The sequence below is a fragment of the Biomphalaria glabrata genome, chromosome 8, assembly GCF_947242115.1.
Source record: "Biomphalaria glabrata chromosome 8, xgBioGlab47.1, whole genome shotgun sequence".
In the NCBI taxonomy this organism is placed as follows: Eukaryota; Metazoa; Mollusca; class Gastropoda; family Planorbidae; genus Biomphalaria; species Biomphalaria glabrata.
In genome coordinates this window covers 45,967,581-46,026,778 of record NC_074718.1, presented here as the reverse complement: position 1 = coordinate 46,026,778, position 59,198 = coordinate 45,967,581, and the positions used below count along the sequence as shown (strand labels likewise).

The 59,198-nt window shown below is 34.0% G+C and overlaps 2 long non-coding RNA genes across 16 annotated transcripts; one reads left to right on the top strand and one right to left on the bottom strand.

Annotated features, from left to right (window-relative positions):
* The first annotated feature begins 8,608 nt into the window (after positions 1–8,608).
* LOC129927605 (uncharacterized) lies at positions 8,609–39,231 on the top strand. Of its 6 annotated transcripts, none has more exons than XR_008779190.1 (8): positions 8,609–8,739; positions 8,866–8,950; positions 9,195–9,388; positions 10,089–10,212; positions 10,688–10,865; positions 34,148–35,276; positions 36,296–36,580; positions 36,705–39,231. It is a non-coding gene; the product is annotated as an uncharacterized LOC129927605 (long non-coding RNA). The 6 variants fall into 6 exon arrangements; XR_008779191.1 differs by having other exon boundaries at positions 8,611–8,739; positions 8,847–8,950; XR_008779194.1 differs by having other exon boundaries at positions 8,618–8,739; positions 8,847–8,950; positions 10,104–10,212.
* Positions 39,232–39,788: 557 nt separating this feature from the next.
* LOC129927604 (uncharacterized) lies at positions 39,789–58,839 on the bottom strand. Of its 10 annotated transcripts, none has more exons than XR_008779180.1 (8): positions 58,198–58,839; positions 57,448–57,996; positions 51,008–51,169; positions 49,610–49,783; positions 48,989–49,156; positions 46,854–47,093; positions 41,558–41,689; positions 39,789–41,422 (listed from the first exon to the last, which is right to left on the bottom strand). It is a non-coding gene; the product is annotated as an uncharacterized LOC129927604 (long non-coding RNA). The 10 variants fall into 10 exon arrangements; XR_008779183.1 differs by having other exon boundaries at positions 57,448–57,782; positions 58,280–58,633; XR_008779184.1 differs by having other exon boundaries at positions 57,448–57,597; positions 58,198–58,521.
* Between the last annotated feature and the right edge of the window lie 359 nt (positions 58,840–59,198).

Sequence of the window (59,198 nt, the reverse complement as noted above, 5' to 3'; positions counted from 1 at the left end):
ACTTCTATGAATTCTCGATGACAGAATGTTTTTTTTTTATGTTAGTCATCCAGGGTCTATTATTACTGAATGTTTTAATTTTTTTCTTTGATATAATTATAGTTTCCACAGAACTGGATGTACGAATTAACAGTTGTGGTAAGTTCATCTGTCTGGGCAGTTGTTTACAAACATGTCCCAATCTGTTTGCTCCAGACAACTTTGTGGCTGTAAAACAGCGTCGTCAGACCATGACTGGATGGACTGTACTTCGGGTTTTGTTGTTTTTAAAACCGATTTGTACACGGGTGTAAGTGTGGTCCGACTCTTCGAGGGGAAATAACGATCGAGATGTGTAGGCCATTTTTATGTTGCTATAACACATGTCCAAGGTTTTATCTTGCCTTGTGGGACTTATTGGCACGAGTCGCCGTGGTCTATATTAAATCACGATGTTTTGCACTGAGCCGACTTCTGCACTGATCGCGAAGGACCCGCTCGGGAAAGACAGCCTTATGAACTCTCCGTGACTTGCGCCTTCTTCGATGTAGCGCAACCAGGAAAAAAAAAAAATCTCAAGCAGAGAAGATTACGTCATAAACCAGCGGTTCTCAATCTTCTATGCTCGGCGACCCCTTTTTACAATCTCCCACTCCAACACACACATACAGCATTAAAAGAGTAGACAATAACAATCCATATTTTCGATGGTCTTAGGCGACCCCCTGGCAAATCGTCGATCGACCCCCCAAGGGGGGTCGCGACCCACAGGTTGAGAACCCCTGCCATAGACTGTTGTGATGGTAGACTGGCAGATGTCTATGGCGCGGGACGAAATGTGAGACTAACCGTGACCTCCGTGAACCCCGTGAAGGCGCCGGACTAACACGGAGCTGTTCGATGAGTCAACCGAACTGGACACTTCGTAACAGTATAAATGTCAGTTGTTGGACACAGGGGAACGTGGGTGGGTGCGCTATGAGCTACCACCCCCAACTCCATTTTGTTTTATCCGCTCTAAAAACTCCAAGGCGGGATAAGTACCTGTGTGGTGAAGCACTTGGCTTCCAAGGGTTCTCAGCAAGAATTTCTAAAGACTGGTATTTTTAAGTTCGTGATAATTATGACGCCTGTGTCTACACTACTCTAATGCTACTAATGGGTACCTGGTGGGGAGGTTGGTCGCTGTGCTGGCCACATGGCACTATCGTTAAGCGTCGGCTATTGAAATAGACAGGGCCGGATTTAAAATATGTGTAGGCCCCGGGGCAGGATTTTGTTAAGGCACCTACACTTTTTCGAAAACCTTTAAAAAGACCCACTTATGATTAATATAAATAACTACCGGTACTTTTATATCCAAAAGGATGCCATATTTTAGAAGAAAGAAATAGTAGACCTACTTTTACATTTAATCTCATTTTAAAAACCATTTTTTTTAAAACGCATATTTTAGTTTTAAAAAGTGTAGGCCCATAGTCTTGAGTTTGTGGACGGTAAGGCTTTTGGTAGTCGCACTGCCGTAAATTCGGAGCTACTTGTACATATTATGAGGGATATTATTATTAATGACTCATGAGCATGCGACAAGACAAGAGAGAGAGAGAGAAATAGAATTTTTTAAAAATCTTCATGAGTATTCACTATTCACTGTGCACAGATAACGAACATAGTCAATATTTGATGGAATGATAATTTACGATGGGGGATTATTTACGAGGATGGCTGCCTGGTCGTGCGGTATGCGCGCTGGACTGTCGTTCGCACTTCTCGATGGTCCCGTGTTCAAACCCCGCCCGCTCCCGTCTTCCTGGCTAAGGTTTGGACTAGGAAGTAAATTATCTTCTACTCTGAAGGAACATCCGAAACATGTAAAACACTTTAGAATAATTGAGTGACATAAGTCATGTTATTACGCAACACTTTGCGATTTAATCATCGAATATGTCGTCACATCTGGGAAGCGTGGTCGAGAGGCTAAGTACGCTTGAACTTATCTTGGCTTGGCTACCTATGAAGGGGGCTCGAGGTTCGACACCCGACTCGAGTAGGGTTGTGTTTACAAGCATGAAGGTAGCACTATATAAAAGCTACATTTATTATTATCTCTTCACACAACTTCCAATCTACACGACCAACATAAATTCAACACATCTTGGCAAGTCTAGCGAATCACTCAGCAAAATATTGAACCTGGTCGAATCATTAGCTCACACCTTAAAGGTAGATCTCGTTCCTAGTTAAAAGGGGCAAAAAAGGTACAATACCACAAACAGCCTCTGTGCCATGCTGAACAATCGTCCATCGGTAGCCAAGGACGCTAAGAGATGACGTAAACACAGTCTTTGACAACAGCACACAGGCAAAGAGACACTGTTGCTCGGATGTGCCGCGTAGTGCGCAGAGAATAAAACAACACAAATTAAACCCTAGCCGACCAAGTCCTGATTATGTGATTGCTAAATATGTTTTGGGGCTCTATATAATAATAATAATTTTATTTATAAAGCGCTGTTAATTAACAAACAAAAAATGTAGGCTCAAGGCGCTGTGATAACATTACAAACATAAAATGACAAACTAATCTAAAAAAGTTTTAAACAGATAGGTCTTATAATGTTCTTCTTGAATGTAGTGTACCGAAGCAGGTTGTCTGATATCAATGGGAAGTGAGTTCCAAATTTTTAGGTCGTGCACAGAAAAAGCCCGCAGACCGTAGCTTTTGAGGGTTAGGGACGGCTAACCCTAATCCTAACATGTGTTGCCTATAGGCTAGGTAAATCCGGCCCTGGTATAATACTAAGTTTTAGGCCCCCCCCCCCCCAACCTAAGACAAAGGTAGCGGTTGGCGCGAGATTGTACTTTTAAACCTAATTATTGCAATAAAAATGTCTTCAGGGCTGCTAACTCTGATCAAACTTCAATTATGTATTGTTTATATATCTCTCTTTTGGATGACGAGTTTGGCGACCACTGGTTAGTAGATTGTGTGTATGTGTATTGAGGGGTCACGGGTCAGAGTAATTTAAGCGATCTATAGTTTCATAGCAACTAAACGTCAAAGTGTGTACCGTGTAGGTCTATCTAGTTCCGGATGTAACAAGCTATTTCACGCCTCGGAAAAATTGACCAATCGGTCATCTTTTAGATCTAATCAAATCAAGTTTTGGCACAGATGCCTATGATCATATGATGGGTCACTGCCGGGGTCAAGTGAACAGAGCTCAGTCACGTGTGGCGCATTCAAACGGTACGCTCCTATTTATCTAGTTCTATCTGTGTCATCTCGTTTCCAGTGTCATCCAACTATTATATATCTCATACCATCGTATTATCTAGTCAATATTTATTTGCTTTGGCAACAAACTATTTTCTTTACTTTATGATATGGTAATAAATTTTGTCAAAGATTCAATAACTTTTATAATATGATAGACTAGATCTAGAATTCTAGATTGTCTAGAATCTAGATAATAGATATATTCTATATCTTATCTAGATCTATATATATAGATCTATTCTATAACTAGTATAACTACTATAACAGTATAACTATACTAGAGTTACTAGTAATTTAATAGTATAGCCTACTAGATCTATTATTTATTATCATCTATAAATAATACTATAATAATAGTTAATAGGCATTAATTAAGGCCTTTTATTTTTAGATAAAGTCACAAAAGTAGAATAATTAATAATTTTATTAGGCTAGGGTAACCAGCTCATCTGTAGTCTAGATCTCTACTAGTTACTAGATACTACTATTACTAGATCTCTATCTCTAGTGTCTAGTGGTCTTCTCTATCATATATATATTAATATGGATGCATGGCCTATGCTATCCTATGGCGGCTATGGCTATGCTATATAGAATATAGATCTAGATCTATTATATCTAGATCTAACTCTTATTACAGTAAACTAGATTTATCATGACTACATAGTCATAGGACCTCTCTACATTAGTCTCATTAGAATCTAGATTAGATCTAGATGTATTATTATTAATCATCAAGACTCTAGAACTCTAGATCTAGACTAGCTCTAGATAAGATTGGCTTAGATCTAATCCTAGAAATAGCTGTCAGCACAACAGTGACAACTTATCAAAAATGTAATCCTTAAGGGGCGTTGTTGCCATTGTAACTATAGATCTAGTTGAATAATCAATTTTTGGGCTTAAACTTAAACCAGCTCAGAGATTATGCAAAACTTGGACATTTCTTTTTCATTCCTTGTTAGGCTTGCTGACCTGTAGATTTAGAATAATTTAGATTATATCTAGATCTAGTCTTGCTAGATCTTGTATAGCTTACAAACAACATTCTAGATCTAGATCTTAATGATAAATGTGTAAACGAACAAAAAAAGATACTGTAAAGCGTAACTATTTGCCAAAAGAAAAATGCAGCCTTAATAACATAACTAGATCTAGTAAAATCTAGTTACTTAAGATTTTAGGTCTTAAGTTGTTCCTAACTATTTGTGAAAAGAAAAATGCTGCCTTAATAACATAACTAGTTACTTAGTTTAGATTTTTGGTCGTAAGTTGTCCATTTGTGGCAAAATATGCATTGACAACTTGGTCTGCATAGTCATGTGAAATACTGCAGGCTACACATTCATAACATTTGTATTAAAGATGGTGTCGCTCATCCATAACCTTTGTATTTAAGATGGTGTCACTCATCCATAACCTATGTATTAAAGATGGTGTCACTCATCCATAACCTACGTATTAAAGATGGTGTCACTCATCCATAACCTACATATTAAAGATGGTGTCACTCATCCACGACCTATGTATTAAAGATGGTGTCACTCATCCATAACCTACGTATTAAAGATGGTGTCACTCATCCATAACCCACATATTAAAGATGGTGTCACTCATCCATAACCTACATATTAAAGATGGTGTCACTCATCCACAATCTACATTTTAAAGATGGTGTCACTCATCCATAACCTACATTTTAAAGATGGTGTCACTCATCCATAACCTACATATTAAAGATGGTGTCACTCATCCACAACCTACATTTTAAAGATGGTGTCACTCATCCACAACCTACATTTTAAAGATGGTGTCACTCATCCATAACCTACATATTAAAGATGGTGTCACTTATCCATAACCTACGTATTAAAGATGGTGCCTACACATCCATAACCTTTGTATTAAAGATGGTGCCTACACATCCATAACCTTTGTATTAAAGATGGTGTCACTCATCCATAACCTTTGTATTAAAGACTGTCTACTTATCCATTACCCTCACAGTCCTTTGTATTAAAGATGGTGCCTTGTTATGCTAGAAATATAAGTTAGATCTAAAAAATTTACCAACCAATTATATTTTAAACAGGAGTGTTGCAATAAATAATTTTTAACTGTGCAGATTTTTTTTTCTTTCAGATCAAAATGCAGATCTCTTCTTTGTAATATACAATGGGAACATCATAAAGATTGCTAGAAATTATTACCTTTGAGAAACAGACAAGAAATGAAAACACTTTAAAAAAAATGGTGAATCAAGGATGCCAGCATTCTTTAAGGCAAGTAGTCATTCACAAAGCTAGAATTTAACTATTTTCACTTCAATGTTATTGTCATAAAAATGTTCTTACTAAGCAAGGGCAAGCGATGAAACCGCTGATCCAGCAAAGCAAGTGTCTTTATAAGTTTCATTCTTTTTGTTTGTTTGTTGCTTTACCTTTTGTGTTATTGCATGCAAATCGAGCATGTTTTTAAATAAAATTATTTTCATAATAATTGTTAGATAATTAATCATTTAGCTTCATATAAATTTTATAGATCTAGTTTAAAAAAATGGTTTTAATGGTTAAGTTGAAATTTTATCTTCAAACAGACTTAAACTCAACAACTCTGCATAAATGTTTTATGTATTCATTATCATAATTAAATTTTGGAACATTTTCAGATCAATGTCTAGTTATCAGAGGATTAGAACCTTCACTTGTGAGGAACTGGTCAGAAGTTGTGTAAAGTTCTATGCCACAAAGTTGTATTTAAGGCAAGTAATCTATTCAATATAATTTAAATTTTAAATTTAATTTCATAGTTTCTTTTGGTGTATGTTTAATAAGAACAGGAAAGCTGTGGAACACTGATCTAGCAAGGCATGTATTTTTTTTTTTTTATGTTTCAGTTTTATTTTATTTTTTATTATTTTTTGTGCATGCAATTTGAGAATGTTTTCAATGTTTATATAACATTTAAAGAAAATTTTTTCTGATTTTATAGAACATTTTGTAATTAAAAAAACAGCATCTTGAAATAATGAAATACAACTTTTTTTGTTGTTAGCAGCCAAAGCTTCAACACAAGTTTCATGTCACATTAAACATGTTCAGAACAAGATTGTGTACAGCCTGTGGGTGAAGTGAAGGAGGACAGTCAACAGATCATGTGTGGTGCCCCGACAGTCCAACAAAAGAACAGGTGAGGGTGTTGTGATGGAAAGTAGTGAAGATAAGATGATCAATTTTATTTTTTTTTCCAAAGACATTGTTTCAAATGCTATAATTTATGTAATTTAGACTTAAGTTTCTTTTGATGCTTGCTTAATAAAGAATAGGCAGGAAATTGGTATATATAGATATTGAGCAGCACAGTAAGTAATAGTATAGTTTTTTTGACTTTGTACTGCATGCTAATTAAACTTGTTTTTAATATTAACATAACACTTCGTATACTTTTCTGTTATCTTAGTTTTTGGTAACTAGTTTTAAATATATGCATGTTAGAGAAGCCTCATTACCTTGATGTATTATTTATTGAGATAGGTAAACTCAGGTTTAGCCTTACTAATTTGGTAATAAAGTCAGTATTTTCAAAACAAACTCTTTATCTTTGCAGCCATAACATTCTATCAACATTCTCATATTTTATAACATTTTCAGTTCCAAATGCAGTTTACAACCGAGTGATTTAGAAATGGAGCATGAATACAGATTATGAGAACTATGAACTATAAAGCACAAATAATCAGAATTGTAGCAAGCTTTACCAAATTTTTCTTAAGGCAAGTGGTCCTTTCCAATGTTACATTTAACTACTTTTAATTCATTTCTTTTCATGTATGTTAAATAAGAACCAGTTTTTTACTACAGATCTATCAAAGCAAGTATATTTTTTCTATGTATTTGTATATTTTAATTGCATTTTTTTCTTTTTGTTGTTGCTTTTTTTGCATGCTAATTGAAAATGTTTAAATATTTTCCTATCAAAATCTCAAAATACATGTTTTCTGTTATCTCTTAGCCTTATGGTAATTAGTTTCAAATGTATACATAACAATAAAACTTATTTTCTTCACTTTAACATTTAGAGAGCTAGATCAATTGGGGATTATCTCATTATGAAGTTTAGTCAAAATCTCACTTCACTAAGACTTGTATTTGTGTTTATCTGCCTGTACACATTTTATTACAACTTTCAGGTTAAGATGCTGAGTAGAGCTTAGTGCTCCTCAGATGTAGGTAATGAAAAGAACTACAAGTTATAGGGAACAGGTAAAAGCAGTGTAGCAAGCTTATCCAGAAGTTTTTTTAGTCAAGCCTATTTCATTCTTGTGATTCTCTAGCCATCAAGAATTCTGGACATACTTTTCATTCATCTGTGTATTGAGCTTAAAAGGCAAGTAGTTCATTTAAATGTTAAGGATTTACCTTTTTTTAATATAATGTATACTGAAGTGATAGGCAAATTATGAATATTGTAATGCTTATTTTTAAATGTTTCATTTGAATTCCATCTTTTGTGTTAGTGTTTGCATTGGTGAATGCATTATCAATGTTAACAATTCTTTTTTTTTTTTTTTTTAAGCATTTGTGCTTTTTACTAAGCTTTTTCATCATGGGTACCCTTAGATAACATTTTGAATATTCTTTGTCCTCTTGGTCTTTAGTAATTGCTTTGAAATTATTTACATAAAAACACTCATTTCTGTCATTTAGCATTTAGAGTTAGGTACATATAGTCATGATTATTGTAACAAGTTAAATACAATTATATTTTCACATTTTTCAGATTAAGATGGTGAATAGATCTTATTCAAGAAATGGAGTGCCAATACAGATTATGGAAACCATCTACAAGTAGTTAATATGAAGAGCAGGACTAGGAGACTTGAAACAAGGCAACATATGTGATACCACAACCCTGCTTTTTTTTCTGATCTACTTTCTTGTCTATTTTTTTAAATACTTCCCCCCCAGCTCAGCTATTTGATATCTGGTTGAATTCAGATAACAATTGCCTCTTAATCTGTAATTGTAAAATTATTTATTTAGCTTGCACTTTTTTTTTAAATAGTTCAAGATGTTGAGTATTGATTCAACTTTTAGCTTGGGAGATAAATAGCCAAAGCTGTAAATAGACAGTCCAGGTAATTGAAACTAGAGGTAAACATCATGGGAAGTCCAATTATAAGGCAAGTATTTTTCCTTTATATCTTATTTAACATAATTAGTCAAACTATGTAATACTTATAGGCTTTACTATTGTTTCCATAGAAAAAACTTTTTTTAAAATACCATGAGATATTGTATTTAAGAGATATTCTAGCTCAGTATATGATGTTTCCATATATTATCAGCTTAACAAGCACACATTCTCTGCTGCCAACAGTACCAATTTGTCAACCAAGCAACAAATATTCCTTGGTAATCTGCTATCAGATAACAGTTTTCTCATTGGCATTTTTATGAATTAAAGCTTTCAAGGCTTAAGTAAGACTTACTTTTTTTTTCTTTGACTGCTAATTCTAAAATAATTTATCATTGCATGTTAAAAATAATAAAGAACTTTTTATACATATTTCTCTACCATTTTTCAGTGTTTTGGTCATGTTTCAGATTTGTTTAGCATAATCCTGTACTACATATTAACAAATGTTTGGTGTGTCTAGTTCATCTCTCTCACTATGAAGATGGCTACACAGTGAGTACAAAGTTTTATTTTCATTCACAACACAAATTTTACTATTGAAAAAAAATAATAAAAGCTATAGGTATTTAGTTTGCTAAACAACCTTCTTGTTATAGTGATCAAGTTTATTTGATGCATTACTAAGCCTTGGACAATGCATCATCATAACTAATATAATGTTCAAAGGCACTTATTAGTTTAAAATTTAGGTCAATCAAATAAGATAATGTGATCTAAACTGTTTTCTGGGTACCAGCTATCAGCAATGCACCCCTATGATATACAAGTCTTCATTGCCAAGTCACTCTGCCAAACAGTGTGTACACCTTTCTTGCAGTGGTAGTACTTTACTGTACTTCAATCACTTCAGGAGTCTGGATATGTCAGCCCAAGGCCAAGGAGATCAAGTTTGTGTCCAAGGTTACTTAGGTAATTCTCTGAGAACAATAGGTGAGTTGAATTCTAGTGTACCAGTCAAATATCTTTTAGCAAAATGAAAAAAAAAAAAAAAATTTATAACATATAAAAAATCTATTATATAAACACAATGTCTAGAGTTTTAGAGTACTCGTTTCAGACCATCTGATCATAGGTCAGATAGTGTTAAGCTCAACTGTTTCTATGGTCAATGGTTAACCATGGGTTGTTTGGCCAGCAAATTTTCAGATATTGCTCTAGTTTTAGGTTTATAAGATACATTTTCTTCTAAAGGGAATCAATTAGGACCAAAATGTAAACTTTTATAAAGTGGTGTACTTAATCACGCAAGAGCTGCTTCACATTGACTGTAAGAATGTTTGAATAGTGCATACATTTTCATAATAACTTACCCTCTGATTTGTAAGGTTGACAATTTATTAAATATATATTTTTGTTTTTAGAAAGTATACTGTATTATATAAAAAGAGCATGCATTGTCCTATAATTCTATACCAAAATGTAACGTTTTCTGATTACAAACAAAAATGTTATTGAAGTTTAATCATAACAGGGTGGAATTGAAACATTAACAATTCTGCCAGAATGTGGGAAATAATTATGGAGAAAAATTTATACACATGGGCAGGGGCAATTACTCTGTTTCCTTTTTTTTTAAAAATATATTATTGACATTTTTATTTCAATTTGTAAATTTGCTTCAACATTTCAGGTTTTTTTTTTAAAGACAGACACTACATGTTGCTGATCTGTGGGTTAGTGGCTCAATCATTGTGCACTGATTCTCCACTGATGCCTTGATTGCCATAAGTTTATCTACTGATCTACAGATCAAGGTAATAAATATTTTTCTACTCTATAACCCAAGAACTTCTTCTTTAGGATACATTGTTTTTACACTATGCGCCTAATTCTGTTGTATGTTTTAGGACCCTGGCAATAGTTTCTTAAACTTTCAGACAATCAGAGCTAGTTTAGAATGAAAGCACAAAACAAAAGCCAGATCTGTATAATGTTTTTTTTTTCTGAAAATGTTTTTAAAGAAAAGTCCAGATATAGCAGCTTATAAGGCCAACTTGGGAAATTAGGTATTTTTAAAACTTGTACTTATACTAAAGATATTTGAAGTATTTTTAAACTAGCTCTGTTTTTCAAGTTTTTTATTTATTTGTTTGCATTAGATTTAAATTTTTTAAATTAATTATTTGAAAAAAATATTTAGTTGCACTATTTTATCAATACTGCATTATATGGTAATGCATTTAGATGTGATAAATCTGTTAAACAGTGAGTTTTTCTCAAATCAACTAGGGACTAAATGGTCTATTAAACATGAGGTCAAGGAAAAAGGATGAACATTTCAAGGCTGCAGGAGGAACATTAAACATCTCTCTCACTGTGAAAAGATTCTACCGATCTACAAATGATCAACATGTTTTATCTAAAGTTCATCTGCCATTTCTTCAAATGGAGCCATAGTCAGAATAAGGTAAGAAATATTCTTATACTTCACAGTATTTATTTTTTTGTAAAGTGATGATCCTGCATTAGTTGTATGTTGTTTGTGCATGTTACTTTAAATATCCTGCATTAGTTGTATGTTGTATATGTATGCATGGTTCCTGTATTTGTTTTGTATATTATGATGTCAGTAATTACTTTACAAACACATAACAACTTCACACACAACTTGTAAGTTCACCTGTCTAGTTAAAGAAATTTGTATTGTATTTGTTTTAGTAGTGTCTAGTTATGAAAGTAAACTGAATTTTCATTTGTTAAACTTAGTGATATACCATTTTAATTTCAGTTAAAATATGTGGATGTTCCTATTAAATTTTTCAGAAAAACTGAATTGCTCTGAAATAATTCCAACTGTATAAATGTAAATATATTTCAACAAATAATGGAATTGGATTCTTTGTCATTTGGATTAATTCAATAGTAATGTATTCTAAATATGGAATTCAAACACAAAAATGAAAAGTTGTGAATCACCATCAACTTTCACTTTGCCACTTGGAGATTGGGATGATTCAAGTTACTGGAGATTGGGATGATTCAAGTTACCATTGTTGGGAGTTAATGTGAAAAAAAAAATCTACTATTCCATGTGATATGATATACAATTGCATGCAAAAAATCCTAACCCTAACACATTCAATGAACAATCAGTATGAACGTTTCCACCAAAGGAAATGTTGCAGCTCATGATGCATCTATTTATTTGGCTCCAGATATTCAACTGACGCACATTCGCAAAACAAATGTAAAAAAAAAAAAGATTTAATCCATTACATGTATATAATTGTGCAGGAACATTTGGGATTGTCATTTGTATCACACTCATCTCTCATTCATTGAGACTCTACACTTAATCTGGTGATCAAAATGTGTTTGCAATTCACAGTGAAATCATTCTTTGAGTGCTTAAAAAAGAAATTCATACGGATGTATAACTGTGTTAGACGTCTTCATTTATATTCTGACTGAACGTTTGTAACAATAATTAAGTCACACTCAAGGAACATATGAACGTGTCCATCAAAGGAAATATCGCCGCTCGTGATGCAACGCACACTAATCAACATTTGTACTTGCAGACCAACTAAATAGTTGCGGAGAAAACACATTTAATTGATGACTTTACTATGTTTAGCTTAGGACTTTTCAAAAGCGAAGACTGGACTCTTTAGCCATCTTCGTGTTCATAGGAAGGATTAATGGAGGACTTTTAAAATCGAAGACTGGACTCCTTAGCCATCTTCGTGTTTATAGGAATGATTAATGGAGGAATTTTAAAAGCGAAGACTGGACTCCTTAGCCATCTTCGTGTTCATAGGAATGATTAACGTAGGAATTTTAAAAGTGAAGACTGGGCTCTTTAGCCATCTTGTTAAAAGGATGTAGTTGAGGACTTTTTCAAAGAAGATCGGTCTCGGTGGCCATCTTTGTACTTATAGGAAAGGATATTGTATTATGTTTTAAACATGAGGATTTTTAGCTGAGGACTAGATGTATTAATAGTCATCAATTGAATTGTTGATCCAAGACAAAATAGTTGGTTATGTCTGTGTGCATTTGTAGACAACCCAGCAGTGCACATCCTTTTTCTTGTTTTGCTTTTTTCACGTGCTACAATGCCTTGGACAAAGCATCATCATAACTTGGAATGTTTAAAGGCATTATAAAAATATCATAGAAGAATGAGTTTGTGAAATAACCGGTTATTTCAGTTCAGTTGAATAATAGTTGGGACATAATTAGTTGAGTGCAAGCTTTGAGGCTGATTCAACTCACTCGACATTAGTTGAGTGCGAAGTTTGTGAGGCTGCTTCAGCCCTCAAACCGGATGCTTGTAGACCACCTTCAATAGCTTGAACACGACGTCATCACAAATATTGTTACAGTCAGTTCATCAAAATGAAGTTGTCGGTCGACAAGCTCAAAACAGGAGTCAGCCGAAAATGCAAGCCTGAAACTTTTTATTGGGCTCCAGCTATTCAACTGATGCACGTTTGCAAAACAAATGTTAAAAAAAAAGGATGAAAATAGAAGCCATCAGATGTATATGATTGTGCAGGAACAGTTGGGATTTGTGTCGTTTGTATCACGCTCATCTCTCATCCACTGAGACATTGTGAAGCGATGTAACCAGTGATGTTTCGAAACATCTCTATTTAATTGTGATGAGAATATCTACAAACGTTTGTGTACAAATATGTGATAATTCGCAGATTTTTCATCTCTGCACTTAATGTGGTGATCAAAATGTATTTGCGATTCCCAGTGAAATCATTCTTTGAGTGCTTAAAAAAGAAATTCATAAGGATGTATAACTGTGTTAGACGTCTTCATTTATATTCCGATGGAAGGTTTGTAACAATAATTAAGTCACACTCAAGGAACATAAGAACCTGTCCATCAAAGGAAATATCGCCGCTCGTGATGCAACGCACACTAATCAACATTTGTACTTGCAGACCAACTAAATAGTTGCGGAGAAAACACATTTAATTGATGACTTTACTATGTTTAGCTTAGGACTTTTCAAAAGCGAAGACTGGACTCTTTAGCCATCTTCGTGTTCATAGGAAGGATTAATGGAGGACTTTTAAAATCGAAGACTGGACTCCTTAGCCATCTTCGTGTTTATAGGAATGATTAATGGAGGAATTTTAAAAGCGAAGACTGGATTCCTTAGCCATCTTCGTGTTCATAGGAATGATTAACGTAGGAATTTTAAAAGTGAAGACTGGGCTCTTTAGCCATCTTCATGTTAAAAGGATGTAGTTGAGGACTTTTTTCAAAGAAGATCGGTCTCGGTAGCCATCTTTGTACTTATAGGAAAGGATATTGTATTATGTTTTAAACATGAGGATTTTTAGCTGAGGACTAGATGTATTAATAGTCATCAATTGAATTGTTGATCCAAGACAAAATAGTTGGTTATGTCTGTGTGCATTTGTAGACAACCCAGCAGTGCACATCCTTTTTCTTGTTTTGCTTTTTTCACGTGCTACAATGCCTTGGACAAAGCATCATCATAACTTGGAATGTTTAAAGGCATTATAAAAATATCATAGAAGAATGAGTTTGTGAAATAACCGGTTATTTCAGTTCAGTTGAATAATAGTTGGGACATAATTAGTTGAGTGCAAGCTTTGAGGCTGATTCAACTCACTCGACATTAGTTGAGTGCGAAGTTTGTGAGGCTGCTTCAGCCCTCAAACCGGATGCTTGTAGACCACCTTCAATAGCTTGAACACGACGTCATCACAAATATTGTTACAGTCAGTTCATCAAAATGAAGTTGTCGGTCGACAAGCTCAAAACAGGAGTCAGCCGAAAATGCAAGCCTGAAACTTTTTATTGGGCTCCAGCTATTCAACTGATGCACGTTTGCAAAACAAATGTTAAAAAAAAAGGATGAAAATAGAAGCCATCAGATGTATATGATTGTGCAGGAACAGTTGGGATTTGTGTCGTTTGTATCACGCTCATCTCTCATCCACTGAGACATTGTGAAGCGATGTAACCAGTGATGTTTCGAAACATCTCTATTTAATTGTGATGAGAATATCTACAAACGTTTGTGTACAAATATGTGATAATTCGCAGATTTTTCATCTCTGCACTTAATGTGGTGATCAAAATGTATTTGCGATTCCCAGTGAAATCATTCTTTGAGTGCTTAAAAAAAAAATTCATAAGGATGTATAACTGTGTTAGACGTCTTCATTTATATTCCGATGGAAGGTTTGTAACAATAATTAAGTCACACTCAAGGAACATAAGAACCTGTCCATCAAAGGAAATATCGCCGCTCGTGATGCAACGCACACTAATCAACATTTGTACTTGCAGACCAACTAAATAGTTGCGGAGAAAACACATTTAATTGATGACTTTACTATGTTTAGCTTAGGACTTTTCAAAAGCGAAGACTGGACTCTTTAGCCATCTTCGTGTTCATAGGAAGGATTAATGGAGGACTTTTAAAATCGAAGACTGGACTCCTTAGCCATCTTCGTGTTTAAAGGAATGATTAATGGAGGAATTTTAAAAGTGAAGACTGGACTCCTTAGCCATCTTCGTGTTCATAGGAATGATTAACGTAGGAATTTTAAAAGTGAAGACTGGGCTCTTTAGCCATCTTCATGTTAAAAGGATGTAGTTGAGGACTTTTTCAAAGAAGATCGGTCTCGGTGGCCATCTTTGTACTTATAGGAAAGGATATTGTATTATGTTTTAAACATGAGGATTTTTAGCTGAGGACTAGATGTATTAATAGTCATCAATTGAATTGTTGATCCAAGACAAAATAGTTGGTTATGTCTGTGTGCATTTGTAGACAACCCAGCAGTGCACATTCTTTTTCTTGTTTTGCTTTTTTCACGTGCTACAATGCCTTGGACAAAGCATCATCATAACTTGGAATGTTTAAAGGCATTATAAAAATATCATAGAAGAATGAGTTTGTGAAATAACCGGTTATTTCAGTTCAGTTGAATAATAGTTGGGACAATATTAGTTGAGTGCAAGCTTTGAGGCTGATTCAACTCACTCGACATTAGTTGAGTGCGAAGTTTGTGAGGCTGCTTCAGCCCTCAAACCGGATACTTGTAGACTACCTTCAATAGCTTGAACACGACGTCATCACAAATATTGTTACAGTCAGTTCATCAAAATGAAGTTGTCGGTCGACAAGCTCAAAACAGGAGTCAGCCGAAAATGCAAGCCTGAAACTTTTTATTGGGCTCCAGCTATTCAACTGATGCACGTTTGCAAAACAAATGTTAAAAAAAAAGGATGAAAATAGAAGCCATCAGATGTATATGATTGTGCAGGAACAGTTGGGATTTGTGTCGTTTGTATCACGCTCATCTCTCATCCACTGAGACATTGTGAAGCGATGTAACCAGTGATGTTTCGAAACATCTCTATTTAATTGTGATGAGAATATCTACAAACGTTTGTGTACAAATATGTGATAATTCGCAGATTTTTCATCTCTGCACTTAATGTGGTGATCAAAATGTATTTGCGATTCCCAGTGAAATCATTCTTTGAGTGCTTAAAAAAGAAATTCATAAGGATGTATAACTGTGTTAGACGTCTTCATTTATATTCCGATGGAAGGTTTGTAACAATAATTAAGTCACACTCAAGGAACATAAGAACCTGTCCATCAAAGGAAATATCGCCGCTCGTGATGCAACGCACACTAATCAACATTTGTACTTGCAGACCAACTAAATAGTTGCGGAGAAAACACATTTAATTGATGACTTTACTATGTTTAGCTTAGGACTTTTCAAAAGCGAAGACTGGACTCTTTAGCCATCTTCGTGTTCATAGGAAGGATTAATGGAGGACTTTTAAAATCGAAGACTGGACTCCTTAGCCATCTTCGTGTTTAAAGGAATGATTAATGGAGGAATTTTAAAAGTGAAGACTGGACTCCTTAGCCATCTTCGTGTTCATAGGAATGATTAACGTAGGAATTTTAAAAGTGAAGACTGGGCTCTTTAGCCATCTTCATGTTAAAAGGATGTAGTTGAGGACTTTTTCAAAGAAGATCGGTCTCGGTGGCCATCTTTGTACTTATAGGAAAGGATATTGTATTATGTTTTAAACATGAGGATTTTTAGCTGAGGACTAGATGTATTAATAGTCATCAATTGAATTGTTGATCCAAGACAAAATAGTTGGTTATGTCTGTGTGCATTTGTAGACAACCCAGCAGTGCACATTCTTTTTCTTGTTTTGCTTTTTTCACGTGCTACAATGCCTTGGACAAAGCATCATCATAACTTGGAATGTTTAAAGGCATTATAAAAATATCATAGAAGAATGAGTTTGTGAAATAACCGGTTATTTCAGTTCAGTTGAATAATAGTTGGGACAATATTAGTTGAGTGCAAGCTTTGAGGCTGATTCAACTCACTCGACATTAGTTGAGTGCGAAGTTTGTGAGGCTGCTTCAGCCCTCAAACCGGATGCTTGTAGACCACCTTCAATAGCTTGAACACGACGTCATCACAAATATTGTTACAGTCAGTTCATCAAAATGAAGTTGTCGGTCGACAAGCTCAAAACAGGAGTCAGCCGAAAATGCAAGCCTGAAACTTTTTATTGGGCTCCAGCTATTCAACTGATGCACGTTTGCAAAACAAATGTTAAAAAAAAAGGATGAAAATAGAAGCCATCAGATGTATATGATTGTGCAGGAACAGTTGGGATTTGTGTCGTTTGTATCACGCTCATCTCTCATCCACTGAGACATTGTGAAGCGATGTAACCAGTGATGTTTCGAAACATCTCTATTTAATTGTGATGAGAATATCTACAAACGTTTGTGTACAAATATGTGATAATTCGCAGATTTTTCATCTCTGCACTTAATGTGGTGATCAAAATGTATTTGCGATTCCCAGTGAAATCATTCTTTGAGTGCTTAAAAAAGAAATTCATAAGGATGTATAACTGTGTTAGACGTCTTCATTTATATTCCGATGGAAGGTTTGTAACAATAATTAAGTCACACTCAAGGAACATAACCTGTCCATCAAAGGAAATATCGCCGCTCGTGATGCAACGCACACTAATCAACATTTGTACTTGCAGACCAACTAAATAGTTGCGGAGAAAACACATTTAATTGATGACTTTACTATGTTTAGCTTAGGACTTTTCAAAAGCGAAGACTGGACTCTTTAGCCATCTTCGTGTTCATAGGAAGGATTAATGGAGGACTTTTAAAATCGAAGACTGGACTCCTTAGCCATCTTCGTGTTTATAGGAATGATTAATGGAGGAATTTTAAAAGCGAAGACTGGATTCCTTAGCCATCTTCGTGTTCATAGGAATGATTAACGTAGGAATTTTAAAAGTGAAGACTGGGCTCTTTAGCCATCTTCATGTTAAAAGGATGTAGTTGAGGACTTTTTTCAAAGAAGATCGGTCTCGGTAGCCATCTTTGTACTTATAGGAAAGGATATTGTATTATGTTTTAAACATGAGGATTTTTAGCTGAGGACTAGATGTATTAATAGTCATCAATTGAATTGTTGATCCAAGACAAAATAGTTGGTTATGTCTGTGTGCATTTGTAGACAACCCAGCAGTGCACATCCTTTTTCTTGTTTTGCTTTTTTCACGTGCTACAATGCCTTGGACAAAGCATCATCATAACTTGGAATGTTTAAAGGCATTATAAAAATATCATAGAAGAATGAGTTTGTGAAATAACCGGTTATTTCAGTTCAGTTGAATAATAGTTGGGACATAATTAGTTGAGTGCAAGCTTTGAGGCTGATTCAACTCACTCGACATTAGTTGAGTGCGAAGTTTGTGAGGCTGCTTCAGCCCTCAAACCGGATGCTTGTAGACCACCTTCAATAGCTTGAACACGACGTCATCACAAATATTGTTACAGTCAGTTCATCAAAATGAAGTTGTCGGTCGACAAGCTCAAAACAGGAGTCAGCCGAAAATGCAAGCCTGAAACTTTTTATTGGGCTCCAGCTATTCAACTGATGCACGTTTGCAAAACAAATGTTAAAAAAAAAGGATGAAAATAGAAGCCATCAGATGTATATGATTGTGCAGGAACAGTTGGGATTTGTGTCGTTTGTATCACGCTCATCTCTCATCCACTGAGACATTGTGAAGCGATGTAACCAGTGATGTTTCGAAACATCTCTATTTAATTGTGATGAGAATATCTACAAACGTTTGTGTACAAATATGTGATAATTCGCAGATTTTTCATCTCTGCACTTAATGTGGTGATCAAAATGTATTTGCGATTCCCAGTGAAATCATTCTTTGAGTGCTTAAAAAAGAAATTCATAAGGATGTATAACTGTGTTAGACGTCTTCATTTATATTCCGATGGAAGGTTTGTAACAATAATTAAGTCACACTCAAGGAACATAAGAACCTGTCCATCAAAGGAAATATCGCCGCTCGTGATGCAACGCACACTAATCAACATTTGTACTTGCAGACCAACTAAATAGTTGCGGAGAAAACACATTTAATTGATGACTTTACTATGTTTAGCTTAGGACTTTTCAAAAGCGAAGACTGGACTCTTTAGCCATCTTCGTGTTCATAGGAAGGATTAATGGAGGACTTTTAAAATCGAAGACTGGACTCCTTAGCCATCTTCGTGTTTAAAGGAATGATTAATGGAGGAATTTTAAAAGTGAAGACTGGACTCCTTAGCCATCTTCGTGTTCATAGGAATGATTAACGTAGGAATTTTAAAAGTGAAGACTGGGCTCTTTAGCCATCTTCATGTTAAAAGGATGTAGTTGAGGACTTTTTCAAAGAAGATCGGTCTCGGTGGCCATCTTTGTACTTATAGGAAAGGATATTGTATTATGTTTTAAACATGAGGATTTTTAGCTGAGGACTAGATGTATTAATAGTCATCAATTGAATTGTTGATCCAAGACAAAATAGTTGGTTATGTCTGTGTGCATTTGTAGACAACCCAGCAGTGCACATCCTTTTTCTTGTTTTGCTTTTTTCACGTGCTACAATGCCTTGGACAAAGCATCATCATAACTTGGAATGTTTAAAGGCATTATAAAAATATCATAGAAGAATGAGTTTGTGAAATAACCGGTTATTTCAGTTCAGTTGAATAATAGTTGGGACAATATTAGTTGAGTGCAAGCTTTGAGGCTGATTCAACTCACTCGACATTAGTTGAGTGCGAAGTTTGTGAGGCTGCTTCAGCCCTCAAACCGGATGCTTGTAGACCACCTTCAATAGCTTGAACACGACGTCATCACAAATATTGTTACAGTCAGTTCATCAAAATGAAGTTGTCGGTCGACAAGCTCAAAACAGGAGTCAGCCGAAAATGCAAGCCTGAAACTTTTTATTGGGCTCCAGCTATTCAACTGATGCACGTTTGCAAAACAAATGTTAAAAAAAAAGGATGAAAATAGAAGCCATCAGATGTATATGATTGTGCAGGAACAGTTGGGATTTGTGTCGTTTGTATCACGCTCATCTCTCATCCACTGAGACATTGTGAAGCGATGTAACCAGTGATGTTTCGAAACATCTCTATTTAATTGTGATGAGAATATCTACAAACGTTTGTGTACAAATATGTGATAATTCGCAGATTTTTCATCTCTGCACTTAATGTGGTGATCAAAATGTATTTGCGATTCCCAGTGAAATCATTCTTTGAGTGCTTAAAAAAGAAATTCATAAGGATGTATAACTGTGTTAGACGTCTTCATTTATATTGCGATGGAAGGTTTGTAACAATAATTAAGTCACACACAAGGAACATATGAACGTGTCCATCAAAGGAAATATCGCCGCTCGTGATGCAACGCACACTAATCAATATTTGCACTTGCAATTAAGTAGTTGTGGAGAAACACATTTAATTGATAAATTTACTGTCATTAGCTTAGGACTTTTCCTTTGTGGGTGGTGAGTCCTTAATGTTTGGCTGCACACTTGGTAGGTTTTTCCTATCTGAGCTTGAGTTATTGCCATAAATGAGATAAGTGAAATTAATATGTTTTAGTTTTTTTGTTACTATAAATAACTGACATTTTTCTGGATGTAAAGACATGCTCCAATGTGATTCCCTTTTTTGTAATTCATCTAATTTTCTTTGTAAAATTTCTGTATCTTGAGTTGTTTTTATTGTTTTATATATTATTCAATTGTCTGGAAACAATCTGACTTTTGTTCCTGAACTTATGCAATTTGGTAAATTATTTATGTACATTAAAAATAGTACTAAACCTAAGACTGAACCACATTTCCATCGACATGAATATTGATCATATAATTGACTTTTTTTTTTTTTATAATTATAAAGTTCCATTTCATATTTTTTTTTATAATTATAAAGTTCCATTTCAGATCTTTTAATTTTTCCAGTAATCCAACCACACAAAAACTTAATCTTCTATCAGCCTTCTCATGTTGCAGTGTTAACTTTTTATGTTCCTTTGTCTTCTTCATTGCTTATCTGAATTAGCTCTTGCTACTTTAGAAGTAAAATAACTGTTTTCTCTTACTTTATTTACAAATTCAAATTCATTCTTTATAAACATATAGCCTCCAATTAACTTTTAAAAAAATATTGTTAAAGGACTCTTTGGATTGCATCCAATTATCAATTCAAATGGAGAGTAGCCAGGAGTAGTTCTATCATCAATTCAGTAGTTATCATTGCCTTTGTAAGTGACCTCTAGCGTTCTCACCCTGAAGCCGCATGCAACCATGTGCTCTCTTCTGTGTCTTATAAATAGAGAGACTTCTTTTGGTCTGACAGTTATGCTGGGCAGGGCATGTATTCCATATGGGTGATGAACGTATGCCAAAAGCAGTCTTTTTTTGGTGAGGTGAAAGATGAACATGGTAACAGTGAATATTTCCAATAATCAGGGGACAAACATTTTTCATCACCATAGCTGTGATTCTTTCTGTTATCCATGGGCAGTCAATAAATGCTATTGGACATGATATCTTGTTGTTTTGCCAGCATAATTTTCTTACTGTTACCCATCATATTTTCTTAGTTTTACCTGTCATATTTTCTTAGTTTTACCTGTCATATTTCCTTAGTTTTACATGTCATATTATCTTAGTTATACCTGTTATATTTTCTTAGTTATACCTGTCATAGTATCTTGTTTTAACATGTTTATCATTAGTGACTGTGGTATATTTCACTAGTACACCATTAACATATGCTGGAAAAAATTCCAGTTTTACTTCAATATTATATACTGTAGGTTGGAACTTCATTTGTATTAACATTATTGCTTTGTTACCTATTCTGATTTCCAATTCCTTATCTATTTCTTGGTACATTATATTTTTGGAGAATTAGATTCTTGTCTTTAATGTTGATAATAAATTTCTCTTTGGTGATCTAGATTCCAATAATATTGCTTTTAACAGGATGCATTTCTTTCTTTGTTCTCTCTATTAATGAGTTAATAACACTCAAAGTCTTGCCTCTTAGTTTACATATGAATATATTAGAACAAGTATCTTCATTGTAATTGCAAGTTTTACAGATAGTCTGAAAATAACTTCAGTATTTCATCAGTTTCTTTAAGGTCCCTCATTTTTTGCCTATAAACATTCTCTTTATGCTCACGCTTGGTAGTTTCTGTTTTGTCTCCCTTGTTTTGAATTGCAGCTTTTATTTTTCAGTTGTTTTTTTTTTTAATTTCTGATTCTTTGTCTGGTTTTGCTTCCTTTTAATTTCTTTCAGCATCTAGTTGCATTTCTCTCTTCTCTTTGTGCTCTCGCCAACTCTTTAAAATATCAACTTGATTTTCTTTCCTTTCCATTTATGTCAAAATATCTTTCTTTTCTTCATCTTTAAGACCAAACAATTCAGCAACTTTCTTTACTTCAGTATATCCATCCATGTATCTATTAATACTTATCAAATGTACCAATGCATTCTGTACTTTTTTTTATAGATAATAATGATATCTAATATCTTTTATAGTTTACAATCACTGACAATATTATCAAGCCAATACTATTGTGATTAACATAACACACTAAATTGTCAACAATCTAATAATCAATGTCATAATCAATTATTATGTCTTTACAATATATTATTTTGTCATATAGAAAGAGAAAACAAAATTAATAAAATATTATAATGTAAAAAAAAATGTAACAAAGTTTATACCAAAATGTTACAATTATATAAATGATGATATGATGACTCAGTGCACTGAAAACTTTGATTAAATTGAGGAGGATTCGAGCAACACATTGACCTCACTCTCTTACCCTAAAGCACATCCTGTTCCAAAAGCATGATTTGGTCTATATATAAAAACAAACAAGCACAGCAGGAAAAAGACAGAAAATTTTCAAGAAATACTACATATACTTACAAATATAAATAAAAATGACTTAAAGACCCCAAGAAATTGTGCACAATATTAATACAATGTAAACATCAAAATAAACAATAGTCTTAACACAAAAATCTACAGTGTTAAATCTGCGACCTCTAAAACCTTATGTTCTGATCATATATATATTTTTTTTACACATTGAAAAAAGACAAAATTTAACAAGGACACTATATCAGTGATACCAAATTTTGACAAGAACAATACTGTCAACAGCTTTCTAAATATAGAACATAAAAATTAAAAATGAAAATCAAAATTATCAGTAATATATTTCAATACTGATTATCTTCCTGTAATGTCATTGAATACTAGCACTGATATAGCTCATCACTTTGAAGAGTGCTTCTTAATCTTTTCACTGTCCAACTTCAATAGAATGTATATAAATATATATATATACTGTTACTTGAGTTATATAATATATATCAGCACAAAATTACTGCCTGTGTCCAAATTTACAATTACTGTCCAACTTCAATACAATATATATACTTGTACTGCACAAAATTACTATTATTTGATGAGATATATAATATACACAAATGTACTGTCTGCCTGTGTCAAAATTTACAATTGCAGTTCAACTTCAATGCAATATATATACTTGTACTGCACATAATTACTGACTATTACTTGATGAGATATTTAATATACATTGGCATAAAAATATTGTCTGCCTGTGTCAAAATTTAAAATCACTGTCCAACTTCAATATACTATTTACTAATTAATTGTTGGTGCACCTGAAGTGTCTGGTTGATTTTTTGGGGCACTTTTTCATCCTTCAACTGTCTACAAGTGTTTACATACTATTTACAATCACTGTCCAACTTCAATATACTATTTACTAATTAATTGTTGGTGCAACTGAAGTGTCTGGTCAATTTTTGGGGCACCTTTATCATTTTTCAACTGTCTAGGAGTGTTTACATACTATTTACTAATGAGATATATAATATACACAAATGTACTGTCTGCCTGTGTCAAAATTTACAATTGCAGTTCAACTTTAATGCAATATATATACTTGTACTGCACATAATTACTGACTATTACTTGATGAGATATATAATATACATTGGCATAAAAATATTGTCTGCCTGTGTCAAAATTTACAATAAGTGTCCAACTTCAATATACTATTTACTAATTAATTGTTGGTGCACCTGAAGTGTCTGGTTGATTTTTTGGGGCACTTTTTCATCCTTCAACTGTCTACAAGTGTTTACATACTATTTACTTATGAGATATATAATATACACAAATGTACTGTCTGCCTGTGTCAAAATTTACAATTGCAGTTCAACTTTAATGCAATATATATACTTGTACTGCACATAATTACTGACTATTACTTGATGAGATATATAATATACATTGGCATAAAAATATTGTCTGCCTGTGTCAAAATTTACAATAAGTGTCCAACTTCAATATACTATTTACTAATTAATTGTTGGTGCACCTGAAGTGTCTGGTTGATTTTTTGGGGCACTTTTTCATCCTTCAACTGTCTACAAGTGTTTACATACTATTTACTAATGAGATATATAATATACACAAATGTACTGTCTGCCTGTGTCAAAATTTACAATTGCAGTTCAACTTTAATGCAATATATATACTTGTACTGCACATAATTACTGACTATTACTTGATGAGATATATAATATACATTGGCATAAAAATATTGTCTGCCTGTGTCAAAATTTACAATAAGTGTCCAACTTCAATATACTATTTACTAATTAATTGTTGGTGCACCTGAAGTGTCTGGTTTATTTTTTGGGGCACTTTTTCATCCTTCAACTGTCTACAAGTGTTTACATACTATTTACTAATGAGATATATAATATACACAAATGTACTGTCTGCCTGGGTTAAATTTTACAATTACAGTTCAACTTCAATGCAATATATATACTTGTACTGCACAAAATTACTGACTATTACTTGATGAGATATATAATATACATTGGCATAAAAATATTGTCTGCCTGTGTCAAAATTTACAATCACTGTCCAACTTCAATATACTATTTACTAATTAATTGTTGGTGCACCTGAAGTGTCTGGTTGATTTTTTGGGGCACTTTTTTATCCTTCAACTGTCTACAAGTGTTTACATACTATTTACTAATGAGATATATAATATACACAAATGTACTGTCTGCCTGTGTCAAAATTTACAATTACAGTTCAACTTCAATGCAATATATATACTTGTACTGCACAAAATTACTGACTATTACTTGATGAGATATATAATATACATTGGCATAAAATTATTGACTTCATCTGTCTACGAGTGTTTACATACTATTTACTAATGAGATATATAATATACACAAATGTACTGTCTGCCTGTGTCAAAATTTACAATTGCAGTTCAACTTTAATGCAATATATATACTTGTACTGCACATAATTACTGACTATTACTTGATGAGATATATAATATACATTGGCATAAAAATATTGTCTGCCTGTGTCAAAATTTACAATAAGTGTCCAACTTCAATATACTATTTACTAATTAATTGTTGGTGCACCTGAAGTGTCTGGTTTATTTTTTGGGGCACTTTTTCATCCTTCAACTGTCTACAAGTGTTTACATACTATTTACTAATGAGATATATAATATACACAAATGTACTGTCTGCCTGGGTTAAATTTTACAATTACAGTTCAACTTCAATGCAATATATATACTTGTACTGCACAAAATTACTGACTATTACTTGATGAGATATATAATATACATTGGCATAAAAATATTGTCTGCCTGTGTCAAAATTTACAATCACTGTCCAACTTCAATATACTATTTACTAATTAATTGTTGGTGCACCTGAAGTGTCTGGTTGATTTTTTGGGGCACTTTTTTATCCTTCAACTGTCTACAAGTGTTTACATACTATTTACTAATGAGATATATAATATACACAAATGTACTGTCTGCCTGTGTCAAAATTTACAATTACAGTTCAACTTCAATGCAATATATATACTTGTACTGCACAAAATTACTGACTATTACTTGATGAGATATATAATATACATTGGCATAAAATTATTGACTTCATCTGTCTACGAGTGTTTACATACTATTTACTAATGAGATATATAATATACACAAATGTACTGTCTGCCTGTGTCAAAATTTACAATTGCAGTTCAACTTTAATGCAATATATATACTTGTACTGCACATAATTACTGACTATTACTTGATGAGATATATAATATACATTGGCATAAAAATATTGTCTGCCTGTGTCAAAATTTACAATAAGTGTCCAACTTCAATATACTATTTACTAATTAATTGTTGGTGCACCTGAAGTGTCTAGTTGATTTTTTGGGGCACTTTTTCATCCTTCAACTGTCTACAAGTGTTTACATACTATTTACTAATGAGATATATAATATACACAAATGTACTGTCTGCCTGTGTCAAAATTTACAATTGCAGTTCAACTTTAATGCAATATATATACTTGTACTGCACATAATTACTGACTATTACTTGATGAGATATATAATATACATTGGCATAAAAATATTGTCTGCCTGTGTCAAAATTTACAATAAGTGTCCAACTTCAATATACTATTTACTAATTAATTGTTGGTGCACCTGAAGTGTCTGGTTTATTTTTTGGGGCACTTTTTCATCCTTCAACTGTCTACAAGTGTTTACATACTATTTACTAATGAGATATATAATATACACAAATGTACTGTCTGCCTGGGTTAAATTTTACAATTACAGTTCAACTTCAATGCAATATATATACTTGTACTGCACAAAATTACTGACTATTACTTGATGAGATATATAATATACATTGGCATAAAAATATTGTCTGCCTGTGTCAAAATTTACAATCACTGTCCAACTTCAATATACTATTTACTAATTAATTGTTGGTGCACCTGAAGTGTCTGGTTGATTTTTTGGGGCACTTTTTTATCCTTCAACTGTCTACAAGTGTTTACATACTATTTACTAATGAGATATATAATATACACAAATGTACTGTCTGCCTGTGTCAAAATTTACAATTGCAGTTCAACTTTAATGCAATATATATACTTGTACTGCACATAATTACTGACTATTACTTGATGAGATATTTAATATACATTGGCATAAAAATATTGTCTGCCTGTGTCAAAATTTAAAATCACTGTCCAACTTCAATATACTATTTACTAATTAATTGTTGGTGCACCTGAAGTGTCTGGTTGATTTTTTGGGGCACTTTTTCATCCTTCAACTGTCTACAAGTGTTTACATACTATTTACAATCACTGTCCAACTTCAATATACTATTTACTAATTAATTGTTGGTGCAACTGAAGTGTCTGGTCAATTTTTGGGGCACCTTTATCATTTTTCAACTGTCTAGGAGTGTTTACATACTATTTACTAATGAGATATATAATATACACAAATGTACTGTCTGCCTGTGTCAAAATTTACAATTGCAGTTCAACTTTAATGCAATATATATACTTGTACTGCACATAATTACTGACTATTACTTGATGAGATATATAATATACATTGGCATAAAAATATTGTCTGCCTGTGTCAAAATTTACAATAAGTGTCCAACTTCAATATACTATTTACTAATTAATTGTTGGTGCACCTGAAGTGTCTGGTTGATTTTTTGGGGCACTTTTTCATCCTTCAACTGTCTACAAGTGTTTACATACTATTTACTTATGAGATATATAATATACACAAATGTACTGTCTGCCTGTGTCAAAATTTACAATTGCAGTTCAACTTTAATGCAATATATATACTTGTACTGCACATAATTACTGACTATTACTTGATGAGATATATAATATACATTGGCATAAAAATATTGTCTGCCTGTGTCAAAATTTACAATAAGTGTCCAACTTCAATATACTATTTACTAATTAATTGTTGGTGCACCTGAAGTGTCTGGTTGATTTTTTGGGGCACTTTTTCATCCTTCAACTGTCTACAAGTGTTTACATACTATTTACTAATGAGATATATAATATACACAAATGTACTGTCTGCCTGTGTCAAAATTTACAATTGCAGTTCAACTTTAATGCAATATATATACTTGTACTGCACATAATTACTGACTATTACTTGATGAGATATATAATATACATTGGCATAAAAATATTGTCTGCCTGTGTCAAAATTTACAATAAGTGTCCAACTTCAATATACTATTTACTAATTAATTGTTGGTGCACCTGAAGTGTCTGGTTTATTTTTTGGGGCACTTTTTCATCCTTCAACTGTCTACAAGTGTTTACATACTATTTACTAATGAGATATATAATATACACAAATGTACTGTCTGCCTGGGTTAAATTTTACAATTACAGTTCAACTTCAATGCAATATATATACTTGTACTGCACAAAATTACTGACTATTACTTGATGAGATATATAATATACATTGGCATAAAAATATTGTCTGCCTGTGTCAAAATTTACAATCACTGTCCAACTTCAATATACTATTTACTAATTAATTGTTGGTGCACCTGAAGTGTCTGGTTGATTTTTTGGGGCACTTTTTTATCCTTCAACTGTCTACAAGTGTTTACATACTATTTACTAATGAGATATATAATATACACAAATGTACTGTCTGCCTGTGTCAAAATTTACAATTACAGTTCAACTTCAATGCAATATATATACTTGTACTGCACAAAATTACTGACTATTACTTGATGAGATATATAATATACATTGGCATAAAATTATTGACTTCATCTGTCTACGAGTGTTTACATACTATTTACTAATGAGATATATAATATACACAAATGTACTGTCTGCCTGTGTCAAAATTTACAATTGCAGTTCAACTTTAATGCAATATATATACTTGTACTGCACATAATTACTGACTATTACTTGATGAGATATATAATATACATTGGCATAAAAATATTGTCTGCCTGTGTCAAAATTTACAATAAGTGTCCAACTTCAATATACTATTTACTAATTAATTGTTGGTGCACCTGAAGTGTCTAGTTGATTTTTTGGGGCACTTTTTCATCCTTCAACTGTCTACAAGTGTTTACATACTATTTACTAATGAGATATATAATATACACAAATGTACTGTCTGCCTGTGTCAAAATTTACAATTGCAGTTCAACTTTAATGCAATATATATACTTGTACTGCACATAATTACTGACTATTACTTGATGAGATATATAATATACATTGGCATAAAAATATTGTCTGCCTGTGTCAAAATTTACAATAAGTGTCCAACTTCAATATACTATTTACTAATTAATTGTTGGTGCACCTGAAGTGTCTGGTTTATTTTTTGGGGCACTTTTTCATCCTTCAACTGTCTACAAGTGTTTACATACTATTTACTAATGAGATATATAATATACACAAATGTACTGTCTGCCTGGGTTAAATTTTACAATTACAGTTCAACTTCAATGCAATATATATACTTGTACTGCACAAAATTACTGACTATTACTTGATGAGATATATAATATACATTGGCATAAAAATATTGTCTGCCTGTGTCAAAATTTACAATCACTGTCCAACTTCAATATACTATTTACTAATTAATTGTTGGTGCACCTGAAGTGTCTGGTTGATTTTTTGGGGCACTTTTTTATCCTTCAACTGTCTACAAGTGTTTACATACTATTTACTAATGAGATATATAATATACACAAATGTACTGTCTGCCTGTGTCAAAATTTACAATTGCAGTTCAACTTTAATGCAATATATATACTTGTACTGCACATAATTACTGACTATTACTTGATGAGATATTTAATATACATTGGCATAAAAATATTGTCTGCCTGTGTCAAAATTTAAAATCACTGTCCAACTTCAATATACTATTTACTAATTAATTGTTGGTGCACCTGAAGTGTCTGGTTGATTTTTTGGGGCACTTTTTCATCCTTCAACTGTCTACAAGTGTTTACATACTATTTATTAATGAGATATATAATATACACAAATGTACTGTCTGCCTGTGTCAAAATTTACAATTGCAGTTCAACTTTAATGCAATATATATACTTGTACTGCACATAATTACTGACTATTACTTGATGAGATATATAATATACATTGGCATAAAAATATTGTCTGCCTGTGTCAAAATTTACAATAAGTGTCCAACTTCAATATACTATTTACTAATTAATTGTTGGTGCACCTGAAGTGTCTGGTTTATTTTTTGGGGCACTTTTTCATCCTTCAACTGTCTACAAGTGTTTACATACTATTTACTAATGAGATATATAATATACACAAATGTACTGTCTGCCTGGGTTAAATTTTACAATTACAGTTCAACTTCAATGCAATATATATACTTGTACTGCACAAAATTACTGACTATTACTTGATGAGATATATAATATACATTGGCATAAAAATATTGTCTGCCTGTGTCAAAATTTACAATCACTGTCCAACTTCAATATACTATTTACTAATTAATTGTTGGTGCACCTGAAGTGTCTGGTTGATTTTTTGGGGCACTTTTTTATCCTTCAACTGTCTACAAGTGTTTACATACTATTTACTAATGAGATATATAATATACACAAATGTACTGTCTGCCTGTGTCAAAATTTACAATTACAGTTCAACTTCAATGCAATATATATACTTGTACTGCACAAAATTACTGACTATTACTTGATGAGATATATAATATACATTGGCATAAAATTATTGACTTCATCTGTCTACGAGTGTTTACATACTATTTACTAATGAGATATATAATATACACAAATGTACTGTCTGCCTGTGTCAAAATTTACAATTGCAGTTCAACTTTAATGCAATATATATACTTGTACTGCACATAATTACTGACTATTACTTGATGAGATATATAATATACATTGGCATAAAAATATTGTCTGCCTGTGTCAAAATTTACAATAAGTGTCCAACTTCAATATACTATTTACTAATTAATTGTTGGTGCACCTGAAGTGTCTAGTTGATTTTTTGGGGCACTTTTTCATCCTTCAACTGTCTACAAGTGTTTACATACTATTTACTAATGAGATATATAATATACACAAATGTACTGTCTGCCTGTGTCAAAATTTACAATTGCAGTTCAACTTTAATGCAATATATATACTTGTACTGCACATAATTACTGACTATTACTTGATGAGATATATAATATACATTGGCATAAAAATATTGTCTGCCTGTGTCAAAATTTACAATAAGTGTCCAACTTCAATATACTATTTACTAATTAATTGTTGGTGCACCTGAAGTGTCTGGTTTATTTTTTGGGGCACTTTTTCATCCTTCAACTGTCTACAAGTGTTTACATACTATTTACTAATGAGATATATAATATACACAAATGTACTGTCTGCCTGGGTTAAATTTTACAATTACAGTTCAACTTCAATGCAATATATATACTTGTACTGCACAAAATTACTGACTATTACTTGATGAGATATATAATATACATTGGCATAAAAATATTGTCTGCCTGTGTCAAAATTTACAATCACTGTCCAACTTCAATATACTATTTACTAATTAATTGTTGGTGCACCTGAAGTGTCTGGTTGATTTTTTGGGGCACTTTTTTATCCTTCAACTGTCTACAAGTGTTTACATACTATTTACTAATGAGATATATAATATACACAAATGTACTGTCTGCCTGTGTCAAAATTTACAATTACAGTTCAACTTCAATGCAATATATATACTTGTACTGCACAAAATTACTGACTATTACTTGATGAGATATATAATATACATTGGCATAAAATTATTGACTTCATCTGTCTACGAGTGTTTACATACTATTTACTAATGAGATATATAATATACACAAATGTACTGTCTGCCTGTGTCAAAATTTACAATTACAGTTCAACTTCAATGCAATATATATACTTGTACTGCACAAAATTACTGACTATTACTTGATGAGATATATAATATACATTGGCATAAAATTATTGACTTCATCTGTCTACGAGTGTTTACATACTATTTACTAATGAGATATATAATATACACAAATGTACTGTCTGCCTGGGTTAAATTTTACAATTACAGTTCAACTTCAATGCAATATATATACTTGTACTGCACAAAATTACTGACTATTACTTGATGAGATATTTAATATACATTGGCATAAAAATATTGTCTGCCTGTGTCAAAATTTACAATCACTGTCCAACTTCAATATACTATTTACTAATTAATTGTTGGTGCACCTGAAGTGTCTGGTTGATTTTTTGGGGCACTTTTTCATCCTTCAACTGTCTACAAGTGTTTACATACTATTTACAATCACTGTCCAACTTCAATATACTATTTACTAATTAATTGTTGGTGCAACTGAAGTGTCTGGTCAATTTTTGGGGCACCTTTATCATTTTTCAACTGTCTAGGAGTGTTTACATACTATTTACTAATGAGATATATAATATACACAAATGTACTGTCTGCCTGGGTTAAATTTTACAATTACAGTTCAACTTCAATGCAATATATATACTTGTACTGCACAAAATTACTGACTATTACTTGATGAGATATTTAATATACATTGGCATAAAAATATTGTCTGCCTGTGTCAAAATTTACAATCACTGTCCAACTTCAATATACTATTTACTAATTAATTGTTGGTGCACCTGAAGTGTCTGGTCAATTTTTATGGCACCTTTTTCATCCTTCAATTGTCTACAAGTGTTTGATTTGTGATAGGGTAAAGCAATTGTGAATATGTAATATTTAAAATAGATTTTTATTAATTTATGTAAATTTTTACTATTTTCACCATCTGAGCTGTGAATGAATCTTGTTTTTAATGACCCAACTGTATAAAACTTAGCTCTTGAGCTATGAAGGGGGAATAACCCTTGAGAGATTATGGGCATGACATAGCCTTAATTGTGCTGATGTGCCAAAAACAAAAAATATCAGTACCTTCCAACTGTTGGGCACCTATATGGTCATCAATTGTTGGAATACTTCATCCCTCATACCAACTGTTGGGCACCTCAAGTGTGTCCTGTCAGTTATTGGGGCACCACAAGTGTCCTAACGACTGTTTGGGCACCTCAAATATCCTTTTAACTCTAGAGGCACCTTAGGTATTGTATCTATTGTTGAAGCACTTCAAATGTCCTATCATTTGTTGGGGCATCTCATTTATCCTAACAACTGTTGGGCACTTCAATATTCTTATTTTTGGGCACTCCAAGTGTTCTATCAATTGTTTGGGCATTCCAAATGTCCTATCAATTGTTAGGCACCTCATCGATCATACCAACTGTTGTCCACCTCAAGTCTGTCCAATCAGCTGTTGGGGCACCACAAGTTTTTCAACACCTTTTTAGGCACCTCAAATGTCCTTATAACTGTTGGGGCACCTCAATATCCTATCAATTGGTAGGGCACCTCAAGCATCCTATCAATTGGTAGAGCACCTCTAGTGTCCTATCAATTTGTAGGGCACCTCTTGTCCTATTGTTTGGTAGGGCACCTTTTTAGGCACCTCAAATGTCCTTATAACTGTTGGGGCACCTCAATATCCTATCAGTTGGTAAGGCACCTCTTCTTTCCTACCAACTGTTAGGTCACCACAAGTCTCCTATTAACTGTTGGGCTACCTAAAGTATCCTATCATGGGGCATCTCATTCATCCTAACAACTCAATGGTCTTATTGTTGGGGCACTCTGTCGTATCAATTGTTGGGCACCTCATCCATCATACCAACTGTTGTTCACCTCATGTGTGTCCTATCAGTTGTTGGGGCACCACAAGTGTCCTAACTACTGCTTGTCTTTTTAACTTATGTGGCACTTTAACTGTTGGGGCACATCAAGTATTCATTCAACTATCTCTCTCTCTTTATATTATACTATATTATATTATGTTAGTTTTGATTACCGTTATAAATAAATAAATAAATATATATGATTATGGTTATGGTTATTATATATTATACATAATCTGCAGTGTTTTTACAAATGTGTAGTCCTGTTTATTACTCCCAGAAACACTTTTTTTTTCAGTGTCATTAGCAACATATGAATTTATATATTTGAAATGTTTAATCACACTTCTTTTTACTGAAGTTTAATTTTTTGTTAACAGATATCAAGCTACAAAATTAAATTGCAATTTTTTAGGTTCTCGCCTATATCTGGAATTTATATCTATGTATTAAGTTTTGTTACCGTGAACTCTCAAGTTTTTGTTACACAACTTTATATTTCAGATTCTTTTTGTTCTTCCTTAGGTTCAAATGTATCAGTTGTTTTTGTTGACAGATATCAAGGTACAGAAATAAGAATCTAATTTAGAGTTTTTTAAAGCTTGATTAGTCATAATATTTGCACTATTATTTCCAATATGTGCCAGAGTGTCTGCTAAATGTAACTAGTATGATTAAAAACATGGTCATTGCAAAGTCTAACATATGGACAAGTAGGATGCTTGTGGCTTGATTCAGTGAAAGAATGTTGGACAAGCAGAAGTGTTATGGAGTGGGTGTGTGTGTGTTTTTATGGTGACTGTGGAAAGAGGTTAGCGATTGGATGTGAATGATGCAAAAGTGGCATTGTCTTCACTTGGTCTTAGGGGAGACGACTCCAGAATGTAAGACTGAAAGGTTGTGTTATTGTAGTGAGTTAGATTGTAAGAAATTTTATTACTTAAGTCTCTACTACATTTATTTCATGTGATCACAAGTATTATAAATGTTATATTTAGTTTCGTTCACTAGGAAGTTGTTCAAGTTCTTATTAGCTAAGATATATTATGCCTTCAACAGTTTAGTTGCCTACCAGCAGTTTGGTGCTACAAGTCAACAACAGTCAGACTAAATTAAATAAAGCCATGTCTATTTCTACATGATTTTGTTGCTACTAACCTGGTGTTACTAACAACTAACTTGAAAAGGGACAGGGGAATTATCATCTTATTCATGCTCTAACTCTTCAAATTCTATAGAATTGCAGAGAACTGACATGAAATAAAACATTAACAAAATGTGTATTATAATTGTCATTTTTCCTTTACTTAGCATTTTTTTGTCTCCTAGATTTTCATAATATTTTGTTGAAGTCATTTCAGTTCTCAATTATTTTGTGCACTAAGTTACAAGAAAAAATTCAAGCAAAAGAGGTCACTACACTAAGACTTTGTCTTCTCATAAGAATGGATGGCTGCCTGGTCATGTGATATGTGTGCTGGACTGTGTGTGGTCATCTTGATGCTCATATCTTGCCTGATGACATTTATTCTGCTGGACATTTGGTCAAGGAAGTAGATTCTCTTCAGCTCTCAAGAAACATTCAAAACATGTCAAACATTTGACAAGAATATCAAGCAAGTGCAGTGTACATGTAAGTAATGTTGAAACATTATCTGATCTCATTTATGCATTCTTGAGGACGATCTGCAGCCACTAAACCAGTTACATCAGATCTGGATAAAGTGGTCGCCTCCTCTTCATTAAGGCTAGAACAGAAAGATTTTATTATTCTTTTACTCTACTTTCTGTCAGTGTGTTTCATAGTCATTTGTAACATCACTGAGAAACTTAGTTCATTAAGCACTGGCTGTATAAGACTGAGTATTTATATGTTTTGTGTGTGAATGTTGTTCCTGTTTGCATCTATATTGTCATTGTTATAGTGGTAATCCTAAGGATAATTGTAATCAAACTGAATTTTCATTTGTTTGGATCTTATCTCGTGGGAATTTTAAACTTGATAATTTGCTCTTTGCTTACATTTTGATTTTTAAGTACATTCTAAAAGAAATACAATACATAAGGATAGAAAAAGGAGAGCAAACAATATAGAGATTGGCTGAAGCAATATAAAGAAAGTGAGATCAAATAAAAGAATATATAAAAAGAATAAACCTAGAGAATTTGAAACAATCTAGACAGTCTCTGTAGCTATTTGGAAAGATTGCTATTGCCAACTAAACAAAACAAATTAGTTTGGACTACAAGCAAAAGAACTTAAAAAGTTGTGATTTTATTTTCTAGAAAAGCACAAACTTTATAGCAGAATTTTCACTCTAAATATTAAAGCTTTCTGTATTCTGTACATTAGATACACTAAATAGCTAGTTATTTATAGTTTTTTGGCATTATTGAAAATCTTCAATAAATTCCTTAGAATTTAAAGGCTTAATAAAACTTAGGTTTTTTTTTCACTTAATTTGGGTAGTTATTCTTTGCTGCTGTAGTAGGTGTCTTGAGTGTATTTTTTTTTCTTTAAAGTTTATTCATAAAATACTAAGTTAAAACATAAAGCTGCATCATCAGAATAGTTTTATTGAACATGAAAAGAAAAGCAATAGAATTTTTTTTTCCCTTTTCAAGGCAAAAGTTTTTCTTATTCTTATTTAGACCAACATGATGAAGATGTAGACCAACATGATGAAGATGTAGACCAACATGATGAAGATGTAGACCAACATGATAAAGATGTAGACCAGCATGATGAAGATGTAGACTAGCATGATGAAGATGTAGACCAGCATGATGAAGATGTAGACCAGCTTGATGAAGATGTAGACCAACATGAAGATGTAGACCAACATGAAGATGTAGGCTGACATGATGAAGATGTAGACTGACATGAAGATGAAATGTAAACCAAAATATTCATCAAGAGATGTATGGAATAAAAAGGTAAGCAAAGCTATGTATATCAATTAATATTGTTTTTATACTAAACCTCTAAGTAAATCTTTGCCCAAGTTTTGTGTTTCACTGACTATGAAAATGTTTTGATCAATTTTTGTTCTCTTTACAGTGAACATCTTGAGAGGGAAAACAATTCCTAGAGGCAAAGACACAGACACAGTAGATACATAAGAGATTGTTTCCTTTTCTACCATCATTTAGAGCCTTTTTTTGTGAGGGAACCTGCATCTGAAAGAACTGAACATTTCCCTAATGCTACTTCAAATTCAGATCTTCTCCCAACCTCAGGCTGAGTACCCGTGGTCACCTACTTTATGTTACATTACCATAGCACTACAGACAGTGGAAAACAAATTATATGAAGGAGTGCAACCACCATCAGATATTGTTGTCTTTACAGACTCCCAATCCACTCTGCAAGCACTTAACAGCAGCACCTCAAACAGCCCAAGAGAGTTGACAACACTCATTGTGATAATCCATCAGATGATATCAAAATTAAATATCAATATCACACTACAGTGGATCCCTGGACACATTGGCATCATGGGAAATGAAAAGGCAGATAAGCTATCAAAGGCAGGTTCATCTATGGAACAACCAGATAGACCTGTTAACTACCTCACCCTAAGGTCAATGTTAGTCAACAATCACAAAGAGGAGTGGCTCAACCAATGGGCATCAGGAAACACAGGCAGAGCCATGTACAAAGAAATGACTACGCCTAACAAACTGGACAGTATTAACTTCCTCCCCAGCAAAGAACAATCTACAATTTTCCAACTAAGAACAGGACACACTCCACTATTAAATTACCACCTGAACAAAATAAACTCCACACAACTCCTCCTTTGCAGACACTGTGCCCACTCCTTTGAAACCATAAACCATATCCTCTTTGAATGCCCCTCCCTAATCCACCTTAGGCAGACCCTACTTCCACTACAGCCCAACATAACCAACACCCTGTACGGCAACTGAAGAAAACAGCACACTTTTTTTCCTTGGCACAGTCTGCAAAAGAGCTCACAGCTCAGCAGCAATAAAGCTGGCTAGAAGAAGAAGAAAAAAAAGAGGTTACATTACAAGAAGTGGTCGCAAAGTCAGAAAACCTAACAGATGACAATGAATAGAACAATCATTTCTAATATAGGTACAAGTGATGTACTTTGTAATAACTATTTGGGTGCAATCACTATAATTGACTTGTATCTTGTTCTATATTTAGGTAAATCTTGTCATTCAGTCCAGTCATTGTTCTTTTTTTTTTTAATATTCCTTTTTTTCCCCTCAATCTTCTTGTTGTTTCAGTGAAATGTTTTTTTATCTTTTTTTGTTTTGGAGGAGGGAGGGGCTGTGGTATATTATCATTATTATTATTGGAGTCACAACACCAAAGCCTTGCTACATTATGCTTTTAATTCAATTTATTATCTCCCCTGCTTTTGTGTGCTATCATATTAATGTTCATTAGTGTCACATCCATGCACAATTTGTTCTATGCTTTTTATAGTGTAAATAGTGACTTGACATTATTTAGATCAATTATAATATGTTATATTATATTTAAAATAAAACTGTTAGCATTTTCTATGATGTTATTAATATGAATGTGTTTGTGTGTTGCTATGAATGCATTTTCTCAAGTTTTAGTCTGAAATCATAAATAAGAAATTGTTTCATAAACAAAGATTATATTAATATTTAATATTGTCAGACTTCACTATAGCATTGAGTTCATCCCCATAGTCTATTTAAAACTTTCAAATACTAATTCACTTTGTCTTATCTAATGGTGATCATGGGGGTATCCACTATCCATAGTCTCTGGTATGAACACTCACTGTCCTGGTTAGGGCTAGGATGTAATCTCTATTTCTGATGGAACACATGTAAAACCAAGAAAACAAACAGTAGACCTAGACTTTATTAACAGGTCATGCAAGCATTTTTTTATAATTGTGAACTGATGCTCTCAGAGCTATTTTTATGTATTTTTATTTTTGCAACTTTTGTAGACTAGTGCTAAGCTGTATGCTTATACTTCCGCCTATTATTATATGGGTTAGGGCAATGCTGTTTCCTGTACTGTTGACCAGAGTGTGTCAGTTTTAATTATTCTGTACTTTGAACTGCCTTTAAGTTTCAGAATTTTTTTTTTTCTATATGTAAAGCTACTTTATATATATAGTTATATATTATGGTACATTATTTTTCTAATTGAAACAACTGTCAAAATAATTGGCGGTTTTTTGTTTTAAAGTTTGTTTTAAAATGATGGCCACTTCTAATGTTTATGTACTAGATCTTTTCCTAATTTTTTTTTTTTTTATCTGCAGTGTTTTGTAACTGCTGCTTTGCTCATTTGAATTAAAGTATCATTTTGTTATTTCTTCTCTTTCTTGATTTCTTTGGTCACAGACTGAGGTGCACAGATACAACCCACCCAGTTGACCTTCTGGCAACTGTAACTTCTTGTTAGTGCAGGCTAGACATGACCTGGGGGCCCTGCCATGCTAACATAATACTAATATTCTCTTGAATCATTCCAGACAGCATTGAGACCACCCCTGTCCCTAACAATACATAATTACCTTGCTTTAGTTGTAGAATGAAAGTTGAGCAAACAGTGAAAAGCTTCTATAATTCACTTGGAGGTGAGGTGACTGAGCGGTGAAATACTTGGCTTCCAAACATGGGTCCAGGGTTTGAAGACTGGGATTTTTAATTTTAGGACTATTAGGCACCTTTGAGTACACCTGGTTCTAATGGGTTCCTGGCATTTCTTAGGGAAAGGTAAAGACAGTTGGTCATAGTGCCGACCATGGGACGCAAAAACAGATGACCTTTATATCATCTGCCCTACAGATTGCAAAGTCTGCAGCTAAAACCAACATGGGAAAGCCTTTTGAGGAAAAATCAGGAGTCAACCATTCAGTTAGCAGCATACAGTGCTACTCCCAGGCAGAGCCTACGATGCCATTGATCCCAAACTGTATTGGCATATTCCATTCCTTCAAATATATAGCTGTGTGGGTGACATCATTGCAACCACAACTAATGTCAGGAAAATGATTCATAGCTAATGTTTGGAAAATGAGATGATCCATCAGAATCAGATCAAAGTTTGAGATTTGCTAAAAATTTGCTCAAAAACAAATATTGTTACAAAGCAATTAGCTAAAGAAACCTGTTAACTTTTAACATAACTTTTTAATGACATATGGAAAAGCACTATTAAACTACTAGAAATTTAGAAAAACTAGATCTAAGGGTTGCTGGAAGGGGAGGATAAAAGCGGCATTTTTTTTAGTACCAGTACCTGGTAACTATGTCAATCAACACATTGGACTAGGATAAGTTATGTAGCTTAAAGACATCCATACAACTTTTAAAGAATAAAATCACATCAGACTTCATTTAAGTTGCAGCCTGAGAGACTGAAATCCTCTCTAGCCAATGCAGTGGACTGAAACCCAGCTGTAGTGCTTCCTAGATCAGTTGAGATAGAGAGAAGCAAGTCTGGAGCAGCAAACATTAATGAGGCAAGGTTTCCTTTCTACCTGCACTGGGGCACTGTGAGTATCAAATTTGGCCTACAAACTGCATGAAATGCTGGATATCTGGCATAAACCACTGTCAAGGGGGCTTGAGTTCAAATCCTGATTTGTTTTTGCTGAGCAAAGAAACACCAGAAATACCATTTCCCCATATAGGCAATACAAAGTAATTTGAAAAAAAAAAAAAGAAATTAACACAGACCAGTTACAATAAAAAAAAATGAAATTGTAAAATGAATGCCACTTTTATTACAAGGTATACATAAATATCAAAATGAGTTGTGTAGAATCAAAGTAGCATGATTCATTTAGATATTTGATTTTAATTTGATTTTTGATTAGAAGTTATTATAATTTTTTTAAATTTCTATTTAGTATGACACTGCATCTACTGTAGAAAGATACAAAGGGATAAAACTAATATCAGTTGTTATTCAAAAAAAAAAAGAAAAATGTACATTTAACACATAAGCATATTCTGTTCCAAAAATATAAACTTAATCAAAATATTTTATTGTCAAAGATATTATTGATTGAGTGGTATACCTTAAACCTCTTACAACATATTCATTCATGGTATAAAACACTGCCTGGTCACTAGAAAATGAATAATGTAGTAACACCAAGAACTAAAAAACTTAACAACATTGAAACTACCAACAATGTTCAAATTGCAATGATTTTGATGGAATCCTGTGATTATTCCTTATGTTATTCAACCACAGAATTCCACCAAAAGCTCTTAATTTTTTTAAGACATCATCTTGTTGAAAAGTAAAATGAGGTGTCAACTCTCTTAATGCCTATGGTCATTGACAAATATAGCTCAAAGAAATCTTTCCTTATTTCTAACTTAAAGTCAACAGTCAAAGTAAATGAATAGTAGGTACCTAGTACCTGGTAAATTAAAAAAAAAACAACACAAAGTTGTTGTTTTTCTCTACAAGTTCTACAATTTCAGATTCAGAGACAAAGTTTATTGTTTGTCCAATTAACCTTTGACCTTATCTTTCTTGGACACTCTCAGCATAAAGAAAAATAAACCATTCATGAACAGTATTGTTTTGAGCATCAAAATGTTAAGTGTTATGTGGTGACTACTAAAAGTTGTGTACATTTAATCTTTTATCACTCAATCGATGGAAGTCTTTCTAGACAAGTAAGCAATGGATTTCAGATATCCCTCACAGCTTCTGTGGTTGAATAATTTCCAGAGAAAAAAGCTGCTTAGAATAGTATCTGTCATGCTTGAAAAGGGCCACAGGGACTGTATAAAAAAAAAGAATAAATAAAAACTAAACAGAATTGACAGGAAATGTGGCATTAAAAAACAACAACACTTTCTAACTTTAGAACCTACAAACATTAGAGATAGTAGAAAAAACAACACTTGATTTATTACCAAAACAGCTGACATATCCAAACACAAGTGAGTAGCCTTCTTTTGTAAGGTACTTGTGTAGTCAAGGAAGATCTCATATTTGTAAACAGGCTAACATTTTAGGCTCCTTAGCTGACTAATCTTTTGGACATTCTGGAAGAAATAAATGCAAGAAGGGCTTAATATAAATATCATCATCTCTTGAAATTCTATTTGCAAAAGCTAAGAGAGATCTCAAATATGAAAATAATGATCTCATAAAAAGATAATATAGATCACAAATTAGATCATTTAGATCTCAAACAAGATAGATCCCAAATTAGATCAGATAGATCTTAAACAAGATAATATAGATTACAGATAGATCTCAAACAATATAAGATAAAATGTGTAAATAAAAAAACAGCATAGCAGAGGAAAGCAAAATTACAAGATAGATAATAATAATAATAATAATAATAATCTTTATTGTCCGTAAGGAAATTTGTCTTACAATTTGTGCATATCAAATAGTATGAATCAATTAGCCTATATGCCGGTTAATAAATTTCACCAAATTTCACCGTTGATTCCCAAATGAGTATTTAAAAAATTCTGTTCAAATTTTTTTAACAAAAGAGAAAAAATAATTACAAAACTAAACAAAAAAATGTAAAGGCTTTCTTTTAGTGACTTTAGAATAGAACAAGTTTCCTGTTTCCTTAAATACTCCATCTCCTCAACACTCCATCTCAACACTCCATCTCCTCAACACTCCATCTCCTCAACACTCCAACTCAATACTCCATCTCAACACTCCATCTCCTCAACACCCCGTCTCAACACTCCATCTCCACAACACTCCATCTCAATACTCCATCTCCTCAACACTCCATCTCAATACTCCATCTCCTCAACACTCCATCTCAATACTCCATCTCCTCAACACTCCATCTCAATACTCCATCTCCTCAACACTCCATCTCAATACTCCATCTCCTCAACACTCCATCTCAATACTCCATCTCCTCAACACTCCATCTCCTCAATGCTCCATCTCCTCAACACTCCATCTCCTCAACACTCCATCTCCTCAATGCTCCATCTCATCAACGCTCCATCTCCTCAACACTCCATCTCCTCAATGCTCTATCTCCTCAATGCTCCATCTCCTCAATGCTCTATCTCCTCAACACTCCATCTCCTCAACACTTTATTCTGTCGTTTTATGTGTCGTTAAGGTATTGCCAGGAATTGGGTACATTTAGTAATCAGCATTGAAGTACACATACATATATTAGGGAAGAAAAAGAGCCTTGACACTGTAGATTGCAAGGTCTGAAAGGGGAGCTTTGACATTATATTCCAGTTATTTCTGCTGGTTAAGTTTGTATTGCTGAACTCACTAACCTACATCAGTTCTATTCACATCAAGTTAACACTGCATGGTATCACAATGTAAGTTAAATAAAAAATTAAATTAACTTTCAGAAATGGTGGTCAACTTGATAGTCCCAGATTCAGACTCAGCTCTTCTTATCCTAAAAACTTTTAAGCCAAACAGTAAAAAATTAATAGAATAAGGATTTTTTGTTCAGGAAAGATAATATCCCAAAATGATGTTAATGTTTTTGTAAAATGTTTTACATTGTTTTGGATGTTCCTTCAGAGTTGAAGATAGTTTACTTCCTAGTCCAAACCTCCCGCAGGACGACGGGGGATGGGAGTGGGCAGGGTTTGAACCCTTGACAAATCTGAGCGACAGTTCAGTGCGCAAACCGCACGACCAGGCAGCCATCCATGTATCCATAACTCATGGTTGGAAACATCCTGAAGCCCTAAATAAAAATTGCATTCTATACTGTGATTTGACCTCAAGGCTGCAGTAGTAGCACTGTAACTTCTTCAGTATCCAATGTTAGCAAGTGACCTATTTAAGAACGAGGCCATTTTTAAAATAGAGATGATAGTTTGTAAAATGTTTTACATGTTTCAAATGTTCCTTCAAAGTTGAAGATAATTAATTTCCTCATCCAAACATCTCAGAGGACGATAGGGAAGGGCAAGGTATGAATTCAGGACCATCAACAACTCCAAACAACAGTCCAGCGTGCATTTTCTGCACATCCAGGCAGCCACCCATAGTCATAGTAAAAAGTATTTTCTAAAAGAGTTTCTATAATAACATTGTCAGATGCAGGTTCCATTTTCCCATTTTCATTCACAAAATTTGTGGCATGTGTGGCTGAGAGGCAGGCCTACACTGCTTGGCTACAGCTTAGCCACTTACCATGGGGGCTCGATTTTGAATCCTGACTCGAGCAGGGTTGTTTTCTGAAAGCCCAAAGACAGCATGTAAACCTCCCATGTGTTCCCTTCCCCCAATAGTCAACAAAAGGAGATTGGGCCATAGCAAAATAAGTATGCTCTAAGCATGAACTATGCACTATATCAAAAGCATTAAAAAAAAAAAAGATTTACATGTTTTTTTCAACTCTTTCATACCTTAACAAATGAATTTGAATAAGTAACTATTCTATTTGAAAGTGAAACAAAACTAAACACTATTAAGTCCAAATACTTTTTACTATGACTAAGTAATAGTAGGTATAGAACTAATCAATACCAGGCCCAAATACTTCTTACTTTGACTATTGATGAAATAAACATGACATCAAACATAATAGCAGCACCCAGGGAGAAGAAGGTGAAGAAACTGTAGTAATACAAAGATAAGTCTTAAGAAGGACTCAAACCTTGGACCTAGCTGTGACCAGATGCAAGTTAGACTTCCTGAATAACACCCCAAAACAAATCTTGTAAGATGCCCCAACATACTAAGAGATAGGTGAAGAATATTACAGACAATATCAAAGTGAGAAATCATCAAGTTAAAACAGAAAATTCAACAAAATCAAAATAATAACAACCAGTTTGATACAAATATAAACCAATCTAAACAATTAAACCCATGTTTTTTAATTCAGACTGTGTTTCCACTGATTTGGACTCCTTCACTCTTTCTTAGACTGTTCATTGGCAAATGAAATAAACTAAGAGCTTTCACAGCCCCCAGTCTATTGCCATCTTTTTTTGCAGTATCTCATCTTCTTATCCAAGATTATTACATCCTACGGGTGTCTCAAGGGTCAATCTAGTCATGCAAGTTAATCAATGACTTAAACTCTGCCAATTCACATGTTTTTTCTAGCTGGCTCAGGCAACCCATTCCATGCTCTAATAGCACTAGGGAAGAAGGAGTATAAATTTTTCTAGCATATGGGATGAGGAATGTTCCTTTATCTTTGTGTCTTTCTAAGTATTTTTTTAAGTTTTGTTTTTGTATTTGAAGTTTATAGTTTAATATTTTTTGTATAATTGCTACTTTACTTCTGATGTCTTCTGTCCTGAAGGATCTCTAAATTTAATAATTTTACTAGAGGTCTAACTATAATCAAATGTGAATATTTGTTAGTTCGGAATCTCACTGCTCTATCTTGTGTATTCTAGTTTCTTAATGTTTTTTTGAGTTGAGGGTTCCCAAATAGAGGACTCATTATCTATTGTTCAGTTGCATCACTGCATCATCTCTACTGTTGGTTCTCTTTACTCCCCTTTGGTCTTGTTCACATTTCTTTCTCGGCTCATCAAATACAGAGTACATCTTCCATGAACATTTCCAGCAGAATAAAACTTTCTAATAGCAAAGTCACTAAGTTTTGAGAATCCTCAAAAGCTGTCTATGACGATTCTCCGAGTCCAGTGTTGCAATTCTCTAGTTCTTAATAGAAAATCATATTTTTCCACAATTGCTTATCCACGTGAAAGTGGAATCATTGGCCTACCAATTTTCCAAATATGTTTCAATTTTTTGTCAAGAGTTGTTTATAAATATAAAGTACCCAGTTTATCTTTTCTTTTGAAAAGGATGAAAGAGCCATTTTTTGCAAACCTGGTTGTTGACATCAAAACCATGTATTTGGTGAAGTCAATAAAGAGCAATGGTTTTAGCACATCCACAGATATTCCATCTTTAGTTCTTCTTTTTTAGGGTCCCCATTTGTGTTGGATGAAAAACTAAAATGAATGGCTCTTTGGTCCATCCTAACAAGGCCTCATATCTTATAGATTACTGATGTTGCTTCAAAAAAGAATATAATTATGTTCTATGCATTTCATGTGTCAATCTAGTCATGCATGTTAATTAGTGAATTAAACTCTGCTAAGTCACTGGTTTTCCTGGCTGATTCAGGCAGCCCATTCTATATTCAAACTAGGGAAGAAAGAGCACTTGTAGGAATTTGGCCTAGCATATGGAATAAGAATATTGCCTGAATTGTGGTGTGAACAGATGAATGGGTCATTTCTTCATCCAGAATAAGACTTACTCTATTGCCATGATAGATCAATTCAGATTGACTGCTCTGCTTTTTCTTCAACTTTGTCAGTTTTTTAAAGCCATTGCAGTTCCATCAGCAAATATTCCATAATCATTGGCTAAAGTGTCAAACAGTGGGACTGTTATAAAATCTGTCCATGTATACAATATTATTTTTGTTTATCAAGTGGCTAACAGCCTTAGAACAAAGCTAAGAACGACATATCAATTCTGGAATCACATTCTTTGTTTTGCCTGTGTTGAATTTCTATGCTGATATAGCAATGACATTGCCATTATTATTATTTGCTTCATAAGCCATAGTTTTCATTACCACTTTGATAGGTTTGGATTTTTATATATTGCTTTGTAACAAATCAGCCTTGGCAAGGAATCATTCCTCATCCAAAATTGGCATGTTGAGATAGTTAGAAATAGTGCTGAGATGTTGAGATAGTTAGAAGTAGTGCTGAAATGTTGAGATAGTTAGAAGTAGTGGGTGACCCAAGGCTCTCCTGGCTTCTAATAGATCACCATACAAAATGTCTTGAGGAAGTCAACCTTGTGGCATTCCATGAACATGTCCAAGCTAGCCAAGATTTCTACTGCTGATAACAGTGCGAAGGTTCAGAGGAATCTTTTTTTTTTCATAAATGCACTGAACACTTCTAAAGGAAATAGATAGATGATGTTATATTTAATCATCAGAGACTTTCACCCCACAACTTTGAATGATTTTCTATTAATGAAGCATACACTCTATACTGTCCTACTGATATGTTCAAACCCTGCCTCCTGCAGGAGGTTTGGACTAGGATGTAATAATCATCAAACATGAATTAACATGTAAAACAAACTACAAAAAGGTCCTCTCCGATGAATTGATAGGTAAAGAGTATTTGAATGAAATGGGATATATAAATAGTTTTAACTTAATGATTAACATAACATGAAACAAACCTAAATGTCTTCAAATTCATCATAGCAATGAACAAGTTGATCAGGACCACGACAGCATCAAGAATGTAAACTCCATACAAAATGTAGCCAACCACCTCAATGACTTTCAGCAGCACACTGTCTCTTATCTCTGAGTCACCATTAACTTGACTGCTATTTGTTTCTTCTTTAATAGCTGGTGCCTGAGAGTTCCCCATACCAAAGGCAGCCCAGAACAATGTCCCAGTGGTCTCTAAGAGGCTGAAAAAAAAGTCTTTGGTCAGCAAATAAAATATTTTTAAGTACATTTGGGAATAAATTAATTCCTGTAAAATCTAGTAAATTTAATACCATCTGCCTCATCTAGATGAGGGAACAAAACCTGAAATTCTGGCCTGAATTGCACAGTCCACAACAGCCCTTTCAAAACTTAAAATAATATGGACAGACAAGGCATAGCCCTCGGCACCAAAATCAGAATGATGTGTTCCCTGGTCATGGCCACATTTTTATATGCTTGTGAGTCTTGCATGCTGACTGCAGGCCTAGAGAAGAGGATCCTAGCAATTGGAATTGAGATGCTACAGAAGGATCCCAGGTATCACATTCAAAGATCGCATCACAAACCAAGAGATTAGAGACAAGGCTACTGCAGCAATTGGACCCGATGATGACCTGCTAACTAGGCTCTCCATCATTTCTTGTATAATTTTTGGTAGGGCCCAGTAGTGCAATGTCATCTGTGAAGTCCAAGTCCATCATTCAATTCCATGAAATACTGAAGGCAGTATGGATCATTGCTCTCCTCATTATGTACTGGATGGCAAGAAGAAAGAGGAAGGAATACAATATTCACCCATCTCAATGTTAAAGAAGGCATTGGATGAATTTTTAGGGATGACATATTCTCTATTTCCATAGCCATTTTCAATGGATACTATCAAATGCTTGTTTGAAATCTACAAAACTGATCATTAGCCATTGTTGGCATTCAAGACTTTGTTCTATAATGTTTCGTAGAATGAAAATCTTTTCAGCACATGATCTGCCTCTTTGGAAGCCTGCTTGCTCTTTTCTGAACTCATCCACAGCCTGTTGAAGTCATCTCTGTTCAGCACTATTCAGTTGAGATGACTACAATATATGAAAGAATGTTGAATGGCTTTTATAATTAGCCTTAACCCTAAAACCTCTGTATTTATTACAAGTCACAAAATTAGTGTTTAGGGTTAACCCATTTAACTCTAGAAACAGGTCTATTTATTGGCTGTCAACACAATAAGTCCTGAGACATTTATTGAATTTCTTTTTCCAAATATATTCTTGATCCCTTAACATTTACTTTACTGAAAGTGTTTTGAAGGATATGAAGAATTTAAAAAACAGTTTTCTGATCAAAAAATGCATGGAAAAAAAAGACTAGAAGGACAATATCAGTTTCAATTTGAACAGAGTGAAGCATTAAATTCAGATCTACAACAGCTTGGGGTTAGGGCTTGGAGACAAAAGGACAGGAGAGATCGGAATAAAGGGTTGTGTTTAAGCAAGCCAGAACCCTCCATGGACTGTAGTGCCACTGAGATTGATGGATGGAAGCATTTCATTTCTATCAGAAGGAGGGAAAATAAACAAAACTACTAAGACATAAGCCCTCCTTCTTCATTGTGCCTAGATAGCATTTTTCTCCTTCCACATTGGAAACATGGGCACAAAAGAGACTTCACTAGAACTACATGCAAATGTATGCATTTTAAACAAGCACTGTAAAGAAGACTCATGCAACCATCTGCATGGGGATGTCTCTAAGCTGAACTGTCCAAGGATATTTTTCCACCTACTGGATACAGAATGTTTTATGACAGTTCTATATATTTCAACAGGCAAACAGGTGCTGGAATTTGTTTTAACAATTTAAAAAAGTTAAAGACATTTACAGCCATCTAATTTTTAAATGGTCAAAATATAAACTATAACATTTTTTCAGTGTACACCAAGCAATTTATTGTTAATAATAGTAGATTTTTTAAATATTTTGATTGAAAATGTTTTTTTAAATTGTTATCTTTTGTCATGTATTCATTTTTCTTTTTTTAGGGCATGACATTTTTTGTTGTTGCCCATTTTCACTGAGAACGTCAATGAGTTCAAATATTTACCTTCAATGTGAATCAGTTGGTTGTCAGCAAAGTATCTATTGGTTTTTGTAAAGATCACACCTTCGTGGAGTAGCCAGCAGTATAAAACGCCAACATGGTGATGTCCATGTAGTTCCACATCTCAGAGAAGTAACCTTTCACACTGTTTGCAATTGGCCCAGAACATACCTGGACATACTAACATAGCTGATTACACTGATAAAAAGTACAACAAAAATATCATTGGGAATTTTAAAATAAATATGTGCCTAACCTCAACCCCTACAAAGCTGGATATGCAAATATAACTGATTATACCTATCCCAGGATATTCACACGGGTAATTACATTTAGCCTAGTATAATTGGATATACAAATATAAATGATTGGTACTTAGCTAAAAGCATAAATGTAAATACTTGGAAATACAATTATAAGAGATAAGATCTTACTTATAAGAATTTGATTTCACATATAAAAATAGCTACCTGGCCCTTTCAGATTGTTATCACTATTGACCCAAGTTTAAACCCTTCCTGTAGTCATTCACTGCAGAACTGCAAGACGTTTGTGTTAAACCATAATATTTATTTATGAAAGAACATATGAAGCTTAAAATTTCATAAAATCTAGAAAACTCACCTAATACATAAAACATAATCATTCCATTCACAACTCCTTCAATGCCTTTAAATAAATGTACACTTTGAAATGAAGACATAACTAAGTTCTTATAAACAGTAGCTCCAAGAATGCAGTATAGAAACAAATATAATTTGTACATTTCATGAATGGTGTTTTTTAATTTTTTCAAATCTGAAAAAAAAGGAGGTAAAAATGTTTTCTTAAAAGATACCTAATAAAATTGTAAAAAGTAAAAAAAAATATTCATCATCATCATCATCAAACTCCATTTGAGTGAAGGCTTGAGAGGCTCAAATCCTCTCTTGCAAAAACCCATGACAGAAACCCTGCTGTCTTGCGAAGTGCATAAATGTCGCCATACAGGTCGAGAATTTTTGGTTTCCAAGACCTGTCGAGACGGAGATCAGCAAGTCTGTGGCAGTCAAACAGAATATGAGGCACAGTTTCCTCTTCTTCCCCGCAGCGGAGGCACCATGAATTGAAATTTGGCAATAGCCATGAGAAATATGAGCCAACAGGACAATGGCCTGTCCTGCACTGTGCTATAATAGCTTGCTCAGGCCTGGACAGTCTCCACCATGGGGAAGTGTGGTTAGGGCGCCTCATGCGCTCCCAGACTCCACAGGCTTTTTGGGACTTGTCCCAGCACACAAACCACTTTTCCATTTCTGTTTTTTGAATTATAGCCAGAGCATAATGAAAATTTACAGCCTGTTCAGTGGGTGGAATTTGCACTCCCTGGTGGGCCAAGGAGTCTGCAATAGTGGAAAAAAGTGCAGAAGCTGGCATCCACAAAGTGGGGAGCCCAAGCAGACATGCTCCAATCACTGTATTTAGGAGCAGTCCGTTTACAAACTACAGCCTACCTGTGCAAATTTATGGCTCTAGGACTGCTCTTGAACAACTTGATAAAATACAGTCCCAAGCACTAAGATTTGTCTGTGGAACCTTTAGGACAAGTCCAGTAAATGCGGCTGAAATAATGGCTAATGTAGGTCCACTAAACCTTAGGAGGACAAGGTCAGTACTGACCTGCTTTGAGCGGTATAAAAGGCTGGATGAATACCTCCCAGCTAGAAAACTAGTGGATGATTGGAGATTACAGAAGACGTATTCAGATGCTGGCCTCTCCACCAACCGACAAAACATTCAACGTTTTCATCCCCTTCCTCCTTGGTGTCCCCCATCGACCCCAGACATACGTTTGAAACTAGTAGACCGTAATATACGTTTGAAACTAGTAGACCGTAATATACGTTTGAAACTAGTAGACCGTAATATACGTTTGAAACTAGTAGACCGTAATATACGTTTGAAACTAGTAGACCCTAATGCCACTAAGCTAAGTCGTTCATCTAAAGACCTTCAAATTCTAGCATTGGAGACCATTAATACCTTTAAGCTCAGTGCTATTTTTGCATTCACTGATGGGTCGGCATCAATAGATTCTGGAAGAGCAGGTTATGGAGCCTACATCGACTTTCTTGGCTCTCACTCAGTCAAAATCTTTGGTCCATGTGGTAGTGTTTGCAGTTTCAATGTGGAGACCATGGCAGTCTGTGAAGCATTAAAAGTCATTGACTCTCAACTCGGCGAGGGACAATTGAGGGCAACACAGATTGTTGGGGTCACTGACTCAAAGCCCCAAACCATGGCCTCCCAATATCGACACTGTCATCATGGCTTCACACAACATAAAACAACGCTATGGCACCCCTGTAATAATGCAGTGGGTACCGAGTCACATTGTTGTAAAAAAAAAAAAAAAAAAATATATTAAGAAATTATATTTAGAAATGGAGTTGTCCTTAAAACATAAGAATTATTTCATATGAGATAAAAAAAAAGTCTATCATGAAAATTAAAAAAAAAATTTAGCATTTTTTAAATTTTCAGAATAATACATTTGCAAAATATTTATTTTCTTTTAAATTTTGTCTACTAGAACCTAATTGAAGGACTACAATAATTCTTTTTAGTATTATTTGAGCAAAGATCAACACTAATCATGTATATATGAATTGTCCTAATTTAATAGATTTTCTTCTTGGAACATATGTTTAAGACTAAGATACCTGCTTTCATACATCACAAAGCTCTGCATACAGTACAGTATCTTATAAGTTTGTTCTCTACATTTAATTTTTTTTTTACTTCTGTTTGTAATAAATAAAAATAATGAAGTAAATTGTCTTTAAACCCAAAGATTAAGAAAATATTCCATAGTAATAGTGATTTTAAAATGTTTTATCCGAACTCATGCAGATAAAGCTGCATTGGGGGTGGCTGTACTACTTAAACAGTGTTAACATTTTAAGCTTTAATACAATGAATAACAAAAAAAAATAACTACACACATACTGCAGGTCAAGATACAGACACAAATATAAACAAACACTAGGGCAAACAATTGTGAAATGTTTGTAAAATGTTTTACATGTTTCGGATGTTCCTTCAGAGTTGAAGATAGTTTACTTCCTAGTCCAAACCTCCTGCAGGACGACAGGGGATGGGTGCGGCTTTGAACCCTCGACCGTCGATAAATCCGAACGACAGTCCAGCGCGCAAACCCCACGACAAGGCAGCCATCCAATTGATATTTATAACAAACATATTTATGAAAGTAGAGTGAGTACAGAGGAATGAGTGAGAAATGTAAAAATTTTGCTGTTAAACAAACCAAGAGGTGATGGGAGCTTTACATGGATGCACCAATATTAGAAACTTGTCTTGGATAAAAATGGCTATTAGATATGAACAGAAAAAAGTAATTAGTACTTACTTCTTTTTTTTTTTTTGTACTATCAAGTAAAGTTAATTTTATTGTAGGTTTTGTTTTGGTCAAAAAAAATGTTTATAAACTATTTCATATGAATTGGTTGACTGGTTAAATTAGGAAACAAATGGTTACTGGTAAAAATACTTATATATTTATTTATTGGAAAATTTAATGAGTAACCTTTTATATATATGTGACACATGCTCAGGGGTGGACTGGGTATCAAAACCAGCCCGGGCATTTCTAAATCATCCGGCCCATAAATTGTATATTATATGATGGGCATCCAGTTCTAGGTCTACCTGTCTTCAAAATCATTGTTAAATTGATAATGTATCGATAGATGTACACATGCTTAAAGTGAACACTATGTCCTTATAAGGAATAAAGGCTTTATGTTGCTTTTTAATGGTAAAGTGTATCTAGACTCTAGGCCCTAAAAGGAAGAAGCTCTATCAATGTAGGCTATTACATTATTTCGGAAAATGTGTTTAGATTAAATTACTAGGCCTTAGTAGAGTCTGTAAAAGATTTTTAAGGAAATACTTCGCTCAGAGGACCCGTCCCCTGAAAAAGGAATCCTATGAAAAATGTAACAATTTAATATTCAAATATTGGCATCCATGTGGCCTTTATAGCCTTTATCTTATAAAATACAGACAAGACATGTATGGTGATGATTTCAAAAAAGAAGATACTTACTCATTATAGTTACTGTAGTCCTACCAGCCCATTTGGATACCGGCCCACTGGGCATTTGCTCGAATGCCCGTATAGCCAGTCCGCCCCTGCACATGCTACAAACCCAAATGCTTATTCACATTAGATGATTTAATTTAATGATTGTACTTTTTTTTTTATTTCATAGTTTATTTATTTCACATCTCATTGCCAATGCCAAGATTGAAGATCATTTAGCCAGCATGTGGTATGCTGGTGCTTCTTGGTTTCAGCATCAAGGCTTTCCTATTAAGCTTGTAATATATAATCTAGATCTAGACTCTAGTAATAGTAATATCATCTAGAACTATTCTATCTAGATAGATCTATATCTATAGATCTAATTTCTAATAAATCTTGGAAATCGGTCTTCATTTTCAGAAAAAAAAAAAGATCTTTAGTCTTTAAAGTTTAGAAATATTACAATCCCATTTCGCGGATTTTAAATAGTTAAATAGATCTAGATCTAGATGAGGCTAGATCTATTAATCACAGAACTTCGGAAATTTTTCACTCAAATCTAATCTATGATATAATCAAAAGTTTATTGCCTTTTAGTTTCCATGGAGATAACAAAAAATGTCATGTTTCGACAATCTAGATTATGTAGGTCTGTGATCTTACCCTTTACCTTTTTTGACTTCAGATTTTCTCATTATAAGGAGATGTGAGTTCAGAACTAAGACCTATATATATTGTATTATATGTCTGTGTTTCAGAAGCTCGAAATGCAGAAAATAAATTTAAAAAATAAAAAAAAATGTAGCTGGTGCTTCCCCCCCCCACCTCTTCTCGTACCCTACTGGGTGGATACTTTAGAGATTGTTTAGGCTAAATCTGTTGTTTTTTTTTTGTTTTTAAGTAGGCCCTATATTTTTTTCAATCATTGCTAAATATATGTATTATCAAAATACAAAATACGCGTAGGACGTAATCATCTTCTTTTTTTAAGTAACGTCTGTATTATAAAAGATAAGAAGATTATAAATGTCTTGTAAAATTATTAAAATCACTTGCGTCCCCATTCTACTGCAGATTGTCCCTAGCTTTATTCACGCCTGTAATGAAAATTACATCTCTCTTCTTTAATTCAGAAAATCTTTTTAATAAGAATAACTAACACACTATTCAAAGATTAAAGTCAATTCAGCTAATCACAAATCAAGTCTCTTGGGTTTGTTAACTATTCTGCCTGAGAGTGTTACGTAAGTTTTTTTAATGTCAGAAATGCATATTTTCAGATGATAAACCGTAGGCCTACTCGCGTATTTTCGTGTCCATTTGCGTACAAAATACGCAAGATGCGTACTTATAGGCAACTCTTCTTTTAGGTCAGTGACACGCCGGGTACGCTATTCTCTGCCTCACCGTGGCAGTAGGACGCGGAAACAATCGCTAGTGGACGTAATTACACTAAATGAGTATCAACGCAAGACTCTTGTGGAAGGGTCTAATCTCTAAGGGAATCTCGATAATAACCCAGGCGCCGTTCCACAAGAAACAGTAGTTACACCAAAGGCGAGTCCTGCACGGTTAGCTTGATAAAACATAGAAAAATGGTGGGGATTCCTGGTGTGCTCGTCCTTCGGCCATGTATTCTAGTTCATGCACCGGAGTGCCCGACACATTTGAAATAGCAGTGTTTTATATAGACATTGACTTGGACCTCATCCAGACATAGCAGTTTGTTCGATCAGACTTGCAAGCCAAGAGTTCGTAGAAAAAAAAGATGCTGCGTTTGACTTGATACATTGTTAGCTGCAATTTGCGTTAAGTGGGTGCATGAGTGTGTGTTTACTCGAGCTACTTATCAGCACCAACATTTGTGGAGCTTTTATTGATGCTTAGCTCAACACTAACTGGAATGTGTTGCTGAGAGGCCAAAACCGATTGGCTACGGCTTGGCTAGCTAACATGGGGGCTCGAGTACGAATCCCGACTTAAGCGGAGTTGTGTTTACTGATAAACACGGGAAAGAGAATGGACCATAGTGCACACTGAGCATGCTGTAAGCAATTACATCAAGTTAGTGCACACTGAGCATGCTGTAAGCAATTACATCAAGTTAGTGCACACTGAGCATGCTGTAAGCAATTACATCAAGTTAGTGCACACTGAGCATGCTGTAAGCAATTACATCAAGTTAGTGCACACTGAGCATGCTGTAAGCAATTACATTAAGTTAGTGCACACTGAGCATGCTGTAAGCTATTACATCAAGTTAGTGCACACTGAGCATGCTGTAAGCAATGAAATCAAGTTAGTGCACACTGAGCATGCTGTAAGCAATGAAATCAAGTTAGTGCACACTGAGCATGCTGTTAGCAATTACATCAAGGTAGTGCACACTGAGCATGCTGTAAGCAATGAAATCAAGTTAGTGCACACTGAGCATGCTGTAAGCAATTACATCAAGTTAGTGCACACTGAGCATGCTGTAAGCAATTACATCAAGGTAGTGCACACTGAGCATGCTGTAAGCAATTACATCAAGGTAGTGCACACTGAGCATGCTGTAAGCAATGAAATCAAGTTAGTGCACACTGAGCATGCTGTAAGCAATTACATCAAGTTAGTACACACTGAGCATGCTGTAAGCAATTACATCAAGTTAGTGCACACTGAGCATGCTGTAAGCAATTACATCAAGTTAGTGCACACTGAGCATGCTGTAAGCAATTACATCAAGTTAGTGCACACTGAGCATGCTGTAAGCAATTACATCAAGTTAGTGCACACTGAGCATGCTGTAAGCAATTACATCAAGTTGGTGCACACTGAGCATGCTGTAAGCAATTACATCAAGTTGGTGCACACTGAGCATGTTGTAAGCAATGAAAAAAGTTAGTGCACACTGAGCATGCTGTAAGCAATTACATCAAGTTGGTGCACACTGAGCATGCTGTAAGCAATTACATCAAGTTAGTGCACACTGAGCATGCTGTAAGCAATTACATCAAGTTAGTGCACACTGAGCATGCTGTAAGCAATTACATCAAGTTAGTGCACACTGAGCATGCTGTAAGCAATTACATCAAGTTAGTGCACACTGAGCATGCTGTAAGCAATTACATCAAGTTGGTGCACACTGAGCATGCTGTAAGCAATTACATCAAGTTGGTGCACACTGAGCATGCTGTAAGCAATTACATCAAGTTAGTGCACACTGAGCATGCTGTAAGCAATTACATCAAGTTAGTGCACACTGAGCATGCTGTAAGCAATTACATCAAGTTAGTGCACACTGAGCATGCTGTAAGCAATTACATCAAGTTAGTGCACACTGAGCATGCTGTAAGCAATTACATCAAGTTAGTGCACACTGAGCATGCTGTAAGCAATTACATCAAGTTAGTGCACACTGAGCATGCTGTAAGCAATTACATCAAGTTAGTGCACACTGAGCATGCTGTAAGCAATTACATCAAGTTAGTGCACACTGAGCATGCTGTAAGCAATTACATCAAGTTAGTGCACACTGAGCATGCTGTAAGCAATTACATCAAGTTAGTGGTTCAGAGTTATATGTAATATTGATACTTTTATTTTAAATCTTCTTCTCTGAAGCGTCTTCAATTTTAGTGACTTTGCTAATGGAATTAGGCCTACTCTAAATCATAGACTATATATAGTCTATGCTCTAAATCTCACGGCTCTATTTTGATTCCGTTCACGTTCCTTTGTTTCTTTTCGCGACGATTGCACACGACACTAGTTGACCTATACACATAGTAACATCTAGTTATATTATGAATACACACATAGTAACATCTAGTTATATTATGAATATACACATAGTAACATCTAGTTATAAACATGTTGTGTATCCTCCCTAAACACCCACCTCTTATTTATTGCACAAATGCTCTTTCTTCCCTAGCGCTATTAGAGCATGGAACGGGTTGCCTGAGCCAGCCAGGAAAACCAGTGACTTGGCAGAATTTAGATCATTGGTTAATATGCATTATTAAATGCATGACGAGTAGGACGTAATCATCTTCTTTTTTTGAAGAAACGTCTGTATCATATAAGATAAGATAAACACAGACGTTTTCACTGGGGGCGTGGTGGCCGAGTGATAACGCGCTTGGCTTCCGAATGCATTGGGGTCTCGAGTTCGAATCCCAGTGACCATTTTAAGACGCCCCCGAGTCTATTTCACACTAATAGGTACCTAGCATGCGTTGGAGAAGTATAATAAGCGGCTGACAGATCTATTCATCTATCATTTATTATGTTACTAAATTAAAGTACTATCAGTATCATCATCAGATTATCATGTATCATATTGTCGGGTAATCTATTTTCTTCTTTTTTTAAAAAAAAAGTGCCTTACCTTTGCGTATTAAATAATCCAAACTGTTCCAATAATCCGTGTAGGCCTATACGTATAACAATGGTTGTTCAATGGTAACTCAATGGTTATATCAACAAAAATCCAATATTTTTGAAGTATCCAAAATACGAAGCACGCTAATTTATAGGCCTACACACACAAAAGTAATTGATTGAATCAGAAAAATGAGCTGCTCTATATTAAGTATCTAAAAGTATCTAGATTTAGATCTAGATCTAGATCTTTCACTAAAAGTAGATCTAGACTAGACCTAGATCTAGGTCAAACTTTTTTCCCCGTGTCTCCAACAAATCTTCTCTTCTTAACCAACAGACCTGGATTAGTAGTTGATTATGAAATTATCCCTGGTCTATCAGACCATGAGATCATAAAAATACACAGTCAGATAAAAGCAGTAGCCAATACAAAACCCAAAAGAAAAATCTTACTCTGGAATAAATGTAACCTAACACAACTACACCAAGCTGCACTGAACTTTCAACAAACATTCTTATTAGAAAAAGACATTAACCAACCAGTCGATGACCTCTGGAATTTCATTAAAAACCATCTTAAAAGCATTATAGAAAATCATATACCAACTAAATACACATCAAACAAAATAAATAAATGCTGGTTTAATAATAGACTAAAGAAGCTTTGTAAACAGAAGGAAAACCTCTATAGAAAATTTAAAGAAACTAATGCAGAAAGAGTTTACAAAAAGTATATAAAAATTAAACACTTAACCCAAAAAGTAAGCAGACAGCTGCAGAGTGAATACATAAACAATGTAATATCTAAAGATAACAACAAAAACCTATGGTCATACATTAAGTCTAAGAAAATGGAAACAACAGGCGTAGCGCCATTAAAAGATGAACATAACATAATACATAATGATAATGAAACTAAAGCAAACATGAAATGTTACTTAACCTTGGTTAGGCCAATAATAGAATATGCATCCTCCGTTTGGGACCCCTCAACCCAAGAAAACATTAAAAAACTGGAACAGACACAAAATAGAGCAGTGAGATTCATAACAAACGAATATTCACATTTGACTAGAGTAACACCTTTAGTAAAATCACTAAATTTAGAAAGCCTTCAGGACAGAAGGCTCAAAAGTAAAGTAGCAATCATACATAAAACACTGAACCATAATCTTCAAATACAAAAACAAAATTTAATAAAATACTCTGAAAGACACAAAGATAAAGGCACATTCCTCGTCCCATATGCTAGGACAAATTTGTACAAATACTCCTTCTTCCCTAGTGCTATTAGAGCATGGAATGGGTTGCCTGAGCTAGCCAGGAAAACCAGTGACTTGGCAGAATTTAAGTCATTGGTTAATATGCATGACTAAATGCAAGACGCGTAGGACGTAATCATCTTCTTTTTTTGAAGTAACGTCTGTATTATATAAGATAAGAAATCACGTGCATTTTAAGTTATAATTAGATTCTAGATCTAGATAGGGCTCCTCATGTGTCGGAAGACAATCACAATGACAATGAGTCGGGAAGACAGGTGAGTCACTGGCTTTGATTAAGTTCGATTTCGTTTTGAGATGGGGCAGAATTTGGTGTGACTGATCAAGCCTTATATTCTGGAGTGGCAGAGTTTGACACAGTTCGTGAGTTCGTGCATGTATAGTATAGTATAGATATATTAAATATATATATGCATCTGTCCTAGGGCTAGGGTAGCTTTCTTCTTCTTTCTCTCGACTGATCATGACTGAT